General features: G+C 26.7%; 1 protein-coding gene across 1 annotated transcript; it reads left to right on the top strand.

Moving 5' to 3' along the window:
* The first annotated feature begins 20,900 nt into the window (after nucleotides 1-20,900).
* LOC129968563 (casein kinase I-like) lies at nucleotides 20,901-64,239 on the top strand. The gene is made up of 10 exons (XM_056082575.1): nucleotides 20,901-21,428; nucleotides 27,656-27,696; nucleotides 28,972-29,041; nucleotides 35,135-35,283; nucleotides 39,465-39,699; nucleotides 42,911-43,081; nucleotides 43,974-44,122; nucleotides 50,588-50,671; nucleotides 58,007-58,227; nucleotides 61,882-64,239. The coding sequence occupies exons 1-10, from the start codon at nucleotides 21,236-21,238 to the stop codon at nucleotides 61,931-61,933; spliced, it is 1,365 nt and encodes a 454-aa protein (XP_055938550.1). The 5' UTR covers nucleotides 20,901-21,235; the 3' UTR covers nucleotides 61,934-64,239.
* The last annotated feature ends 7,850 nt before the right edge of the window (nucleotides 64,240-72,089 follow it).

Below are 72,089 nucleotides of genomic sequence, written 5' to 3'. Positions count from 1 at the left end.
ATATAAAAATGCAGATGGTCGCTCTCTGCCGGATTTGAACACTCAAAAGTCTCCAAGTATGAAAATTCAGTATTAACAAAAATTTCGCAATAATTTATTCTAAATAGGGTTATATACCTACAATATGAAAGTTTTTTTTCATGTGTATTTTATGGTGGTGATGATGCATGAACTGTTGATGTGAATTATAATCATGTCTACCTGAAAAAATAAAAAATGCACGAAAATTCTGAAAAAGTAAAGGAATGTGAAGGGTGTAGAGATGTTTGGCAACAAGAAATTTCATATAAAGTTTGAATTTAAAAATTTATGCTACTTAAAAATGAAGTAGTATTAAAAAAATATAATTTCTTGATTTTTGTAGCACTCCTAATTTTTAAGATGACGAGTCGCCACTACAATTTAAATACACTATTGTTTTTATCGTGTATATACTATTATGAACATATGCTCATTTAATTTTCAAAATAATATTTGGCATCCAAAGTATTCTTTATGTACAGGTATGGTTTAGATGATTTCTATGGCTTTTTTAAAAATTTATTTTCGAATTCTATTTTCCTACATTACAAGATGATAATTTTTGCTTAGTTTCAGGAAAAAGCATCTGTAGCAATTAATTTGTAATTAAATTGTGTGCTATAGTTTGACTAAATATATTTTTTTTGTAATTAGTTAAGTAATTATGGTAATTTCATACTTCACTAAAATAATGAACAATCTTAATTAAATCATTAAGTTCATTAGTTAAAAGACATTCAGTAATCTTCTTTTGCATCAAAATTTAGTTCAAATAATCATACTTTCTTTATATATTCTGACTTTCTTTAAAAAATGTTTTTCAAATTTATATCTTGGTTATTTTGGGAATCAATGCTTTCAAAATGACAATCATCAGATAAATTAAACTTGGTTGGCAGTACGAAATTAATACAATTAATTTGATAGGTGAACCAGCCGGTCATCAAATGCGATTAATTTGTATAAAGTAGAAATCTTACAAATTAAAAACTATTTCTAATATTATTTCTTCGATTAAATTGCAATTCCACTCTAAGCGTTGCTTGATACAAAGACTGAAAGGGAATTATACAGATTCCAGATGCAAAAAAAAAAAAAAAAAAAAAGTGGGGGGAGGGACAGTGTCTTCGTTTCAATACTGGAGGCCATTCTGTATAAATATGCCACTGTCGGAATATTAAATAAACAGATCTATTATTCATATTTTAGACAAAAAAAATTTTAATTACTTTTATATGCATATTTAATGCTCCATCGAATTACGAGTGATGAAAGAATGCAGTGTTACATCAATTCAAGGATCTGATTGATTATATTCATTTATTTAATTCAAAATTTAGAAAACTATTCCCCTTCACAAAAAATGAAATATAAAAGATAACTTGTACTATAAACAAATGCAATAATAATTTTAGAATTTTGATTCTGTGTTTTAAAAAATCGATGTAAATGCCTTTTATCATTTTCGAGGCTGTTGGGTTTTTTTCAACGTCGACAATATTAAGAGATGTTTGTTTTCCAATTGGGAAATGGGAAGGACCAAAAACAGCGTTTCACGGCTTTGCATACAACAAGTTTCTCTGAGATGGCCTATTTTAATAATTTACTGCTATTTGCATGATTTATTATTTGTAAGCGGAAGCGGCGGCTGTCCAGACCTCATCTTATTCTTGAGGTCAACCCGACTTTGAAAGCTGAACGCCGAGAATAAGTAAACGTTTCTTCGGCGAAAGAGCTCCAAATTTTCTTGCGAACTTTTCTTAAATTTGTCCTGCCTTGTTTAAGAAATTTTGAATGCGTCATGCAAAAAAGTAATAAAACTGAGAAAGAGATTAAGGAAGCGGTTCTCAACCGCAAGACTTTCTTGCATAAACATTAGGCAATGGTTCTCAGCATCTAAGTCTGCAACGGTTCTGCATCTGACTGGATTTTGTTGGTGCCCGATTACTTTAAAGACGATTTTTTTAATAATTACAATATTTTGACAAATGATTTCTTTTATTAGAAAATTCACCATGTCACTAGTTAATAATTTGTGAATTGCAATTTAGCATTTAATTATTAATTATTATGAAAGCGACTGTTTAGTACTGTTTCATACATGTTTATGACATTAACAGCTTACTATTTGTATTTTTCAGTTCCTGAACATTGATTTGATTTCCTTTCATTCGTCATTTTTTTCCACAAGAAGTGAATATCTTGCATGCATACTCTAAATATTTCAACGAATAATTTTCCTAAATAAATGGAAATTTACCCTTAAAATTTAAATTAATATTTCGGTTTTAATAACTAATAAAATAATGGCTTGAATAATTTAATAATTAAAATAAATTTTGAGGAAATTATTAGATAATATAATTTAAAATCTGAAACAAAGAAATACAAAATGAACTACATTTTTATACATTCTCATTAAAAACATGCGCTTGTATTTGAGTATCTCACACATTTTAATGCCATATGCTAATTTTTATACAAAGTAATCTTTCTAAATTTAATATTATGATACAAAGAACAATTAATTTTATATTTTTGAAAGTCATTATATTAGGTTATACAGAAAATTTCTCTTCATGAATTTTTAGGAGGAAGAAGTGGGGGAGGGGAGAAGTTTCTACACTCCAGTTCCATTAGAAAGATTTCATTGTGATATCAAAGTAAGAAAAATTAAAAAAGAACCTTTAACTATTACTGAATGGAAAGTAAATTAAAATGCCTTCTAATAAAGAAAATTTTAACGAGTCTTTTACTCAACATGATTTTTATAATCATTTTTGCTAATACATTTTAGAATATTTTGAAAATGAAGGTCTGGAGAAAGGTTCCAATACACTAATATTTTTTTCTTTTAAACACAATTTTACAGCTTTGGTCTATGACACAGAGAAGGGCTTCATAAATTTTTTCTGTGACCCTCAGAAATTTGTATGCGCTGAAATCTTATTTGAAATCCTAACTATACACTTGCATATGAAATCCATACATATATTACAAAATGTTCTGATAATTTTAATGGTGTTTCCTAATAGCGTTTATTTTTCACTCAGTTACAATTGCTAATAAATGATTTATGAGCTTATCAAGAAATAATTTATGATTAATTTTAAAACATTTTTTTCAAAGCTTTCATGACTATTAAAAACTCAAGATCAAGATAGAAGTTACAAAAATGACATATCCTCTCGTGACATTAATTTGTTCACTTTGAAAGTGCGTCTTTAATTTAAGATCTTATTAAATATTTATTTTATCTTAAGATATGAAACAAATTTTTGAAATTAAATTGCAATTTATAATATGTTTATTTTGTAACAGAAGTATTCGGCATAAAAGATTTGCTATTTAGAATTTGAATCATTACTTAAATGCTGCTCTTTAATAATGTATTTTAATTTATTGAGATATATCCGTTAGAAAGATCTTAAAATAATATTTAAAAATATTTCTTTGATATTATTCATCAACTAGTTACAACACTATGTTACCGTGTTGTCTTGGATATCTGAAAGTATATCATTTTTATTTCTTTTTTCAAAATTTGGAGGAAGAAAATCGACTGAATGCAAGTTATTTCATTTCAACCATAACAAAAAGTAAAAGTGGTGAAGAAATCAAACAACAAAATATAACTAATCATTGAATTATTTGCAATATAATCAATAATGTAAGGTCTTGTGTAAAAATATCTTATTAAAGCTTAACTTATATAAAATAAGACATAAAATTTAAAGGAGTCAATACAGTGATATTAACACTAAATACTTAATTTCAAAATCCATTTCACATTCTGCAGAAGAAAAAGATGTGGCATTAGTACAGCATAAGACACCGAGATATAGATATTAGGTGAAAAACAATTGTGTTTTTTGCTTCATTGTAACGTTACATGAATTGATTTCATTTAAAGTGAAAGGCCAAAACAGGATTTTCTAACATTTAATGAGAAAAAAATAGATTCAATCTATTTAATGTAGGTTCCAATCAAGTGTTACAGAGATTATAAACACAATTCGCGCAGAATAACGAGCTACACTCGTGATGCATTATTGAATCCAAAATGCGTAGTTACGAGTCAGACTCCTGCATGTGTCGCTATACTGCAGGCAAAGTCAGCAAGTGTCCTTCGCGCTATGTCTAAAGATTGATTTCATAATATATTGGGTAAATATAACAATTTTGAAGATTGTAGTGATAGTAGTAGTAGTAATGATTTCAGTTTTTTGCAAAGATATTAAAAGCATATTACACGTTTAACTTTCGAAAATTATGATGATAAAAATGTAACTTATACATCAACAGATGAAAAGAATTCTAATGATTAGAATTAGGCTCCTACAGAAATGTATTGAAATTAAGCAACAAATTCTTTCATATTTCTCATATTATATATATATATATATATATATATATATATATATATATATATATATATATATATATATATATATATATATATATATATATATATATATTCTTCTAACGTGTTTCTTTCAAAATACTTCGTCTATACTGCTTTTTACAATGTGGAAGAAAATTTTTTTAAATACTTCGTCACTATACTGTACCAAAATTACTCATAACATTATGTTCATAATATATACAAAATGAATGCTCCGCGAATGGGTTAAAACATTAACAGCTAAATAGGCAAGCATATAAAAATTGTTTTGATTGTTATTTTTATAGTAAAATATTAACAAACTAATAAACATTTTTAAAATATATTTCTTGCCAATTACTTTGGATTAGTATCTTACAAAATGATCTGGAACAACAAATGAAACATCACGGAACTTTAAAATAAACTTTAAAACCGAGATGCGTCAAAAGACAAAGTATTTGCAAATTCAAAACTCTTTTTTAAAATACAAAGTATTATTTTAATATGCATTATAATTTAAGGTACCAATCAACCCAACCCAATGCATTTATGTAACAATGTATAAAATGTTATTTAATATGCATTGCAATTTAAGATGCAACACAAAAATGATAAAAAAGGACTATAATTTAATAGCATTTTATACAATCTCATATAAATGCATTGGGTTGGGTTGGTTGAAATCCTGTGTTTGAAGCAGTATTAGAGCAATTTTGAGACAAAGTACAGTTGTGGACAAAATTACAGAAATCTTTCGGAAAAAGTGCGATGGCTCATAACAGCAATAATACCATAAAGCTATATATCACTTAAAAGATAATTTAGTATTATGTTCAATTATTATTATTATTATTTTACATTATAGCAGAATAACTAGAAAAAAGTATATTTTGTTTCAGTTGATAAGCGATAGTTTTCTTTCTTTAAATATAACTAACTAGTATGATTGTTTAGACAGCCAATAAGATAATACCTTGTTATTAGTATAATTTAGCAAATGACACCATGTTTTGCAGAAGAGATATAGTCACCTAAAAAATCTATGCAAAGTTCTGCTATTACTTGAACAAGGCGTTAATTATAACGAAATTAGAAAGAAAACACTTTGAAATTTAACAATAGGCTATATTTCCAAATTCTTGCAAGTGTATACGGAAATTCAGTCAGTAAGACTGGTCTCAGGCTGAAAAAGGTGCATAACATCAAATGATGAATGAATAATTAAAAGACTGTTTTTAAGTGATAGAAGGAAATCATATAAACGCATATAAAAAAATGGCACAATGCAATGTGAAGTTGATCTCATTTGACGTAGATTGCTGGAGTCTAAGGTCTGTATTTTTGAATGAATAAAAAAAAACACAATATAAAAATATAAAACTTGCAAACGAAAACTTAAAATGCAAAACACAAATTTGCAAAAGGCAATTAATGAGGAATGTTGAAGAAATAATGCTCAAAATTTAATTGATATTTCTTTTAAAGTTGAATAAACCCCAGTGCATAGTCTATGTAAATTAATGAAAGCACAAAATTAAATTACTTTGAGAATAGCAAAAAAAAAAATTTTAAAAAAATCGAAGATTTGTAGCCCTTAAAAGTTGTGAGTACTCTAGCAGTTGCCTACTTTGGCTGTTTCATAATCCGGAGTGCTTCTAACTGAAATGAATTTTCTTTCTACAGAATTAATCGCTTTCAAACAAACTTAAAATGCGTTTAAAAGTATTTTTGAAATAACTTCTTCAACAAATAAAAACATTTCCAATTAAATAATTTAAAATAAAGAAGTACAAGATGAAAAGATTAGAAATAATATTTGAATCATTAAGAACACATTAAACATTCATTTCATTTCGCTTATAGCTATTCTTTATGCTTTTCTAATAAAGAAAAAAAAATCCTATTTATTGTTCTTTTTATTGTTGTAAAGTTAATCTTAAATATGGTACTGCCATGATCAGAATCGTAATTATTATTAACTAGCAGTAACCACACAGCGTTGCCAGTGGACATATCCAAGAGGAAAAATTAATTTTAAACTTAAATCTAGCCTCCACCCGATATGAAATGGGCATGTCAAGCAACATCAAACAAATATAAAAATATATTTAGAAATCATCAAAAATAACTACAAAACAATTTTTATAGCACACATTCAGAAATATTTAGACTGTTAAAAGGTAAAACTATATATTCATAGACAAAAAAATCACTAAAAATATACAATAGAAAAATTGTTTTAAAATTGGAAAAATATACGAATAAGTCATTGTACCCACTGTTCGACATTTGTTTATCAACTCTGTATAACCTAATATGAAAGCAGAACTCAGTTTACTTCATAATATTTCTTTGTAAACTAAATTGGCTGTTTTTCCTCCTGGTGCCAAGACAAAAATATTTTGTTTGGATGTAACTCTAGAAAGTTGCACATAAAGTTGTCCATGAGAAAAACATTTTAATGTGCTCCGGCCAAGGTTGAATTTCCTTTAATTGGGCATAATGAGTTTTGAATCGCTGTTTAAATTCAGACGTAAACAAAAAAATAATATATCGCGTATGCATATCACAGTTCTTGCTATTTGCGAATGCGCAGTTTGAGCTTTTCGCATGCGCGGATAAGTGCAAAGCATGCTTCTGTTTACCGCTTGTGCGAATCGTTGTAGGAAAATAATTAAAATCGAAATTATAAAACTTTTTTATTTTGATAAGACTTTAATATACTAAAACCGTTCTCAATAAACGTTCTACAAAATGGTACAAATATCTCCAATATCAGTTAAGTATTTCTCGAGTTTTTTCTGGTTTAAACATACAGACGTTTCCAAAAGACTTCATTTTATACTATATATAGATTCTAAACACATACAACAAAACTGAGCAGGTCGAAGCTTTTAAATAGATTTTGATATTGGGCATTAATAATTTTTGCAAAAAAAAAAAATGTTTTAAATTGACGCTTTTTACAATTAACAATTTATTCGAGATTTCGAATGATAATTGATAATCAAAGACATTATACTATTCTTCACTTAATTTTATGTTATAATACATTTCAACAAATTCCATGAGACTACACAGAAATCTGACATTTGCAACAATCAATTTCGATTTCATTTTTTAAAATGAATTTTCTGCTTAACAAGTAGATTAATCTGTCATGAATAGTAATTAATTTTTCTATTATTCGATGCATTATAATAGAAAACTGGATGCAGTTTTAGCGAAATCCGAGCTGCGAACAAAAATTGAAGGATATTTTAAAATTATTATAGAATAACCAGAAAACTAATTTACTAGCCGCCTATTATCAAGAATTATGGCGACCAGGTGGTGCGCCAGGAGTTTTGATTAAGTTTAATTTCAATTGCAAAGTTCTTTTATACAAAAATTTAAAAAAGATTTCAAGCATTAATTTTTGATAGACATTAGAGTTATGTTATTTTAAAAACCTTGCACTTGTTCTATTTAAAGTGTAGATGAACCATATTAATGGCGTCAAAACCATGACACCATAGTGTCATGAAAAATGCAATTATCTGGGTAATCAAACTACATTTCGTCTTTCGTCACTTCACTTTCTTATTCTTCATATAAATTGAGAAGATAATAAACGTAACTTTCTTTAGCTGCCACAGTAAAATAGCATCACGATTGAATATTTGAAGAAAAGGAAAATGGTTCGAATTTCATGAAAACCATGAAAAATTCTTGTAGCGAATTTTTTAATTTGGTTTGGGAAAGTGAACTGAAAATCTATGCTTTTTGGAATTTAATATTATTGTTCTTCAGAAAACTTTGTTAACTGAGTTTGCTTTGAAAACCCGGGAAGAAACAGGATACACTTAAAATTAATGTACGATCGCCAAAATTGAATTATTTTGTGGAGATTTCTCCACGAATGTAATCGCGGCAATTTTTTTTTATTGCAACCTTAAAAACTATTTGTTACTCTTTCAGGTACCCTTTTTAAATAAACTTTTGCCGGGTTTCGGGACGATTGGTATGATTTCGACATGCTTAGCAAGAAACCGTACATTAATCTTAAATCTTACAAAAAAAATGAATGAATGCGTAATTGTGTGACAAAATAATCAGAATATGCATAAAAAACTTAGTAGAAGACATTGAACTCTTGTCAATAAATTAAATAAATCAGTAAAGTTATTTGTAAAAGTTATGCTAAAAGTGAAACAATTTTTCTTAGAATATATTCAACTTTAATTTCATATCAGATCTATTCTAGTACGAAATTTTAAGAAAACTTGAAACATTTGCAAAAAAAGTTTACCACCCTTCAAATTAAATCTTTTGAAGTATCTAATTATCTGGATTCGTAAACAAAAGTTCAAGCTGAAAATTCGAGATTATATTTGATATAACGCAATAAAAATAAAACTAGAAACTGATAAGTGAAAAAATAAAGTATTCAAGAATCCCATACAAGAAGAGATGACGTTATTGGGAAACCTTGCCCGAGATATTGATCTTTTTTTGTAGCGAATAGAATTAATCGCGTTGTAATAAATACTCCATTTTCTTCAACAAGAAATTAAAGAATAATCCTCTCGTCTGAGCAATCTGATAAAACCTTTGAGTTCCAAAAATTGAATTTGTAATAAAAAATTTGGAGTTTTAAAATTTATTGAAAAAAATACTAACAAAAATGTAAACATGAATTATAAAAAGCAAAAACAAATTTTACAATAAAGGTCTTAAGGAATCATAAATTGTATTAAAATATATGTCATTGCAAGATGCTATGACCGACAAAGAAGACGTCGATTCATTAGAAGAATTCTATAAACATTATAGCATTTGACTATTAGTATGCAGTGGAAAATTTTAGCATTTTGAAGATCCTAGGTATTGTACACTATGAAACTCATATTTATATATATATATATATATATATATATATATATATATATATATATATATATAAACTGGTCAATTCAGTTTCACGTCTCAAGATATTTTAATCTTAACATCATGTTATTGATTTATTTAGGTTAATATTTTCTTTATATTAGTAACTTTTTTAAATAGTTACTTAGAATTACTAAAAGTCTGTAATAACTAAGTGAACATAATGAAATACATAGGAAGCTGACCAATTATATTTGATAAAATGTTAACATTAACCAAATTTTTCATAGTTCATAGAATTTGTATTGTTTACAAATACATTTTTTGGAAACAAGGTTAATAACATTGTTTTAATCGACTTAACTGCGCCCCTCACTTCGATCAAACGACTCTGGGTGGAAATCTGCAGCTTGTTTTATGAAATTTTTCCCCAAATGCGAAGATTTTGTTAGTAATCAGAATGAAGTTTACTAATTGTGCAAACACTTTCAGGAAAATGAAACGCAATATTTTTATCTTTAGAGCAAATGTGGGAAAATATCTCCTACAAACATCTTTTATTTCCCAGTCATGAAAAAATAAACAACTGACAAATATAAAAGAGACTTCTTAAAAAGATTCTTCAGGTAATACTACTTACCAAAATGAAACCAATTTTATATTTGTAGCAAATCTTCCTTTAAAACACTCATGCACCTTTTCAAACGTAATAGGAATTTTGCTTCATTCCTATATGATCAAAAGGAGTCCACATTCGAAGTCGGCTTCTCGAAAATAGTCTCACAATTTCATCGATATATATCCAATGTCCATTCGAAGATGTTAAGTTCCCTGAATTGTATGGAAGAAAATTGAATGTCATCACCAAGCTGAAGCCAAATTACAATAAATATGGTTGTTTTCATTCATTAAAAATTTAATGATTATTTATTCCACAAATGCATTAAGTATTTTTAATCCACTCATCAAGCTAGCAAATAAATAAATGGGCATAAGAATAAAACGATGCCAAACGATATTTTAAATTTTAAATAATTCGTCATTATCGTTAATATATTTAATCGTCTGCCATATATTTAATATATTTAAGCATATATTTAATCGTCTGCCACTACTTAAAAAGTCTTCAATCAATTTACTTTCATGCCAGGTTTACACTCAGCCAGTTACAAGACTGCCAGTAGGCAACGCTGACTGATCATGTTTGCCACAGTTCTATGTGATAGATTCAGGCTTTCATACTTGGCTATAAATTGCCGTTTTGGCGTCCCTGAATTGTACTTTTTCACTGCGCATCGTATTAAAATGATGAATATTTATACAAAGAAACATGGCAAAATAAGAATGAAAAAAGGTCAACATACCTAAATTTGGAAAACTATACGAAAGAAATGACAAATAAAATGTAAAACACACACAACATCTCATCAGAAAGAACAAATAGAAAAAAAAATGTCGATCGAAAAATCGACGATAAGTGATCAATTTTTTCAAGCCAAAAAACCCCGCCAAATTCTACAAACGCATGCGCAGTAAGAGAAAAACAAATACAGTACAGCGCATGTTGTTGTCCTATCTGGACAATTACTTGCCATCGACCGAACAGCATTTTTCAGCCTTTCTAGTATGCGCTACCTACTGGCCGTCTTATAACTGGTCGAGTGTAAACCTGGCATCTTAGTAATCTTTAAAACTTTAATTATATTTAGCGATCCCACCTAGTCTTTTTTTAGTCCACTTTTGCAGTATGGAATGTTTTCCCTATTGAATGTGTGTCGTATAGAAAAGGGAATCGAATATTTATATATACTTACCTCTTTCTTTTGATAAATTGGAATAAAAATTTAAAACATCTGCAAAAAAAAAAGAAAAAATGGCATATATAATCCATTTATTAATTTGTTGTGTTTCCCAGTTAATAACATGCATACAAATAGACATACCGATGAACATCTAAACAATGAATATAGTCTAAAATTTATTGCACATTTTGCAATTCTAGTGAAAAAAGGCATATGCTAATATCTATCCATCTAAATGGATGCATTTGTTAATTATTGTCCTCTCAGACACAATAATGGTTACGGAAAACTTACTTTTGAACAAAATGTTTCAAGATTTGATACAGATCTAGAACTTAGTATAAAAATCGAATTTCTAAATTTCATTCTTTCTAATTTTAAATTATCGTGTTCATGCATATGTAGACCTATAATAACAGATATACGACAGACGTAATTACAGAATTGTCTCTTTGGAGAACAGCAAAATCTAAAAAGTTAATAGGCAACAAAATCTGGAAGTTAAGTATTTTGACGATTATAGTCGAATATTTCGTCGATGATCTATGTTTACGCTGCATATGAGAAAGTTATCTATATACTTATAATAAAGCTCAATGTGTGTGTGTGTGTGTGTGTGTGTGTGTGTGTGTGTGTGTGTGTGTGTGTGTGTGTGTGTGTGTGTGTGTGTGTGTGTGTGTTGGCGCTCTACAGGCCAGGTCATTTGACATACAGCTATCAAATTTGGTACATGTATACCTTAGAGGTCGGGAATGTGCACCTGGGGTCCCTATTTTTGAAATTTTAATTAGAATTTTAATTATTAATTAAAAACTAACTTTCCCGCCAAAAAAATCTTCCATTTTCCCCACCGCCAAATGAGTAAGGCTTCAATTTTTTTTTCTCCCAACAGTAATGAGGCTAGGGTTAACATTTTTCGGAGGATTATTTGAAACGATTCTGTTTATTTTCTTAATGTTTTATGCATTTAAAATTAAACATTGTTAATTAATCCATGTTTCAGATTCATTCTGAAGTACTTTTGAATTAAAATAACACAGAATAAAGGAAATTAAAAATGTATAATCTGCATAGCGTTACCCCAACTGGCGTAGAAAAATTCACGCATTTGCGTTACCAGAACTGGCGAAGAAAATTCACGCATGCGCATTCTGATTGTTGCCATGACAACCGTTATCAACGGATGATTTAAATTATTTTTAGGTTAGTTGCATGCTTTTGTAAGTAAATTGTATTTATGTTAGTTATATATTTTTTGTATATGCTTATAGTTTTAAGTACATCGTTTTTTAAGTAGATTTTTTAAACCTGTTTTCAATTATTTAAATTATTTTTAGGTTAGTTGCATGCTTTTGTCATTAAATTGTATTTATGTTAGTTATAAATTTTTTTGTATATGCTTATAGTTTTAAGTACATCGTTTTTTAAGTAGTTTTTTAAACCTGTTTTCGACTGATTATTTTAAACGATTCATTTTATTTTCTTAAAGTTTGATGCATTTAAAATTAAACATTGTTAATTAATCGATCTGTTCATGATGAATCTGAGAAAATTTTGTTGACAAATTCTTGAGATATTACATAACTTAAGAAAGATATTCTTTAGTGCCCATAAAGTTTAAACGCTCAGTGACTCTATTATCAGTAATCATATTATTAAAAAAATGCTTTGTTTCAGTAAAAAATATTATTATATTAATTGTAGCTTAGTCATTTCCATTTTAATTTTAAGCATAAATTCTACCGGAACTAACTGAAAATTAGAGAGATACGTATTATGTTATGGCTGAAGGACTTTATATTATTATGAATGAATTACATGACTATCAAAATTTGAAGCTTTAAAATATTTGATGAAGAAGCTATTAAAGTAGGAATTACATAAAATATTTAATTATTAAAATTTTAACGAGCATTAAGATTGGCGAACCGGCTGGTCGCCAAAGGCGGCTAGTAAGTAATAAATTTGTATGTAAATGAATAGATAAAATATATTAAAAAGGATGCATGAGATATAAAATAAAGAAATGAACATAGTACTCAAGAAAACAAAATATATAAGAACATGAACCTGTAGCATTTTTATTTTTCAGGAAAATTTTACAATCGAAAAATGTGATGAAGGAAAGAAAAAAAAGAATGTTATCTATATTCGGGGCACCATTTATCGCCGTTTCGCCATTGTTGAATATATGTGTATGACTATTTTCGATTTTTTAAAAGTTTCATCTATAATATTTACGAATTCTGTTCAGAATTTCTACAACTGCCTAATTATGCATTATCATTGCTGGATAATTTCCCAAAAAATAAAGCAAATAAAACCACGGTTCAATATGCCCTTATAGGGAGAAGGTTAAAACTATATAGATAGCATATCAGTAATATGGACATACATTTTCTTCATAATATGCATTAAAAATAGTTTTTGAAGTATTTAATTCGTAAATATTTTTAAATGCTTTGGATTCTAAATGCTTAAAATTTAATTTAAAAATTAAGAATTGATTCAACAGATTCTATATCCACTTAAATTTTAAATCGTCAGATTAGCCCGAAAGAAATGAAGCTATTTTTTTAACTTTTACAAAATCACTCTTAGAATTTCCTTTCAATAAGTTATCCACTGTACGGCAAAAACTGATGATGTTGCAAAAAAATTATAAAAATCTATTCAAACGGACAAGGTATCTGAACAATAGTTTTAATTCGAACGAGTTAGAGCGATTTTCCCGAAACTTTCTTGGTGCTCTTTGGTAAAGGACTAATCCCCTTCCTCCCCCGATTGTGGACCTTTAGTAAGGCTGTGAACACCACAAATGCTTGGATTTTTATTTTCAGAGTCCCATTCATAAGAATTGTATGCTTCGTAGTATTGTAAAAAAATAATAATAATAAACAATACGTGTGCATTATCCATACGGCATTGGCGAACAGTAATAACGAAAAGTCCTTCTAGTGAGATATCTTGGGTGATTAATCACTGACATATGGTTAATACGTATAATAATTTGTATGTGAGACGTAATAATAATTTGAATGCGAGAAAGTAAAAATGAAGTATTGAAACAGATCATTATAATAATTTAATCTTTTGTTTATATTTTCTTCTTTTTTTTCCCATCAGTTATCATACCATGTTGAAATTCTCGAAAAATTATTTTGTGAAACTACATGATTTAAAACGCCGAGCATATTATTTTGGAGCATATATCAATCTATGATAAGCACATAATATTTCAAATATTAATCATGAAGTCCAAACTAATTACGCTACAGAAGTATTAGTTTAAAAATATGATTTAGCTTCATTTTAATGAAAATTATTCTTGTATGGAACTTTGCATTTGTTTGTTTAACCGAATTTTTTGGTCATTACCCGGATTTTTTTTGGGGGGATGAGGGGCGGGGGGAGTGGAAGGAATAATTATTTCCCAAAAAATATGAATATTTTTACATATTTTCAAAGAATATATAAGAGAAAAATAAGCATAAAAACAAGATTATACAGATAGATCCCGAAAATTTAAATAACGATAAATTTCAAACTACTGTCAATGATTTAGTGACCAGGAAATGTGGAGGGAATAAATGCCCTTGCAATTATAGCGGTTAAATATTACAGACTTTATGTCACTTTTATAAATGAAATATCATGGGAGGGCCGAAAAGATAAGATTATGTCCTGGGCGCTATTTACTCTTTCCAAATCATTGATGATGATGAACCAATGGCTATCAAGTGGTTGTTTAATGACAAGGCAGATCAAACAGCCAGCTGCCTAGGGTGGTTGGACTGAGAAGGGTCGTTAAACATTTATTTATTTTTGAAAATCTCATCATTCTTATATAGAGTCAATAAGGCAATTCGGAATGAATTTTGCAATTCTTCAATTATAAATGAATAAACCTATACATTATGTAAGTGCATAACCGTGCTCACAAGGGTTCATTAAATAAACCTGTTTTTTTCCTCAAATAAATTAATTAATTGATCAGTATCAGTCACAACGTTGTTCAGAATTACCCCGGTATGTTTCCAATTACCCTATAGAATGTGGAATCATTGGGAATACTTGTTTTGGTTTCTGCTCCGAATAATGAACTGATTTTAAGAGAATATATCTTAAAATGCTGAAATAATACTACTTGTTATTTTGGGGTAACTTGGTGGTAAAATAAACTACAAAGTTTATTTTACCACCCGTCTCTAATTGCCCTAGGAACTGCTTTATTATTGTTTTTCAATCAAAATTAATTTTGTTTCTTGGATATATTTTCATATCCAAAAATACTATATATATTTACAGTTTTGGATCATTTGTAATCATTCTGTTCCCAGTTTGGTTATGGAAAATAAGAAAATAAATTTTTATAAAAATAAAAATGAATGAATTTTATAAGACATGAAAGGAAAATATCTAAAACATAAAAACATTCCAAACTATGTAAAGACTAGTTTTGAGCAGAAAGTATAGCTCTCACTTCAAGTAGAACATTCATTCTTTTATCAAATTTATTTTTCTCTGACATTTACGCTATTTGAAGAAATCTATTTAAGCTATAATATCTTTATTTGAATCTCGAAAATCTCAAATTATAATTAATCATCAAAACAAATTTTGATTTAATAAAATGGATACTCTGTAACATTCAATTGATCGCCGTTAATTCAGATTAAAGAATAATGTGTCTTCGAATAAAATTGGGATTTTGTTTCTTCGGAAAGCTGGTGGTCTTAATTTTAACAGTGAATGAAAGGTTGTTCAAAAGAGGATAGGAAGGACTTTGATTGTATAGTTAATATGAGGGAAGGCGGGAAAATTTCCTAAGGTATGTACACCATTAAATGGGACAAAGGACAGTTATGGCTTGGAATAAAATATACATAGATAAAAAAATATCGATTAAATACGCATCGCGTATGCTCATAAAGACAATGAAACGAGACGGTAAATTAGAGTATATCGATCCAATATTTTGCATCAGATTGATATAGTACCACCCGTTTGAAATCAAATATAGACGAAGAGATTATCAATAGATATCATTCGAGAACAAAGCATATCCAGAACTTAATAATCTTAGACTGTATTATTTTTTTGTACCTCATAATTTTATGTGCCTAATACAAAGTTTCAGATTAATGTAATATCACCCAACATGAAGAGTAAGATTTGTTCTGACTACAGGGCAATAGACTAATTGGGCTATATATAGCCCAACGGTATCTTCTATCCAAGAGACTCTACAAATTTTATTAAACTGGTTTAATTTTAATTTAAAACTAAAGAAAATATTTAATTATTAAAAATTAAAATTAATTATTATTAAAAATTATTAAATATTTTACTCCAGTAGTTCCAATGTATGTTGTACAATATTGCACGATATTAAACAATATTCGCAATGTTGTATAATATTGTTGAATATTTAATTATATAATATAATATAGCACAATATTGTACAATATTGCACGACATTCTGTGCTACCTGGGTAAAGTTAAGAATATAATTAGGTTTTGTAATTAGATTGATTTTGTAATATTATATAAACATTTATATCTTATGCCATACGTAAAGATGCATATATATTTGTATCGATTAAATAAATAATTTAAGCAATATTAAATGAATATAAAGTGCTCTTATATTTGTATCATATTTATTTAAATATTATATTGTGGTACTATTAAATTTGATGAATATGTAGACGAGAATTTAAAAAAATACTTATTTATATAACGTAACTGTTAAAATTAATCAGGTTACGATTGGGAAGCGGAACCTGGTTTTCCAAATCATATTTTGTAAAGGCTCCATTTTGAAAAATTGCAAGATGTTAATAAGAGAAGCGGAGACTGCTCCCCCAAATATTTCAATACATAAGTATTTTCATTGGACTACAGGCGCTAAAAGTTTGGGTTATTGTTTTAATGTGAGGCAAATTACTCTTACAAATTGAATAAATTTCGTATAACAGCCCTGCATGGCTATACGAATGGCTATACGCCCATGGCTATACGCCCTGCATGGCCATGGCATGGCCCTGCATGGAATTCACTACTTGTGAATTCACTATATAGTTCAGTATTGACTTTATCATTCGATATAGAAGTGTTTTGATTAATGAAATGAATGAATAATGCTTGTATTGTACGCCCGATCATTAAAAACCAGGGGCAGTGATCTCTGCGAAGTTTTCTCGCATACTCTAATAAACGTACTTATGCGTTATTAACAGTATGCCAGTGACAAACAGTAGTTTCGAAAAGGCGATTGATATCATATTTTGTTGATTAATCACTAAGGTGTGGTTAATAAAAAAAATAACAGGAAACAAAATGTGTATTTTGAGTGTTTTCCATTAAATTATTTAAACGAAAATTTAAAACAAATACTATTGTATTCGCAAAATAATATACCAAAGTTCATATATTTATTCATCACGTTTACATACTTGTGCAAATACAAACCGATAGAACTGTCAAATAGTCGACAAATTTACTTCTAAATTTGTTATGGATCTATATTTTAGATCTTACATTTGTATACTGAATTTTAATTATCTAGCTCTCTTCGTTTTGTCCTGTTAAGATGCATTCGGACAACCGGACATGGTTTCTCTGAATAGATTTCGTTCAAAATTTGATTGAAATCTACAAACATGGGAAAACATCATATAAAGAACATTATCTGTCCGGTTCAAAGAGTTTTTGAGTTATCGTGTTCACAGACAAACAGACGCAATTCGAAAAACGTATTTTTCGATTCAGGGAAGTCTCAAACGCAGAAATTGATCAAAGTTTTTTGATGATTATAATACTTTCTCTTTATATACTTTAACAAGAGAAAGAAAAAAGAAGTCTGCGACCTCTCAGAGAAATTACTTGTAATCTGTACAGAAGAGGAACAACGAATTTTGAAATAAATTTATAAAAACTTTGGGATGAATATTTTCCAATTCAACTTTTATAAGACAAGAATTTTGTTAACAGAACTATTATATAAATATTACTATTTTATAAATAATAGTTTTTTTTGTTTGTAGAGTAAATACATTGTAATAAACAGCATTTGATTCCATATATATTACAAATATAAAATGAATATTTAGATACAACATTATTGGATGAGCGAAATATTGAATTAAGTCAGTAATGTAAGAAATATTGTATTTTGCCATACATGAAAAAAAAAAATCAATATTCCTTTCATTGGACCTCTTTAAAAACCATTTATATCGAATCTTGGCCCCAAATGAGACAACTATTTACTTTACAACTGAAATATGATGGTTTTGCTTTTTAATAAAATTCCCCGATCATTTTAAATGTCACAATACTTTTGATTTTAAACTGTATTAATTGCCTGAAATTCTAAATATTTTAAATAATCTAATATTTCCATTTTTTTAAATGGCTGATCAGTACCTAAACCGTATTGGGTAACCAAAAGAGTCTAGATTAAGAATGAAAATAGAAAACGAAAAATGAATATAGAAGATCGACGAAAATTATATGGACATTTTTTTTTCTCGAATTTCGACTACGAAACATGTAATAAAATACAATTCTCTTTATTGGATATATTGAAATTTTAGATAATTTTGTTTCACTCTTTAGAAATAAAAGTGGTAATTCTGATTTTAATTATACTTTTTTTTTTCTTTTTCAGAAAATTTATAAAGAAATTCTCAAATTTTAAATTTTTTATGTGTTTTATTAGTTTTAATTGTTGAGACGATTTATTTTGAGTTCTAATCATAAAGTGAATTTATGTCTTAAGATATTTTGACAGTATAGGCAACGCACTATTTACATTCTTTGACTTTCATAAAATATTTTTGATATTGAACTGAATTAGAATTAATCAGTACCATGATAAAATGGTATAGCATCGAGGAAGGTTTACCTATGAACGACATTCTGCAGCAATTTAATTAAATATTAAAAATGGAATTTTCAGAAATAGCTCTTTTTTATGAATTATTTCATTTATTAATTTTTGAGTCTGAACTTTGATAATGCAATACAAAATGTGTTATAGTATGCTATGACTTTTCAAAACTAACTAGATAATTTACATTTAGTTGCAAATTTTACTTAACATTGACTGTATTTTCTACTTTTATCGATGTACAGAGCTAATAGCAGAAAAATAAACTGCATGAATATGTTAATTTTTGTTACAAAGTTTATTTTTTGCTACAGATTTTATAAATGTTCAGGTTTTTCAATTTGTTTCTTTTTCCAACTATTCAATTTCAAAATTTTGAGCTGGAACTTTTAATTTTCCTTCAAAGCTCCAGCGTGCAAATAAAATTAACGTTTTGTAAAATATTAGAATTAATTATATTCATAAAAACAATAGATTTTATATTAAATTTTTATATATGGAAATAAATTAAAAAGAAATGTTGAAACAAATTTGGGAAATTTTAGAAATACTCCAGTTTAATTTCTCTTTTGTAATCAATGATTTCTTTTTATAACTGCAATTTCTTATGCAATGTATAAAAGAAGCAGTAAAATGATATTAAATAATATTAATAAAAAATTTAAAATAATGTAAAATAATGTTAATAAAAAACTTTAAAAAGTTAAATTTTAATAATCAAATCTGAATGTTTAATATAATTTATATTTCATGGAAGAGCGTTAATTTCTTTCTTGATTGCTTTTAAATTCTAGTCGCAAAAGCAGAAAAGATTCATAAATTCTTCATGTCAATTCATCAAAGGTTCACCATTTAGAAAACGACAAAGTCAAGATCATAATGTGGTGATTAAGCATCTTTCTATAATTTGGAGACTCGAGATTCGATTCCTGATCATCATCTACAAAATGCAAAGCACATTCTTTTCAAACTGCTGCCATTTTTTGGGACTTGTTCAAAGCGCCTCACAAGAAATTGAAACAGCATTAGAAGACTTTTTTTTGCATAAAAAATACGTTTTCTCCCCGCTTTTTTAATTAGAGTATTACTTAACAAATATGCACCATTTTTTGAATGATATGATAATTTAAAAGCATTACCATTTTTTGAATAATATGATAATTTTTCGCTTTCATTCTGATAAACGAAAGATAAAGTTTTTTTCTTTCTTCAAAATTTCTATTTGGAATCCGAATTTTCTAGAAAAAACTGCTAAATGTTTTATATAAAAATGAAAAAAAATTCTTTATACAGTCGATTTTTGAGTCAATTCAGTTTATAAAATTAAATTTTTCTGTCTTTAAGGGACTTTTCAGAAAATTTTAAAGCCATTTTTCATCGATATTGTAATAAAACTCTAAAATAACTGGATGATCAAATAAAATACAATTTTAATATTAACAATAAAAAATTTTGGTATCATTCAAATAAAACGAAATTAATAGCAATAATAAATTATGTTGTAACAACTACAGGCAAAGTTTTTGGAACATTTTAGATATTTGTGATACCCCATATTTCTAGCTATATCTTTGGGGATAGTTGGAAGGGGCCAATCGTAGACTAACACCATAGCAGCTTGTTCTACAACTCTAGTAAGACATTGATTCAACGATAACAAAACAAAAAATTGGAACGAAAACCAATACTAGTTAAAGCATTCCATCATTTCCGGCCATCTGCAATACTTGAAGTATACAAGCGAAAATATATGTATATTATGCTTCTTTTAAATATATTGGAATGAAAAAGAATTTTTAGCTTAGAAAATATTTTTAAAAATCTTCTTAACTATATTGCTTATTATCAAAATAGATTATATACAGGAAGTGTAAGTATTTCATTGCTTTGGATAGTAACTCAATATCTTTAACATAGAATCTGAAACTGGCAACTATAATTGTTTGAGGGATAGAAGCCTTTTGTCAATTGTGTGAATTTGCTTAAGCCAAGGATATTTGTATTTTAATATTATTTCGATGAAAACTTCTTACCAGCCAAAGTGTTCCTTTCTTTCAAATCATATGTTCCTAATTATACATACCTCTATATTTACTAGTTCAACGGCGTAAAACTGGACAGGGTCTATCTTTTCACTATGTGGAACTTATGACTAACCCAAGAAATCGTCGTGTATGCCGCACCGATAGCGGTTTTACACCTAACTAGGCAGCCTAGTTAGGATACAGCTCATAAATCCACTTGTATAGACACATAAAAATGCAGAAATTAGAAAATCGAGAAGACCAAATAAATAAGAAGGTTAAAAAGGTGGATCCATTTTACGAAGCTAAAAGATGGACACCACAAAGTTCTGAGCGAAGCACCCAAAGCTCAGGAATGTTGATGGTTGGACCAAATTTTAAAGTTGGAAAGAAAATTGGGTGCGGGAATTTTGGAGAACTAAGACTTGGTAAGTATATTACGAATTTTATTTGTTTTGAAATAATTAATTTCCAACGAGTTGAACGAATAGTGTTTGTACACAACCGCGCCTATATCGATTGTATGAACCCGTAGATAGTTGTTTGTTGTTTTAGTTCTTAAATTTAATTTTGAAAAGTATGAAAATTATGACTTCCACCAGTGTTTTTTACTTTATATCTCAGTTTTTTTTACTTGAAAATATGTGTAGAATAATTTATAAGCATGAATTGACATGTTGAAGCACATGTGACATTTGTTTGTAAATGTTGTTTCTTAATCAACAACTTTATTACTAAAAATTAATTTTACCAGATAATTTTCACAGAACGTCGTATCCAATATTAAATGTTTTCAAGTTATTTATTTTTTTAAAATTCTTGTAGATTTTAAAATAATTATGAATTATTATTTTCTCAGTGCAGCATACGAGTTGTTTTACCATAAAGATTTCTTCTTTATTTAAATCACTTGCCTATTAAGCTTTAGCATCTATTGTTATGAATTCGTATTCGGGTCTTTAATACAAATGTGAAAAAAAAAAATAATCAAAACACTTTTACCTAAAAACGTATTAGAACCATTGAATTGTATATTGATTGAATCTAAGAAAAATTAAAACTCAGTTTGGTTAATATTAGATTAAGCTAAGACAAATTTAATTTAAAATTGCTTACAATTGTAGTATATTTTCAATAAAGTTCTTTGTAATAATAAACTAACAAATATAAAGATATGCTTCAATATTTTCAGGCTTTAGATTTTCAGAAACTTACTGATGATAAAAAATTGTATTCCTTTTAATTTGGGAAAATTAGTGATCATTTTGTTTTTCATATTGGCACTTTCTTTATGAAAATTTTAGCAGAATTATAATTTTATGTGCAATTTATGTTTTGATTTTGTTTTTATATAAATCAAAATCATATTTTATACATAGTATTCAAAACTGTTTATGTGTATATTACGTAATTATTTGGATTGATGATTTTCTTTATGTAATTTCTATTTTAATTTTTTGGCAATAAAAATATGCACAATAGGTTTGAAAAGTAACCTTTTTAATAATTATGAATTTAAAATAGTTTTTAAGATTTTTTTCTAAATCTTGCAATTCAGTAATAATTTTTGGAAAAAATTAGGTTTTTACTTTATGTTCCATATGAAATAATACTCATGAGTATACATTTTTTTTGGGGAAAAAAAAGTAATTTTGATTGCATATTAACTAACATTAATAATAAGGAATATTCATCTAGTTTTGTTTTGGAAGTACAATCATTCAATATTTTGTTTATATTAATGAAAGCTTGAGTGATTTTTGTGAATGAAAGTGATTTTTTTTCAATATTATATGTATAGTGGATAATTGTATTGAATATAAAGAAAAATAAAATTCCTAAAAACTTATACATGTAGAATTTTTAAAATTCAAAATTTTCTCTAATGAAACATCAAATATCTGATAATTGTTTTAAAAGCATTTAGTCTCAAATTATAATTATTAATTTTTGTAAAAAAGAAAAAAAAAGCATATTGCAATATATAACTTATGAAGCTGACTTAATAATTTTTTACTATTATATACTTTCTAGAAACTTATTGTTGTAGCCATTACATTAAACTTGATTTTAAATTATCAAAAAGAAAATAAGTTGTTAAATCTGCTTTGTTATAGAAGCCTTTGAATTTTAATGTGTAACATTTCAAGGAATAAAAATATTGGTAGACTCAGAATAATAATTTGTTAGAAAATTTATATAATAGGATTGCTTTGGAAAATTTGATTTTTAAAAAGTGGCATACTATTTAAAATTCTTTTTAAACCTTGTGAACTTTTTCTTCATTGTCTTTAGATATACTTATTCTTGATAATTTATCAATTATTTGTAAGAAATAATTTCTCATCCTTTCTGTCATTGCAAGATATTAAAAAGTAATGTTTCATTTAAAAGCCAAATTTTGATGTCAAAATTAGGGGTTGTACTTTTCATTGCAAAAATTATTTTGTTATGTTAAATTTTCTACCTCAGCAATTGTATAATGTAAAAAGTAGACATTTTCAATAGAATGTTAGAAAATCATATGCAACATTAGATGCTTGTATATGAGTAGCAACAATTATTAAATCATTTAATTATATTTTTTTTATATCTGAAAATTTGTTATTTGATAACTGATATATTTTTTTGGAAAGAGCAATTTTGTTGTATAAAAAAAACTTTTTTAATTTGACATACATTTTTAGAATTGAGACACCATGAACAGTTTTCAGTTCTTAAAAAAATATTTATTGAAATTTAATTACATATTCATGAATAATTATTTCTTCAAAAGCATATAAAATTGTTGCATATAACTCTAAACATAACTAACCATTTAAACAAAACTTTCAAATAACTTTTAATGCAAAATTGATAAAACGTTAACCAGAAAAATGTTCATTAAATTTAAGCTTCAAATTTTTTTACTGACAATGATAATTTAGATTTTTTAAAATAAATATTTTTGAAATGTATTAGCATGTACAAATGCCTTTAAGTAATCTAAACATTGATTGGTTGCTAATTAAGTAAAATTTTTGTATTCAGTGTTATTTTGAACATTTATTGAATTAAATTGCCTTAAATCTTTTTAAATATTTGATTATAAAATTTCTTTTTATGTTTATTATAATTTTATACTTTATTTTATTGATTTATTTAAATATGTCACTTTTTTTGATACAGAATTGATTTAATAAAATAAGTAATATTTGTCATGAAAGGATTTTAATTCACGAAGAAACTTAGAGGAAAAATCTTTATTTTGAAATCATAAGAGCATAATAAAGGTATTGTCAGATTTTTTAAATTAGATTTTGCAGAAGATAAAATAAATTTGCACCGAGTGATGCTTACTATTTAGAATTCATAAAAAAGTAATTTTATGTTTTGTAATTTACTCATATAAATAATATTGAAGTAGCATGCATTTTGCTTTTGGCACTGAAAAAAAGTTTTTAATTTTATGAAATCTCATTAAATATAATAAATAATAAGGTAATAGGATTATCATGTTCTAATGTTTTCTTATATTAAGTCTGAATATGATTTTAATAGCGAAGGCTTGCTGTGTTATAAGATTTTTTTTTCAGATGTTGATTTTTTAAATGACATTTTTCTAATTATTTTTGGTCCTGTAAAACCACACATATAGAAATGATGCAAGTTTAAGTTAATATGCAAGGCACAGATTTTAATTCCATTGTTTATATTTCATGGATTCTAATCGTCTTAATAAATTGACCCTATTTTCTAAAGAATCTTGTTTTTGTGAGCAAAATATATTTTTGTTAAATATTTGCCATTTAATACTTTTAAGAAATCCTTTTACAAGTTTTTTTTTTTTTCATTTATTTCTAATGCAATTGTTAAGATTAAAATCTCATTGAATTATAATCTTTTTTCAAAGCTGTATCAGTTTCTAAATATTTGAGTAAATATGAATCCTCAAAATAAGATCCTTTGAATCAGTTTTTTTCTTTGTTTACAAGTTAGTGTTTTATTATTTTTTTTGTAAGAAAAAGTGTATTTCAAATATTTTTAATTTTGTGTCGCTGTCAACTCAAATGAGAAAGTAAATAATTCCTTGATTCTTTACATTAATCAGAAAAAAGGGATGATGAGAGATAAAGGAAGCATTAAAAAGCTTTTTAACATTAACATACATCATCACATAAAATTAAAAATATTAAACAAATGGATAATGATCTTAAAGTTAGTTTGTGTTATAATATTCTGATTATATCTATATCCTTGTGCATGTAAATGATAATGAATTATTTTTTAAATAATGCACACTCTTTTTGTGTCTGAACTCTCATTTATTTGTTTAGAACTGTAATTAAATAGTACTATTATTAGAAATCTATATATATATTTAAAAAGGGTTCTGTGTATATTAATTTATTTGTAAGGTTTCTTGTTTACCCACAATGAAATGTGCTTTTGTCTGACAACTGACATAGTGTAATTGAATTATTAATTTTATACATTTCTTGATTTACTCTTTGATGTTTTAATGGTGATCTTTGGGATTAACTTTTCTAATGTTTGTAATACCACAATGATTCATGTATTCTTAAAGGATATAAGTTACATTATTGACTGTTTTGTAATTTTTTTAGCACATTGATTGCAAGTGGTTGACTACCATTTTACTTCAAATTTCTTTCTATAGAAGTAGAGTTATTTTATTACACTGTTACACTCTAATGTACAAAAATTTATATTATAGAATATGGAAACAATGGTGTGATTGAGCAAAATGAATTAAAAATTTCTCATTCATTCATATGAGAAATTTTTCATATCCTTTTGATCAAGATTAACAACAAAAATATTAGGTATTCAAAAACATTAAAATATCTTTGAATTACTTTTGATCATAGAATGACATGACTTCCTTTCCTGGATATCATTAAAGAAAAGGTTTTAAACTTTCAGAGCTAAATTATCTCATTTTCAAGAGCAAACATGGGAGGTTAAACTTCAGATTATGAAAGGAATTTATAAAAACTTTTAAGAAAAAATGAATTTGTATGTTGCTGAAGTATGGCATGGAGACTCTATTAGAATCAAACAGAAAACAGGTTCTATTAAATAATATTACAAAGATATATGGAACGTTTTCAACCAAGGTAACCCAGACTTTTACTTGTTGTCCACCAGTTGATATAGTAGCAAAAGAAGTAAGAAAATTTGATCCTTTTATTCAGAGACAATTAAAATAAATGTCAGGAAAATAAGCCACAATGATTAGCAAGTGTAAAAAAAAAACAAAAAACATTTGACTTCCCGTGTTAGGAAAATATCACTTTTTTTTGGACAACAGATGTCTTCATTAAAGATAAACTAAAACTATATTCACTGATGGTTCAAAATTACTTAATGAGGTTGGATATGCTGCTCTATGCTTTAATGAAAATGTTGAAATTGTTTTCCCAGTAGAGGCAGTTGCTATTTTAAAAGGAGTTGAGAAAATTGAGAATTTTTTTGAGGAAATTTATACTCATTCCTGCTCAGTATTCATTGCATTTGAATCTACAAGAAAAATATTACCCAATTATTGTGAACATCAAAGGAATGTTAAAATGTAAACCCAATATAAAGCTTCATTGGCAAAAGGCCCATATTGGTAAAATAGGTAACGAGTATGCAGAATCTCTAGCTAAAAAAACAATTGATAGAGAAACAAACATCATCTAAAAATTCCTAATTCTTGGATTAAGCTGAAAATTAGAAAATCAGTTATGTAAAAATAATAAAACTAGATGAGAGTTATCTAATAATTCAAAGTTTTTTTTTTGTTTGTTTGTTGCTTTCAGTGAATTCAAAAAGATGTCGAGAGGCTTTTATATAAATCAAATTTTGACTACTCATGGCTGTTTCCCAACAAATGAAAGTTGTTACTTTGGGGAATCACCAGATTGTGAATGCTATACTGATGAGGGAACTATTGGATTTTATGATTTTTACTAATATATGAAAAATTCTTTCCAAATAGTTATAGAACTATGAGAATTTTAGAATTGATTCCAGCATTAAATTGGGAAAATTGGGATCAAGAATCCTATACAAAATATTTTGAAACTTTTTTTGCATGATAATACATATTTAGCAGTGTTATGTTTTGTTAAATATGTTTTAATTGTATATATACTTTTTAATAGTATCTTAAATTATCTTTTATTTATGGTGTTATCTTATTCTTTTGTTTTTTTATATTGTGTTTGTTATTTTGCATTTTACTACTCTGCATTATTTCATATGCATTATCTTTCCAAAATTCTGTTATAATTATAGATTTTGTAGTTTCTAAATTCTCACGTTATATGTAAATTTTGTATTATATTTTATTGATATTGTTTCAAGTTGTGAGGTATGATAAATGTAAAAGTACCTGTTGTACTCGTTTGATTTGTACTATCTATGCCAGCTTTCACCCAAACTGTTTGTAATTTACCAGCATAGGCACTTTATCTTGGACAATCTTATATTTTCTGATTGTTTTTTTATGATATTTTTCTAAGATAAAGACTGTCTTAAGATTGTATTTCCTTCCTTTGTTTCTTTTTGTATTGTCATTACATGAGATATTACTTAGATATATTATGGCCCTGTCTAATGAATTTATATTGTACAAGTGAATTCATATATAACTTTTCTCTTTTAGGTAAGAATCTGTATAACAATGAACATGTTGCTATCAAATTGGTAAGTGTCGATTACTTAATCTTCTTGTCTTATACTTTGTATTTTTATATGAAATTTCTTTAACTTTTAAATATTTGACACAAATATCAATTTTAAAATGCATTTGTAATTAAAGGGGAGCTTATAATTCTCTGAATATAATCTAAATAAATGCTTAACTTTTTTAAAAAAATTATCACTCTCGTAGCTAATGGCTGTTGATAATACTGAACATACATTTAGTTTGTTGAAAACATTTATCATTTTTAGATTTCTTATTCATAAATTATATACTACGTAAATAAATCACTCAATAAAAACACAACTGATATATCTTCTTATAATCTAGATTGTTCTCAATTGTTGTATGCTTAAAGAAACTAGAAATATAATAACTGCTCTCATTTTTTACAATTTATGTATTTAATTTTTTTTTAATTTATATATTTGCATCTGTCCTTAAACTTTATTAGAAATGTTAATGACAAAAATATATTAGTTTAAACTTATTTAATGCTGCAAAATCATGGAGGACATATTATCTCCACTTATGAGAAATATATATGAGTATTTATTCAATGCAATATTTTTTATGTATGTGTTAAATTGACATAAGTTGGAATTATGTAAATATTTGGCATATATTTTATGTAACTATCTATTTAAAAGTTAGATTTTTTTAACATACTATAAGCCTTTCTTTCCAAAATTCCTTTATATATTTTAGTATTAATGATCAATCTTGAATTAAATTTCAGCTGGATTTTATTATATTTTAGTGAATAATTTTTAATTTAGTTGGTATTTATTCAAAATAGATTTTTTTGTTTTCACATTTGAATATTCTTTCAAAATATGATATATATGTATTTTATATTTTCTTTTTGTCTAATCTCTATCTATTGATATAGGAATAACTAATGCTTAGTAACAATCATTATAATGCATGCATACGCTTCATTTATACTTTTGCTATACTTAAAAAAAATCTATTGAGGAGAGCTTTATTTAGTTAAAAAAGTTTTTTGTTAATCATAACTATGTAATTTAATAATAATTTTAAAACCATTTTATTGTAAGCAAGTAATGTATGAAATTTATGTCTCAAGATCAACACCCCTTGGATATGTCCCAATAGAATGTTTATTAATAAAAATATTTTACAATAAAAAAAAAACTGCTAAAAAAAGTAAAAGTGAAATTTCATCTATTAAATTATTTTGAATGTTTCATATGTCAAATTTTCATGTTGCAATTTTTTTTTTATTATTCTTATGTTTGTATTTTTTATTGTAGGAATCTATGAAGTCAAAAGCACCCCAGCTACATTTAGAATATAGGTTTTATAAATTACTTGGTAACCAAGGTAAGTAAAAAGTCACAGTATATAAAATGTTTTTAAAAATTGTTTTATTGCTAAGTTTTGTGTCAGATTTACATATGACAGCAACTTATTAAATCTTTTAATGACCAGAGAAAGGGCTTATTTTATTCATTTACTGTATTATATTGATTTAAAAAAATGGTTGAGTATTATGAACATGAAGTGAACTAAGCAACAAATACTTAAAATCATCAATTTACTTTTAAGAGCTTTAATGAATAGTAAGTTTTTTTTATATATAACTAAGAATATATTTTTTTTTTTATTCCTTAAAATGTTTCAATCTGATCCAAGTTAAGACATTTGAAAGTATCTGCCCTAACGACAACATAGTAATCCCTAAGCCAAGTGTTTTCTGATATCCATTAAAGCATTTCTCAGTAATTATACTAACTGTTATATGTTATAATAATTGGAAATATTAGATATTTAATTTTTTCTTGTACACTTCTCGCTTTCCTATATATTATATGTAGGTGATGTTTCCATATTATAGTGAATGTTGAACAGCATCAATATTGCAGATATATTTTACATATCTTTTCCTTATTCACTGGCATGACAGTTCTAGATGGGCCCTGGTCTTTTCTTAAAATCCCATTTCATGCTATTCTGTTTTCTGCTAAGGTTTCTCCAGTTTGTCTTAATAATTTTCAAGTCTTTTTCCAGACAATCAATCCACCTTTTTGGCTTTCTCTTTTTTGAATTCGATAGTTTAGCCAAAAAGTCCTTTTTAATGGCTTGATTGGCATCCAGTCTTACTTAAATCTCTCTCATTTAATCTTTTTGTATTTCTATAAATTTAATAATATGTGGCTCTTTAAATAGTTTGCAAATTTCCGGATTGATTCTTCTCCTAATTCTGATTTTAATATTAATTTAATTCTGATAAATATATTTCTTAAATACTTCTTTCAAATCTAGCAAGAATATATCTTACTCGCACATTGCCCATGTTTCTGCAATGCTTGGACAGTGGCCTAATGAAAGTTTTTTCAATGAGTTATTTGATTTTTTTTACAGATGAAATGAGATTTTAAATATTTTTGTAATGTAAAATAAAAAAAAAAATCCATCAGCAGTCTGTCATGAATCTCTGGCATTAATATATATTAGAGCTAAATATCTGAAACTATTGACAGTTTCAAAACTATAATCTCCTATTACAAAATAAGGATTATTAATAGGGTGTATGCAAGGATATTTGGTTTTATTCTGTTATTTTACATTTATTAACATGGATTTTATATTTATTGATAAATTAGTACAGAAGCTTTGATCTTAAATTATTTTTGTTATACATTCACTAAATAAAAATGATTATGATATTTAATTTCTTTCATTACCCTTTCAACTTTTTTAAATTTGAAATTGTAATTTATGATTAGAAATTGCTTAGTCTATTAATATTTGGATTTAAGGATGGCCAGGTTATATATTTCAAATTAATTATAAAAGAACACATTTTACTTTGAACAGAAAAAAAAAAAATAATAATTAAGGAATATAATTTGATTTATTTGAAAAATATATTTTGAATTTATGAAAAATATATTTGAAATTATATTCAAAAATATATTTTGAATATATATTTTTTTATATACTTAGAAATCTATGCATTTAAAATATTTGTGGGGAAAAAATCAAATAGCTAATCCCCAAGCACTAACCATTGATCTAGTTTTCATTAATTTTTATCTAATATGGAAATTTTTGACCCTGAGATATCATCAGCGTAGATCTGTAGATATTCCCTACTCTGCTCCTTTGTGAGCATATATCCGAAAATGAAATATTGTATCAGCTTCATCAATTGAGGTGGTTTCACTACTTTTTTACTTAGCCAATCACTCAAATTCCCTTATATTTATTATGCAAGTATAATTTTAAATTGTATTTTCATTTGATGTGACAAGATACGATTCATCAAAGTTAGTTGATTTAACTATGCTAATGTTATTAATCTATTAAAAACATTGTCAATATTTATAAAAATAGAATATCTGTATTTATTTCTAATATAATTTCCATGCTTATGTTTGCTCTTAAATATTTTAAATAAAGAATTGATTTTTACTGCTGAAGTATAAAATATATCAATATTGCAAGGATTATTATAAATATTCCTATATTGTCAATCAAAAATAGATTTTATTTTGCAATAAAATTAGCCATTTAGGCTGTTCATGCAGTTTTTTTTTTTTTTTTAATTACTAAAGTAAGGCAAATTAATTTTATATGTCCTCATATACGTTCGTGAAGCTGAATTTTTAGAGTCTTTAAAACTTGTGTCACATTTGCCCTTTCATGCATTCATTGTATATATCAAAATATTTTCATTGAAAGTGAAAGAGCTAAAAAATATGCATTAGGTCAGACAAAAATGTCACCATATTTGTTAAGGATTAGCTTCATGAAACTGATGGCTGAAAAATCTGCAGAAATTGTTGCCCAAATGCATAAATTCGCAAAAATGTATATAAAAAAAAAAATTTGTTTTGTAATGTTTTTTTTTTTTTTTTTTTTTTTTTTTGCTGCTCTGTTTTGTTCAATCATTAAATGATTTGTATCATGATAACAAAATTTTTTTTGTTTTATTTCGCCAGAATCCTTAATTTTGTGTGACTTATAGTTAAAGAGCATAAGAGGTAATATATCCCTCCACGAAGTTTTTTTTTTTTTTTTCCAGATATGAGTGGTAATTTTGATATAGTATTATAATTAATTTTTGAAAACAAATTCTAAAAATAATTCTTTTAATTCAAAATTCTTTGAATAGTCAGAATCCTTGCTATATGTATACAAAGAATAATGTAAATTGAATTATAAAACCAATTATTTTGGCACCTATTCATTAAAATAATACAATAAAGAGAAAAAAATCAAATGTGAAATCCAAAGTACGATTAATTCATGACCCTCCCCTTCCCCTCAAAAAATCAACCGTTTCCATTTTATTTATATTAAATTAACTTATATAACTCATTATCAATTCTCTAGAGCAAATGCAGGGTGATTCATTTAGTTTAACGAAAGAACAATAGCATAATTAATCATAATCATTTCATAATTTTTATAAATGCTCGTTTGAATTCTGATTTCAAGTAAAATTAATTTTTTTTTTATAAAAAATATGCATGAAACCTTTTTGAAATTTATATTTATTTACTTAACTGAAATAAATATTTTTCCCAACACAAAATTATGAATTATACAAACAATTTTTAAGATTAAAAAAAATCTAAATTTGGTTTAAAATTTAATTTTATCCTGCAATTTAATTTCACTCTGCAAGTGCTTTCACAAACATAACATTGTAAGATTTATATGTAAAAAAATATTCAGATTATAAAAATAATTCAAGTGTATATTCAAGCTAAACATTTAAAAAACATCAAATGTCAGTGGCTCCAGACTCATAGAAAAACCCAATAAAGCCATTAAAAAAAAAAAGAAAGAAATTAATATCGCTGCATTTTTCTGCCAAAATATTTTTCTTTAAGTAATATATCAGATGACCAGATATTCATTTTTCTTGGCTTTTGAAAGAAACTCAACATTTTCTTGCAAACTGTTATTTCAAATATTAGTATGAAAAAAGGAATAACGGTAGTCATTAGTTGTGTAACAGTAAAGGATCATTTCAGTGGATCCTTGTTCCTTTGCATTCATTTGACCATTTCAAGATTGAACATCTTTCATGTTAGTTTCTCTTCCACATTTTTAATACTTATTTAATGTTATTTGAAAGTACAAATCAGCTTCATAAGGCACCATTTTTTTTATTATTATCCTGAATAGAAGAAATCTCGTTAAATATTTAAATATCCCAATTCTTCTTGATTGTGTTAAAATTTTTAGCTTGCTCCCTGGAAATGCACATTTGATTGGTAAAGCTATTCAAATCTGTGCAAACCACAGGAAGATGTGAAAACAAACTTCTGTAGATTTATTCTTGCTTTTTTTTTTAAGTGCAAAGTTTTTCATGTAATGTTTTTCATATCATTATTGTCTTGGATAATATTTGGCATTAAATATTTAATGGAATTACTTTTGCACAATTACATAAGTCTGACAAATCCAAAAAACTCCAAAAATTAAATAGTCATACAAATTTTTAAAAATTTCTAAATATTTTCACATAGCATAATAATTTCATTATTTGATTTCAAAATAATTTCTTTTAAATGATTAAATACAGCAAAATTTTTATTATGTAAAACCCTTAAATCAGTGTTCTATTTTATTATTTTTTTTAACTTGGCAACTATTGTGACAAGAGAGAATTAATACAAATAATTGAGTAATTCTGATGAAAATAAAATGATGAATTCTTAAGACATATTTTCTTTAGAAATGATGAACCTCAGAGTTTTCTGCCAAAACTTATTCTGAAATCTTCAACAGTTTTCAAATAAAAGAATTTCAAAATCAGTCATCAGATTAGTTTTTCTTATACAAACAACTGACCATAATTTGCTTTTAAAAAACATTCAAATGTCTATTAAAGTTCTTGAAATGGATTTCTGTATTTTTCCGTTCCATGTATTGATCAATTCAACAAATTATCTTTTTTTTTTTTTTTTTTTTTAGATTTGTTAAAAAATTCATCTGAGTTTACAAAAATATTTCTTTAAATTTTAGTTTCTGGCATTAAATGAAGATTTCTATTTAATGTGTATTGTAATATAAGTTTTAAAAAAATATATATTTTGGTTTTAATTGAAAATCATATGGAAATTGCTTTTGCAATTGTATTTTGTTTCACATAATATGAATCATTAAAAAGTCATTGTAAATTAGAAGAGCAAAGCAGTGCAAAAGCATTTCCTAAATGTAAATGAAACACACAGTTTATTTTGTCTTTTTAATTTTAATTATAAGTGTAATAATGATACTGTGAAAATAATTTATTTTCTGGTATTTTGCTTCCTTTAATTATTTGTTATCTGTTAAACTACAAATATTAATGTAGTCTTATGGTAGAAGTTAGGGTTAATCATTCTGTTAAAAAAAATTGAGAAAAAAAGCATGTAATATTTTTAATTATTTTTAAAGTAATTCATTTTCTCTATAAAAAGATTTATATTATGAATTCATTAAGCATTTTTAGAGAAGTTGTTCAAGTATGTAATATTTGTTAATGTTAAAATCTATTGGTTATTTTTTAGCTTCATTTTTGTCAACTTAAATTTTTAATTATAATAATTTAATTAGCAATTAACTAACCAAATGATTTTTATGCTTTATTTAAAAACATATCTGACAAAAAAATATATATTAATCAAGAATAACAAAAAATAAGTAAATAAAAAATACAAAATAATGACTATCAAAATAATAAATTTAAAAGAATATAAGCAAAGTTAATATAAAAACATATGCAACTGCAGTCAAAATGAGAGGATGAATGATCAACAGCCTTTTGACTTTCATAAGTTGGCACCAAGAATAAAATAAATTCCCAGACTTGGCGAAATGGACCTTCCCTGCCAAAGCCTGTTGCTGTAGTGACTACTATAAATGTAGACTATTAGCGGCAAGAGTTCTCATGGTGGGTAGATTGCATCTATTATTTAAAATGAAATAATATTGAAATAGTCTATATGGTAAAATCCATTAAATGTCATGCACTTAGTTTGCTGTAATGTAATACTATATCCATAAAAGTTATTTTCAGCAACTAAAGTTTAAATCAATAAAATTTAAAATAAAGTTACATAAATATTTTTTCAGCTCTTGAATTAAAAATTCAAATTTATTTTAACTTGTATTTTTTTTTTTTTTTTTTTTTTTTGCATAGTTTTGTTTATGATAAAAAAGAGAAGGCCTCTTACTTGCACTATTATCTGTAAAAAATTGTTTATATTGTGCTGTTATTTGTATAAGTTATATGCTTATTTTCTTTTACTATTGTTTGTATAAGGAATATATACTATATGAAATTTCAATTAAAAAAAAAATATTTTGAAGTTAGTTAAATATACATTTTATAACTAATAAATAAATATCAATGTCAATTTTATAATAGCAATGCTGATATCATTTTTCTTTTTATTTATTCTATTTTTGTAGAAGGCATACCAAAAGTCTTTTACTTTGGACCATGTGGGAAATACAATGCACTTGTAATGGAGCTGTTGGGCCCTAGCTTGGAGGACTTATTTGACTTATGTGATCGAAAATTTAGTCTGAAAACAGTTCTTATGATAGCTATACAATTGGTACATCTGCATTCTTTCTTACATTATTACATAGACATAGATATTTCTGCTATATTTTAAAATATTTGGCCTTTGCCTTTTTTTAATTTAAAGAATAAAGCTGGACATGAATTTTTATTTTAGAAGTCTTTATAAAAAAGAGCATAATTCCTTATTATGCAAGAGTATGTTACAGAAAGATTTTCATTTATTTTTAAGTTTGTTACTGTGGAGTGACTCTTTTAAAAGAAGTAGCATTGGCAAAAAAAGAATATTGTTTGTTATAATTTTGAGGATTTTTATAAAGGATTTGTCATGATTATTAGAGAATTTATATTTGGAGCATATTAATGATTATGTGATTAATTCGATTTTTTTTTCTGAAGTGTTTTAATTTGTCGAAATTGCAATTTATAGGTGTAGGATAGTTATACAAATTTTTTATCTTATTATTTCTATTAATAAAATGGCATGAAATTAGTTTTCATAAATAGATATGAAAATGTGCATCTAATAAAAATCATCAATTATTATGTTTATCATCATTGCTATATTTGATAAATGCTTTAGGAAATTGTAAGTTATAGCTGTCCTTACATTAAATTTACATTAGTTTTGCTATCAACTATAAAACTTATCAACTATAAAAAAAATCGTGAACAGTTTGAAATATATATGTGATAGAATAGGAATTAAGATTTGATTTTTTTAATGCCAAACTTCATGAGCTAATTGATTGTAATTGTGATTTGTATTATGAATATTATTATTTTGATTTATTTAAATACAACAGACTTTTTCATTGTCTTCAATTGATTATTTCAGCAGTTTTTACAATTGGTTCTTTTTTTTTTTTTTTTTTTTCCATGTCTTTATAAAGCATTTTAAGTTTATAATGCATCCTCAACATTTAAGTTTTATGTTAATATTTACTGTTCAAAATTGTTTTGCTATGAAATATTAGCTATGTATTTGTACTTACAAAATATCTGTGCAGGGGTGTTTGTGCTCCGGGGAAACCCCGGAATTCCGGGGATTTTGAACTTCGATCCCCGGAATTTCCGGGGATCGTCGTTCAAAAGGAAGTAGGAATAATAATGAATTATTTATTTTGATCTGGGTAATTTTGTTTGCTTTTAAAGCAGAAAACGCAAGGTCAGTGTGTGTGGTGAAAACTTTTGCTTTCTTTCTCCAAAGGCAGTGATAATGCGTGAAAAGGGGGAAAAAACTTCTTTTTTGTTCTTTCCTTATTGCGAGTTATGACTCATTCCCCCGGTTCTCGGACATTCTCTTCTGGATTCTTTTCGGCAAGTAGGCGCGGCAGAAAAAAAAGGGGGAGACTTCGTTCGACCAGATGTGCGATAACGTGACTCTGGGTTCAAAGGTCTTATCTCTCCTGGCGTGGCGCCAATAAGTAGAGAAGGGGGATTTTTCGCCGTATTAGCTATTTGTCATTGATCGCTTCGCAACTTTTTTTTCTTCGCTGTGTAAAATTTTCGTTTCATTTATTGATGCACGTGTAAATTTTTCGTTTCGCTTATTGAAATATTTTTTTATTTATGTACGCAAGAGAATTTCATTTAGAAATTTCAGCATATGAAACAGAAATTACCCCTTAAAAATTCATATCTAATTAGTTTTACAGCATTAGATCCAGAGCTAAGAGGTAAAACCAGTACAATATTAGCTTTTGAAAAATTATCATCTTTTATGTCCCATGTTTTTAGTGATAATGAAAAGTCAAAAGTAGAAGCTGAAATAAGGTTATACCAGAGTGATATTGATATCACCAAAGAAATGCTCTACACATCTGATGAAAGTGGAAATCAAGTCAAGTGTACAATTGATAAATATTGGTCTAAAGTTTTTAATTTAAAAGATGATTTCACAAATGATTATAATTATCCTACATTGGCTAAATTGGTCAAAGCCTGCCTTAGCTGCTTCCATGGCCCATTAGTGGAAAGTGCATTCAACTTAATGGATACACTTGTCACTGACTATAGAACCTCTCTTAAGATTGATTCCCTAGATGCAGTGCAGACTATTAAATATGATTTAATGGCTTCTAAAGAAACCTCATGTGAAAAATATGGCTCAAAAAATCCAATGACTGATCCAATTCACAAAGATCTCTTACTGAATATGAACAGAAGTTGGAAAACATATCAAGAGGACTTAAAAACATGTATTTCAGATGAGTCACCTATAAAAGTCTCTGAAAAACCTTCTACATTAGCAGAAAAGCAAACTGCTTCTACCTCTGCATGTGCAGTTCTCGAGGAAATTTCTTCAACTGTAAATGAGGAAAATAAAAGTCAACCTTCCTGCAATTATGAAGTTCACCACAAAAGAAAGACAAGCCCACAAACATCAGAAAATAAAAAAAAAGCAGCAGAAATTAGATAATTTTTTTTAAAAGAATTAATTCAGGTAATTTAAAAGATTTGCATAAAATGTAGTAGTTTATATGTTTGAAAATTTATGGTTATTAATTTTGCAAAAAAAGTAATTCATTGAACTTTTATAATTAGGTCATTCAATACTTCATAATTGTAATTTTTCATTTCCCCCCCCCCCTTCTCGAAACTCCAAAATGCCGGTAGTAAGTCCGTAAAAGTTTCAGGGGATTTTTTGGGGTCCCACAAACACCCCTGTCTGTGTTTAATGCTTTGATCATCAATGATTTTTTGCTATTTCGTATTTTTAATGAAAGTTTTTTATTTGCTGAGCAAAAAGCATTTGTTTGATAAATATTGATTCACAGGGAATAAATGAATTTGATTGCAATTACTTCTTCATATGATGAAATATTTTGTTTTGCTTTTGCATTTAATCTAGATAATTTCTTGCTGATTTATCTCTTAATAATTTTGGTATAGGAAAGAGACTATTAAAAAAGACAGTCTTTGTGTAATAATTGAGTTTGCATTTCTGAATATTTATTATAAATTGTGTGTTGTAAAGACAGGGTGCGTAGTGTCATAAAAAGTGCTTAATTTTGAAAACAGATCCTTAAAAAGTGCTTAATTTTTTTGGGAAGTTTAAAGACAGCTTTTTGCTTCTTCATACATAGGGATATGATATTCAAAAGATTAATCGCAAAAGCTTGTTTATTAGCTGTGTGAAGAAAGAAAAGGGTAGAATTCGGACAAGTGATCCATGGGTTTCAGCAATTAGTATGCTTTTTTTACCTGCTACCTCTTCAACAATATGCACTGCCCTTTATTGAAATTCTGGAATAGTTTTTCATGCAGAACGGTATTAAAAGCATACTGCACCACACTTGTTGAGGCACTAGAAACATTCAAAAAAATTTTTTAAAGAAATTTTTAGTGTTGAGATGTTTAATAACTTATTTAAATTATATCTGATGAGTGTATCTTTAACCTTTTATGTGTTGTTAAAGAAGAATATGCATGTAGTTCCCAACTTAATAAGACTGAAACTAAAATTCCGAAATGTAGCGATTTAGTTCAAGAGGAAATTTACACTTTTTATCGTGTCTATGTTGGATCTTCTTTGTTGTTGTATATATAAAAAACAAATACAAACTGATTGGTCATGCTAGCTTCTACATAAATGATATATCCATCTAAATAAACTGGTAGTTCGTTATTTTAAGAAATATTGAAAAATATCACAGGTCTTGATTGTTACTCTTATAAAAATTGACAAATTTTTGTTTTTGATAGTTTATATGGTCTTTTTTTTGTTTTTGTCAAAACCAAAAAGACAATTTATTTTACAATAGAAAACGTTGCATAAATATTATACAGAAATAAATATTAAAATTCAAAAAATAAACATTTAAAATGAATTTTTAAAATTTTTTTCGAAAAAACTATGCATTATTATAAAACACAGAATAACCTAGGCTTAGACGATATGCAGGTTTACATATGCATGCATGTACAAAGGGGCTTAATTTTTTTGGCTGAAGAACTTAAAAAGTGCTTAAAAGTACTTAATTTTTGCAGCAGTTTCTCACTACGCACCTTTAAAAAGATAGAAAAATGGGATTTTAAGGATTTTTAATCAGTTGTTTATATTGACTTAATGAAAACTTTTTTAAAGTTGAAAATAAAATTTGTGTTTATAGTTGCTAATTTAATCCTATAATTAAGTTATATTTATATACTAATGCAGATTCATTGTTTTTCAGATTTTGAATTAATAATTATTCTATTTTTTTCCCCCAGCTTCATCGCATTGAATATGTTCATTCCAAACATTTGATTTATAGAGATGTAAAACCAGAAAATTTCTTGATTGGAAGACAGTCAACTAAAAAACATAATATAATTCATATCATAGACTTTGGTTTAGCAAAAGAATACATAGATCCTGAAACAAATAAGCATATACCATACAGAGAGCATAAAAGCCTTACTGGCACTGCTAGGTATATGAGCATCAACACACATTTAGGAAAAGGTATGTATAATTCTTATATGGCTCAGTTATTTGATTGGATAAATTATATATTTCGACAAGATAAGCTTTTGTAAAAGATGGTATTTGCTTTAAGTCATTGTTTTCTTTCATTTCCCTTTTGATACTTCTATTGTAGAAATGTCCTATCCATTATTTGCTAAGATAAAATTCTCATCAATTATATTGGATCTTTTTATTGTTTTGTTATTAGTCAAATTTATTTTAAAATTTTATCTAATTTATCATTATTTTTAATGTTTAATAAATGTTAATAATAATGTTTCTTAAAAAATATCTTTAAGAAGTATTTTTTTTTTTCTTTCTGTATAGATGTTATATAAATTTAGACTAAAGAGAAAGTGACTTTTTTAAACTTTTCTAAAACTGATAACTCAAAGAAAACCATTATCAGACAAATAAAAAAAATTAGTGTTTTATCATTTGCTTTTTTTTTTTGGTGAAGTTGCTACATATTTTGTTAAGCTTATAATTGAAAAAACATGTAATTAATATAAAACTTATTAAAACTGTTAGATATGTGGTAATAGTGAAATTCCTATTTAACAGAAGACTTCTGCCTTCCCCTTCAAACCATTTTTTTCCCCAAAAAACCATTTTTTCCTTTCTTTTTTTCCCTTCTTGTATAATCTTTAAAAATCGTAGTTGAATTTTTCAACTAAGCATGAATTTATTCTCTTGGTTCAATAATTTAGTAACGAATAAATATGCAAAGACAAACTGGCAATAAATGCATTTGTTTATTTTAACATAATTTGTTCTGGAATAGTTGGATGTATCCTCCAAAATATACATGATTTTCTTGCATTATTGTCATTGCTTTAAAATGTCATTGACTTCTCTACTGTCTTGATTTTCTAAACATTGGTTTTTGTTAAACTGCTATGTTTGTCTTGCACCGAAGAGCATTGTAAAATTATGATGATTATGTGCAAGATAGGATGTACAAATAATGCTTTGAGCTTTTCTTTTCCTTTGAATAGAGGAGAGGAAGACTTTTTTACTTAGCATAGTCACAAAATTGTGACTGTGCTGAAGAGATGTTTTCTACAAGAGCACATCACACTAAAATATTGATAATTTTGAATGGTTTATATTGTAATAGAAACTCGTATTCTGACAGAATAGATTTAACTAAATTGCCTTCTATCATTCTTTATCATACTTTCTATAATTAAATTCTATTTCTATAAGAGTAGAGCATTTTGATGTTTTTCTTTTTTTCTTCAGCCCCTTCCTGATTTGTATTTGTGAAAAAAATATTTAAAGTTTATTTTTATATTTCAACATACTGGGAACAGCTTTCTAATTACATAATTAAATTTCAATTTTTTATTGTTTCATTAAATTTGACCTTATAAGAAGAATCAGTATACTTAACTTTTCATTTTGAGGAATTCGGAATGCCTTTTGCAGAAACCTGCATGAGCTAGATTGTATATTATTATATAATCAGGATGTCAACTTTTAATGCCACTTAGAATGTGGAATAATTTATTGGTGAATTTATTATTATTTAAGTGAAACTGCAAAAAACTGTTTGGGACCATTTCAAAATTTTCATGTGCAGTGCTTCTCATATGTTTTTTCTAAATATGATTTAAAATTTCTAATTATAATCTATTCTACCTAATTTTTAAAAACTTTTGCCATCCTCATAAAGGAAATAATGTGAATAACTTACTCTAATCTTATCGTAAATTATTTTTTTTTTAACTTATTGTTCTGTGTCAAGTGAAAAAACTCATTTGGGCAGCTTAAAAAATTTTCAGATTAGACTCTTCAATTTTTGAATAATTTTTTTTTTTTTAATTTTTTTTGTACTTTAACACCATTAATTAAAAAAATTAATGGTGTTAAAATAATAGAAAATTGGTTAATCAAAAAACAATTTTGTGTACTAGTGTGAATTCTAAACTTTAGCTAAATTGATATAATTAGCTCTTTTAAATATTGATTCGAATTTTAGTTATTAAATATATCCAATTGAATGGCTGTTTTCTATTTCTAAAATTGCTGATTTTGAGTGCTAAAATGAATTTTATGGAGACTCAAAATATGTAGTAAGCATAGTAATATGTAGTAGTAAGCGTTATTATTCTGATTTTATATAATGTGATGGTACCTGTGAATATTCATAAAACAAAGTTATTTGTCCACACACATAGAAATACTGTGATAAATTGGAGAACTGCATATAATAAGATAATTTTGCTATCATTTTCAAAATAATACTGAATAATTTTAACAAGTTAAACATGTTGAAATAAAATTTTAAGCATATTTTGAATCACAATGACGATAGCAGGTAGTCACACATTTTTTACTACCAAAAGTTTTAAGAGCTTAATTGTAGCATTTTTTATGAAGTGAATATTATTACTTATTCATGCATTATTAAATTATTTTATTTATAAATTACCTTCCTTGTGAATACTAATTGAATCATTCATCTTGAAATTCTATTATTGTCAGTATGAAAGCATCTTTAAAACAATAGCATGTTAATTAAAAAAAAAAATTTCATCAATTATTTGATGAATGTATCTTATACTTCGTATGAAGGAAAATTTTTTTCGCTTGCTGTTAAAATTCATATATTTTAATGATTTTGATATTGCCCAATGAGGTGTGATGCTTTTAAAGTTGAAACTATATTTGCTAACATTCATATTAATTGTGCAATGCTCTGAAATTGGAATTATTTTGTTAATACTTGTTTTACAATTTAATAAAGCGTGGTGTCATTGGGAAATATTTATTGTTTTAAAAATACTGCTAATTACTTACAGTTACTCTAGAATTTAATGCGCAATATTAAAGAAAAATGTTATTTGAAATGCATATATTTAAATATCTGTATGAATATGCAATAGTTTCTATTTAAGAAACTGTTATATTTTAACTGCTTTTATAATTAATAATCTAATATAATTTTTAAGTAGAATTTCGTTTTATTTTTCAACAGTTTTTAAATATCACATACAGTTAAGATACGAATTTATTACATTGTAAGATATACACCAGAAAAAAAAAAATTTTTAATCAGAATTACAAATTTCTATTCATTTTGCATTGCTGGTTTGTTTAATTTTTGGTGCTATATGCATATTTTAAAATTAAATCTTTATTTAGATGAATTAAGAATACATAATTTGAATTTTAAGTTAATATTACTTTTATTCCTTTTCAGAGCAAAGCCGTAGAGATGATTTAGAAGCTTTAGGGCACATGTTTATGTACTTCCTTAGAGGCAGTTTACCTTGGCAAGGTCTTAAAGCAGATACTTTAAAAGAAAGGTACCAAAAAATTGGAGATACCAAAAGAGCAACTCCTATTGAAAGTCTGTGTGATGGATACCCAGGTAAAATACAAACTAAGGCATTCCATATGTGGTTTATGTTTTATAAATGCAATAATTTAATTAATAACCTATAATACTCTTAAATGTTTTTTTAAATTCTTTCTCTCACCTAATAGACTATTTCTAATACTCAAATGAGATAAGTGCAATTTATCATTTTTCTTATCAAAATAAAAAGTAAGAAGAACTGTTGAGTAATTTACTTCTTAGCTTTGATTTTAAAGTTTTATAGCTTTGAAATGAAAATTTGTTATAGGACATAATGGTAGCTAATGGTTTTTATAGTACTCCTACTGAGGGCTTTTTTTAAAAAAATTATTTTCTGGGTTAGTAATATTTTATATATTTACATTTTTTAGTGTGCAAGATTATCATTTGACATGATTTGATACATATTGTTGTAGAAAGTTATGAAAAATGTAAATAGTAATCTATTTAGTGTGTATTGATTTTTTGTATGTAAGATGTGCAATTTTTGTAGAAAAAAATAAGTGCATTATGTGCCTAAAAAAGCTTACTGCCAATTACTGCTATATTGCAAGCAGTATAGCTGTAATTTAGTATATGAACTCTGTATTCCAACATAAACATTAAAATTAATTATTAATATAATCTCTTCCATTTTACCATATGAATTTCATGAATTTATGGAATTCAAATGTTTGAAAAGGATTGAAAGATATTATTTTTTATCCAAGCTGATAGATTTTTTGTTATCAATAAATTCATATATATAATGATGAACTTTGTTACTTTAAAATTTTTAGTTCTTCACTTAACTATCTTTCATTCTAAAACCTTATGTTTATGATATATGGGTTTTTTTTTTTACCTATGCTTAAAATAATTATATAGTCTATTCATTAAAGATCATTTAAAAAATTTCTTTTAGATGAAATGTCTACTTACTTGCACTACGTAAGGAGACTTGACTTCTTTGAAACTCCTGATTATGATTATTTAAGGAAGTTATTCCAAGATCTCTTTGACAAGAAGAAATATGTGGATGATTCTGAATTCGATTGGACAGGAAAGCAACTGGTATTTCTTTCAGAATATTTTCCCTTTTTCTGTTCACTTTGTTGTTTTTGTTCTCTTTAAGGTCTGATTTTTTGTATTCATGTGTATTCCACCAAAATTGGAAGGGGTTGGGCATTACTCATTCATTTACAATGAATTGCTAATGAAGAAATTAGTATTGATGTGAATTCTTTTTACTCATGAGCTTTAATTCATTAATTATCATGCCATTTACTTTTACCATAGTCTGTTGATGGTATTTTTAACAATAAGATAGAAGTAAAGTGTGACAAAATATAAAATTAATATCTTAGTTATTTTGTGATTTTAAATTTTAGTTTTTCTAAAGTCAATTGATTCTGGGTGAAAGGAAACCAGCACATATTCAAACTTAATAATTATCAGCTTTTCATTGTGAATTACTTTCTTTAGAAAAATTGTTTGAAGTTTAGGAAAAACAAAAAAAAAAAAAAAAAAGATCTTCAATAATTACAATTTCTGTGGTAGTTTATTGGCTTAAGAATTTTTAATAAAAATTCAATTTTTGTAAGCTTGATTTTATACTGACAGAAATCTTATTTCAACATCATTTGTTTTAGCAGGGTTGCTGCGCAACCGGAAAAAAACAGGGAATTTAAAAATCAACTAAAAATACTCTGAAAAATTTCATAGGAACCAGGAAAATACAGAGGATTTTATGTTTCTTACTAATTTTTTTCCCATCTAAAAAATGCCTATTTCTAAAGCTTACAGGATTAAAATATCGTAACAAGGCTTCTTAAAAACAAAACAATACCATACCCTATTATGTAATGTAGAAATTCATCCATTTTCTCTTCCCCCCCCCCCTTTTTTCTGTATAGGTCTTGTTACATTCGTTCTTTAGTGCATTTGATGATGTATCGAAATTATTTTCACATATATTGACTGGAAGTGAAATAGCTAAAAGAATGTATGTTAGGCCATAAAAAATTGTCTTGCCTTATTTGTTAAGGATTAACTGATGGCTGTAAAATCTACAGAAGTTGCAGAAATTGATGCCCAAATACTTCTATTGGCAAAAATGAATAAATGTGAAAGTAATCTTGCTTTGTAATAATTTATAAGTAATCAAATGATTTGTATTATAACAATCTTTTCTATTTTGTTTCATCTGAGCCCTTAATTTTGTGCGACTTTCAGTTAAGGAGCATGAGAAGTAATATATCTCCCTTAATGTAAAAATTTTATATAGCTGAATTCTAAATGATCAAGATTTTTTTTTTTTTTTTCTGTGTGTAAATATAAACTTTCTTTTTACATGCAACTTCGATTAATGTTAAATTGTTGCTTCCTTTTCTTGCTTTTCTCAACCATATTCCATTCAACACATGAGTGCTATTTGTGCATTTCTTTTTATCTTGCATATACATACAGGGAAAACGCAAGCATTTTTTTTTTCTTCCAGATTTGAGTGGCAGCCCTTTTTAATACCATTGTGCTCCTTTTGTGTGAATAAATTCATAATTGTAAAATTTTGTGGTTTCAAATATTTGACATTTATAAATTTTTTTTTAATGTGAACATAGATGTCAAAATTCTTTTGCAGATTTCATATCATTTTAAAATGCAGCATGATGCAGTTTTAAAGGTTTATTTGATGAATTTCATTACTTTTTTGATTGACTAATAATATGGGAGATAAAATATTTTAAAATAATTATAAAAACAAATTTCTTCATTTTTATTCGCCCAGTTTTTTTTTTTTTTAATTTGAAAATTGTATTATACTGTCATTTGTAGATGTGAAATAATGTGTGATTTTCTAAATATTATGCAATAGCAGTATATAACAAAATTCGAAAGAATGAACACATACACACTATTGACTCTGTAGGCTATAGAATGCTTTAGTATTAATAGACATATTCTTAAAAAAGATTGTATAATTTGCTAGTAAAAATTTTGTAGTCATTCATACTTTATATGCAATAGTCACACATATTTATACATATAATGAATTAGATATTCAGTGCTACATCAATCATGCTTTTAGATTTTATATAAGATACAGGTCCACAACATAATACTTGCATATCGTGCAATGTGTTTGAAAAAAATATCTGACTTTAAAAAAATGCAGTAATTAAACTTAAGATAAATTCAATAAACATTGATTATTCAATTTTTAAAATTGCTTGATAGTCAAATCATTATTACTAAAAAATATAATGATTTACAAATTTTTAATGATTTAATTTATGATAAATAATACAGATAGACTTACTAATCTGTTTAACATAATCTTTCATGAGAGATAAAACTTTTATGCAGAATTGCAGATGAATGATTGAAAATTTGTAGTATGTGATAAAGAGAAATATAAGTGAAATTTTAAATATATATATATTGCTAATGATTGCATGCTAATGATTCTAATTGCTAATGATGAAAAATTTACCAAATTTTAATTTAAGCCTTATGTTTATTTTGTATAGTATACCATACATACAACTTTATAAAAATATACTACCACTATAAAATAATTTTTAACTTAGTTTTATTAAACACATGACATTTCTAGATGTTTATTTATACTTCAAAAATAAAAATAGTAGTTTATCTGTCATAATTTTAAATCAGTTGTGAAAAATAATTGTCAAAGAGCAATCTTGCCACGATAAGGGTTAATATGCTCTTAAATCCCAGTTCATATGCAACATCATACTTTTTGTTAAGAAACAAAATAAAAAACATTATCTTTTCCCTTGTTTTTTGAAGTTAATTTCAAATCCATCAAGATAGGAAAAAAATTATCTGACAGTTCTTTTATACAGATTTAAATACATTTCTCGTATTCTAGGTATAGTTGACATGATATAGATCTGAATATTGTTCCTAGAATATGGTCTAATTTTATATTGATTGTATGACTTAATGAAATTTTTTTAATTAATACTATGTTTTATTTTGGTGGAATATACATTCTTTACTATGTAAGATGGTAGTCTTCAAGAAATATTAATAGTGACCTTCAGTTTTATAATGAAACAAAAAATATGGTTACATTTTCTTTTTTCCTTGTACAAATGATTTTTGTTTATTTGGAATTTACTGAAAAAGACCTATTGTTTAGCTTAAAAAAACACACTTTTTTTCATCAGTGCAACTCAAAAATTACATAACATTCATAGAATCTTTTGATTAAATGTTTTGAATTGAATTCTTTTTTAAATCATCATGTTAATAGTAAATATATATTGATTTAAAAGTGAGACCTGCTTCTGCTTCATTTTTAAAACTTAAATTTTAGGTAATTTCAGTGCATTTCTTTGTAATTTCAGTTGTTAAATGTGAAATCAATCATTTCACAAAATTGGTTGGCACATTTTGAAAATGATATATCTAGTATAGTGCAGTTTCAAAATGGGTTGAACTTTGTCCTTTCAATATTATTTCCTATTATTAACTGACATTTGCAAAAGAACCAATCCTTGCATGTCTTTGAATTTTTTATTAGAATTCCAGATATCCTTTCATTCATTTTTTGGTAAATTCCTAAAAGGAACTAAAAAAGTTAATCATTATATGCTGAAATAAAATTTGTAAATTTTGGGTTTAAAAAAAATCCTATTACTGCAACTTTACACATTTTATGATGGGATTTCTTTTTTCCTCTTTCTTCCCCTCACTCTTTCTTATAAAAACTAAATTATTTTCTTAGGTTTTTAATATATTCATTACTTACTAAATTCTTGATATTTAATTCCATCTATTTATTGGAATTGTAGGTATTTTTGCCTCTCCCGAAAAGTACTTGTTTTGTCTTGAACTTTTGAAAAAATTGTTCGAACATTCACACAGTTTTCTTTGCTTCATTATTTAAAATTGCAAGCAAGTTTATTTTTTAAAGTAGTTGTTAAAAAAAAAAATGTTAATCTTAATGGCAGATTGTTATGCATGGATTCTGCTGTAAGTTCTTATTTTCCATTTGAATGCGACTTTTTCTATGGGAAGGATACTAGCTAATGTTGAATCTATTTGTATTTTATCTCAATTAACATGTGTAAAAGGGAATGGGTATTGTTAAAATATGATCCAAAGTAAGAAACTTATACTTCCTCATTAATTCTCTCTTAATAAAAAAAAAATTCTTTGAGTTATTTAAAGACATTGAATTATAAATGTGTTTTACATACAAGAAAGCTTCTTACGTGTATTGCCACGTGAATTTTGATATAAATTTGAGAAAATTATAATTATTGTTTTTTTTTTCTCCTTTATAGAATATGTGTTTTTCCATTTAGCAGTTTTAAAATTTAAAAATAAAGCCATTTCAGCATTGTTGTTCATGCTTTGCATCTTGCATGTTAATATTGAAATAGTTTACCCTAAATAAAAGTTTTTGTGCATGTTTGTATGTGAAAATCAACATTATTTTAGGTACTATGTTCAAATTACAATTTAAGTAATTAGTAATACAATTTATAACTCCAGTATAAAAAGCTTTATTTTTGTGTTTACACATTTATAAATTGGATAATATAAATTGTGGATTTTGTCGTAGACTAAATATGCTTAAAGATTTAGGAAATTCTGTTTATACTCTGTCTATTATTATTATTATTATTATTATTATTATTATTTTGCAGAATAAGTGTTAACAATTTGAATTGAGAATATAAATTTCCTCAGTTAGCTTAATTTAGTTTAATATTTAGTCATTTTATTTTGGATTATTTAAAAGTTTCCAAATGATTAATTTTGTTTAATGAATTTATTGTTAACTCTCTTCTGTAACTTGTAATTTTATATTATTTACTTTTGTAAAATTTTAATTAAATAACAGATTAAATTAATTTATTTCAATATTTAAAGTTTCTTCAACATGAATTTCAGCATGGTCTTTTAACTTGGGTTTGCATTTACTAAATCAAGTATATTCTTATAATTCCATGATTTTTTAAATTGCAATTATTAATTTTTAACTGCCATAAAATTCTTTTGACACGTTGATACAATTATTATGTTTTTAGTTTCATTTGAAGGAATTTAAAATAAAAATAACAAAATTCTGAATACATAGATAAAGTTATAACTGTTTTCTCCAAAATACTGCATTTGCACTCTTAAAGCATGTTGCTTCTGTGGCTTCATTGTTATTAATACATTTTTATCTTTGTCATTTCTTCACTGCTATGCTTTTATGTTTATCCCATACTTATTCTCTCCTGTGGCTGTGATTTAATGATTAATTTCCTATGACTATAACCTCTTTGTATGCATGTTTCATGGTGGCTTTTATCTTTTTCTCGTGGCCTTTCTTTCTGTGAAGCCCCAAAATTTTCTTCAACTGCAGCAGTTGCGCAATGCCCCACCATCTGACCATACCAGATCTGGGAAGGTTGGTATAACAGTGCATGTATGTGTCATGTCTGTTGTGTTTTTTCCTGCTGTTTTATTAAAGCAGTCTTTTTTTTTTTTTTAAGCTTTTCGTTTAAAGTGAATTTTATATTGAAAGTTTTTCAATTTGTGAATTTTATGTATGCTTTCAAATAACTGAAAATGCAATATAATTTTTGCTGCATGATTTACATATTAAATTTATTTTAGGAATTTAAATTAAAAACTCTTAAACTATATTACATAGAAGGAAGATGGGGGGAGGGTTGCTATACAAAAGCTTTCAAACAAAATTTTAATTCTTAAAATCAAAGATCAATATATGAATAAGAGGAATAATTTTACAGCCATATTCTATGATGTAAGAGAAGGGAGAAAAATGGTTATATGAACCTAAGAATTTAGCTTTATTCAAAATAGGCATAAAAATAAAAGTTTATAGTTTTTTGTTGTAAATGATTGGATTTAAAAAAAATTGTGCCTTTGTTATAAAAATGTATCTTTTGATATTGCACTAATTATTTTGTCAGTAAGCAATGATATTTTCAGTGCTTAGTAATTTTTAATAAAATTTGTGTTCTAACTTTGAGAATTGTGCTTTGTCTTAACTTACTAACATTAACAATTGACTAATTACTATTTTTACAATCAGCTCTTGCTGTCTTTTCATCTTCAAAATTTTGTTATTTGTGAGGTTTCTTCTTCAAATGCCTTCTCAGAAACAATTTATTAAACATTTTCTTGGCAGACAAAATTTCTCTTTGAGCATTATACGCTTATTTAAATCATTCCCTGTAATTGAATATGTAGAAATTTAACCTATTAATGCTGCAAAAATTATACTCTAAGTTGTGGAAACCAACTTAGGGTTTAATTATTCTGTGCAAGTTCTTTCTGTGTTGCTTATTAAAAGATCTTTGCATCTTGCGCACATGAAAGAACTAGCGGATAGATTTGCATTGCTTTAAATATTAAATGATATTCTCTTAATTTCCTGTACAAAAATTGACTTTTGACTATTTCATGTCTGGGCAGTGTTTTGTTAACTTGTAATTTTTGATCAGCGATGCCTGAATTTTGGACTGATTTGTCCCTTTTCATTAGTCCACCCCTGTAGGTTCAATGCAGACTGCCCAAGAAGTCTTAGTGTCACCTAACAGGGAGAGGCATGTAGCTTCTGATTCTAGGGTGAGTTCGCTCTTTGCATGTTCTCTATTTTTTTAATGAAAATTTACTTGTGGCTCTGTTTTTCAAATTTTCCTTTTATTCATCTTCTCTCCTATAGGAAACTGTTGAATGTGCTTTTCTTCTCTTGCTTCCATTCCTCTTTAGTGTTCTTTTTTCTTCTCTTTTCTTTCCTGGTCAGTTGTTTATTTTTTGTGAATGAATTATCAAAAAAAAAAAAAGACAGCATATGTTATTTTCTGTTTTATTGGCATGTTCGTATGTCAGTTTTTATTTATTATTATTATTTAGTTAAGTTGACCCATTATTGATATATTAGAACCCTCAAACCCTTGGTATTGTGTTTATAATGCAAAAGTTTTGTGTTTGTTGGTAGGTAGATCGTGAAACAGTATCATAATTCAGTGTTTTCTATGGAGTATCAGTGTTTTATATGGTCCCATTTTCTTTCCTTTGTATTGCTTTTTTTTTTTTTTTTTTTTTTTTTTTTGTAGTTGTTTTTTCTGCATCTTATGGTTTATTTTTTATTTTTTGGTTATACTATGGAATTGTTACTTTATAATTTTAAGAATAAAAAATATTACTATTTTTTTTTTCTAAGGAGTTGGATAAAAACTTGGTATGATCATTTCCTATTCCTTAAATGGCACTTTTTTGTTTATAATGAATATGTGTTTCCGAAAAATGACGTCATTATGAAGTAATTTGATGTGACTATTAATTATGTTTTTCTGTGTTAGCAAAAGGCTTCATTATTCATTTACATATTCTAAGCATGTAGTTTTTTTTTTTAAAAAAAACTTAATGCTGTAGGTCTATGCAATTAATGCCTTTAGTTTATCAGTGTTAAGTTACTTGATGCCTTGTAAATATTTAAAAAACTTTTTCAACTTGGTAAATATGCTGATAGAGGCTGTTTTATTTAAGTATCCTGTATGGATTTTTTAGTTAGGTTTATCAATAGACACTTAGAAAACTTATATATTATGACTACCGTTATAAGGTATCTAAAAATGGTGGGGGAGTTTTATGAATGTGTAATACATATTAATGATGAAAAATTATATCCTTCTAATAGTTCCTTCCGAACTTAAAAAAAATTCTGCTTAATTGCTGAAGAAAACTTACAATTTCATTGCAAATATGGCAGCATATAGAAAAATGAATTCATAATACTGGTTTCAAAATTTTAACTTTGAAATGAGATTTTTTTTTTTCATATGATATGTAGTATCAAGAAAAATACTTAACTTTGAAAACCATTTTAAAGTACCTTAAAAGTTCTTAATTTAGAGGTGGAGAGCGGTCCTTAGAAGTGGTTTAAATTTTTCTTGAATAGTACAGAGAAGACTTTTTTTCTTTGTTTTCCCTGATAATGAATTGAATGCATATTGTAAAGATTTGTTTACTGGAAGTACCAAGAAAGAAAACTAATGAGAGGCAAGAATTTAGAAAAGGAATAGAGGTTACGACAGATATGATTATGTGTTGACACCTATGGATATGTGTGCTTAGTGACATTCCCCTTTTTTTCTATTCCCTATTTCATTAACAATACTGGATTATTCAAATGGACCAATACAAAATATGGATTGTGCCGAACTTCTTGCAACTTGAAAAACATATGAACTTCTTTAATTTTTGGTGTTTTAGGTGGTGAAGCATTTGTAATGCTTTATAAGTGTATGTTTAACCTTTTAAGAGCTATTAAAAAATACACAGATTGAAAGAAGAATGTATAGATTGGCTCTGATTGATATAAAATGTTTCTTAACTGCTTTTATTCTTATTATAGTGAAGATTCTTAAGTGCATTGCATATTTAGTTGTTTTTCCTCTTTAATACATTGGTTTGGATCAATCCTTTGAATAACCTACTAAATGAGATTTTGCAATACTTTTATATTGAATTATAATTCAGTATAGAGTTAGTCAATTGCTTCAAGTCCAATATAAGGGAAATCAAAATTGAAGCTGCAAGTTTTCAATGACTGCTGTTTCTTTCACAGTAAAAAAATGTTCCTATCCTTTAGAAAATAATCTTTTTTCCCCCAATTTTAGCTGTTGTAAAAAAAAAAAAAAAAAAAAAAAAAAATGGATACTTAAAACTTATTGGTAAAATTAAGAGAGAAAATAATACACAAGTAGAAAAGAAGAAACAAATAAACAAACAAAAATAATAATAATAAGTGAAAACTCAAGGTAAACTTGAGTAAAGAAGAAAAATCCTTAAAATACCTGAAAAAAGGCCAGAAAATAGTAAACATGTGTGAAGAGAATGTGCAAATTGCTGCAGTTCGAGGAGTGTTGTAGGAATAAACTGTAAATCAATATTAAAAGTGAAAACATACACTTCTAATGATTTTTACTGACTGAACAATGCATATCTTAAACTTCTGAAGTTAAGAATATTGAATTTAGCACAGATATCTTTCTTGGTATTAAAGGCTCATCAAGGAAAGATTCTTGCAAAATTTTAATTAGAAGTTTGATTAAAAATTAAACAGTTTTAATGTATTTTTGCAATAACTTATAAATTTATATAACAAAATTTTTTTATTGCCTTCAAGATTAGAAAAAATTTAAGTATTACCAATTTTGTTTGAATTAATGCACTTTTTCCTTTAGTTTTAATAACAATTTAAAAATTTGTTGAATAAAATTACAACAATGATTTTTATTGCGATGAAATTCAAAACTATATCATTACTTCTTCAAATCTTTGAATCACGTAATTTTACTACTGTTAAGGTTTTGATATGCTTTCTTTATGCTCAGAAACCTTAAAGCATCTCAAGTAAAATATTCTTTTTTGAGGCAATGTGATATATTGTTTCATCCTAGTTTAAAAAATACTTTTTAAAAATGTGGTAATTAATATTTTTTAATTTTCATTTTACATCTAATTACAGCTATAATATCTTTTTAACTTCTTGAATTTGTTTCCATTACTTATTAAAATCGGGAATTGTAGATTATTTTCATTTCCTCGTACAATATTTAATCTTTTCCTGTAATTTTATTAAAAGCTAAAGTATAAAGTTATTTTTGCGTATGTTTTTAAAAGTAGCTTTTTATTAATTTTTAGAGGTGTTAAATATAGTTAGAAAAAGGAACTCTTTACTTTAAACTTTAGAAATGATAAGAAATTTTTGGTACTTTGATTATTTTTAACCACCGCTATTTCTTTTCTTTTAAAAAATCTGATCTAAAAATTCAATTGACAATTACTGTTCAATTAAAGCAGGGCATTATTCTGTCATCAATTTTATGACACTTTTGCCAAATCTTATATTTGTTACCATTTAGAAATGCTTTAGCTTATATCTTCTTAGTTTTTTTAAGGTTACTAAATAAGGTGAAAAAATTAATAAGAAAAAATTTACACTTTCCAACCAGGGCATGTAAAACCGTATTTATTTTTTATGTATATAAAAATTGATTTCTTGTCATTTTGAGTCCGAATTCACTCAGCATCTAGTATCTTAACAATTACATCTCTAAATTCCAAGTTTAGTATTCAGTTTCATATTGGATGGAAGATGCTTGCTAAAAAGGGAATGTTAAATCTTTTCTCTGACTAGTAATATTATACTATTCCATTATTTGGACACCGAACAAAATCTATCTAGTCATTGCAATAATTCCCTGGTAGAATAGCACCAACATTTGATTTGACTATAATTGGGTACCCAAATAAAACAGTAGTGGTATGCACTTAAGTAAATTTTTAAATACGTACTTAAACTATTACTTTATAAATATTAACTGTTTTTGACTGAAAGTTAAATTTGAGGAAATAATGATTCTTAAATTTAGATTATAAATTAGGTTTATAAATATAGAATCTTGGATATCAACACTCTTCATATTGAGAATTCGTTTGATACTGGCTAGACCTCTGGTTGAAGTTTTACAATATTTAATAATGCTTAGTTATGACCATTTACAAAAATCGGCAAGTGAAGTTTAAATGTGATTGGCGTAAATCTGAAATCATTGTACTTACCCTTGAACATACATTTTCTGCTCTGTGCTCAACTTTGAGCACTTGATGGAACTCTAGCCTGAAGGAGAAACTAGTGTGTAAAGATTTGTATTATAATTTTAAAATTTAATTGGTTTTTTTTAAAAAAGTAGACAAAAAAATGGTTGAATGCTTTTTATGTGTTTAAAATTATTAAATTGCTTTTTTATAGGTTAAAATTATAAAAATTTAGTCTAAAATTATTCATTTTTTTTTACTAATTTTAAACTTACATTTGAAATTAAAGTGATAGAAAAAGTCATAATTAATTATGCCATTGATAAATTAGCTGGACTGATACAAAATTGATAATTGCTCAATAGTGTTTTTATGTGTGTGTGTGATTTACATAAAGATTTGTGTCACAAAATTGTCACCCTCCACACAGTTCTATTATTTTTTGGAACCCATTTTTACTAAATATGTCCAATTTAGAGGCCATATTAATTTTTATTGATAATAACATAAATAATTTAGATTTTGATTTACAACACATAAATTTAATGATCAGAATTTTCAATTCTTGTATCAGTTATTACTTAATAATAGCATTATCTTTGTCGGTAAGTCATAAAGCTTGATTCAATTTCTAAACAGGATATTACTATCTTTACTATCCATTTTATCATATTAAAATATGTCAATTAAGATACGACGTATGTATGTTGTTTTTATTTTATGGTTTAATCTTTTTAAGAATCCAGTCCCATGTCATCCTAATTCCATTAAAAATGTAAATATCTGGTTCTTCTAAGTTTCACAGTATTGTATTGAAACTTTTTTATTCGTTTTTTAAACAGTTTAGATATTAAAATCCTTTTCCTTTAGATTTCTGTAGTGAGAGAAAATCAAGTGATAAAGCTTTGATAAAACTTTAAAACAATGTCTGTGAGCAATAATGTAATCTAAAGTTGAAAATTAGGCAAAAAGAAAAAAATAATCTTTACAAAATTGCTAAAATTTAAAAGAAAAATTGACAAATATTAAGTATTATAGAAAAAAATATTTTTTTGAATTTTAAATTGATGTAAAAATTATTTTATACTGTAATATTTTTGGATATATTATAAAAAAAATGTCAAAATATCCCTTAATTTTAAAACTAAAATCTTAAAAAAATGCTTAAGCATTTTTATAAAATAGGCAACATTCTTTATTTAGAAAATCTGACGTTCAGCTTATATACCAAAATTCTCTTTTTAAGCTAAGATATTAAAAAATATTCTCAAACACTTTTTTTTTAACATGTTGATTTTTTTTTTTTTTTTTTTTTTTTAGTACAGTGAAGATATTAATGAAACTTTACCGTTTTGTGGGATGTTTTGAATTTCTTATAAGACATTAATTGCTATGCTGAACGATTTTCTGAGACATTCGATTCTTTTGCAAATATACCCAAGAATTTGAATTATCTTATATTGGAAAAGTTTTTATTTAAAATATGTAACACTAGCCGCCTTTGGCGACCAGCCGGTTCGCCAATCTTAATGTTCGTTTAAATTTTAATAATTAAATAGGTTGAACCGGAGTTTAACCCTCTTCTTCACCAAGTTGCGATAACGCTCCAATCCTGGCAATCTTTATTATGCACTATAATTGAACATCTGCTCCTTTGCTTTTGAACATTTCGCAAGGTCGTTGTTGGCGATTTTTAAAAATTGCTCCAATCAAGAGGTTAAACTCCGGTCGTACCATTAAATATTTTACGCAATTCCAACTTTAATAGATTCTTCGGCAAAATATTTTAAAACTTCAAATTTTGATAGTCATATAATTCACTCATAATATTATAAGGGCCTTCAGTCATAGCCGGATATGTATCTCTCTAATTTTCTGTTACCCCTCGTAGAAATTATGCTTTAAATTAAAGTGTAAATGATTAATCTGCAATTAATATAATAATATTTTTTACTGAAACAAAGCATTTTTTTAATACTATGATTACTGATAATAGAGTCACTGAGCGTTTAGACTTTATGGGCACTAAAGAATATCTTTCTTAATTTATGTAATATCTCAAGAATTTGTCAACAAAAATTTCTCAGATTCATCATGAACAGATCGATTCATTAACAATGTTTAATTTTAAATGCATCAAACACTAAAAAAATAAAATGAATCGTTTAAAATAATCGGTCGAAAACAGGTTTAAAAAAATACTTAAAAAACGATGTACTTAAAACTATAAGCATATACAAAAAATATATAACTAACATAAATACAATTTACTTAAAAAAGCATGCAACTAACCTAAAAATAATTTAAATCATCCGTTGGTTGCCATGTCAACAGTTAGAAAACAATGCGCATGCGTGAATTTTCTTCGCCAATTACTTTAACGCAAGTGCGTGAATTTTTATACGCCAGTTGGGGTAACGCTATGCAGATTATACATTTTTAATTTCCTTTATTCTGTGTTATTTTAATTCAAAAGTACTTCAGAATGAATGTGAAACATGGATTAATTAACAATGTTTAATTTTAAATGCATAAAACATTAAGAAAATAAACAGAATCGTTTGAAATAATCCGCCGAAAAATGTTAACCCTAGCCTCAATTCTGTTGGGAGAAAAAAATAACTGAAAGTTGGCGCTGGGGAAAATGGAAGATTTTTTTGGCGGAAAAGTTGGCGGTGGGGAAAATGGAAGATTTTTTTGGCGGGAAAGTTAGTTTTTAATTAATAATTAAAATTTCAAAAAAAGGGACCCCAGGTGCACATTCCCGACCTCTAAGGTATACATGTACCAAATTTGATAGCTGTATGTCAAATGACCTGGCCTGTAGAGCGCCAATACACACACACACATTGAGCTTTATTATAAGTATAGATTTGTATTCTTTTATTTTTATTCTTATGTAAATACTATATTATGGGTCTTTTTTTTTTAGTTGGTATTCTTATTATAGTGGCTTCTTATGTCATAACCTTATTTCATATTCTGGAGTTTCTACTAATTTCTGCTTTTTGATTATTATTATAAATTTTAAAAAATTCTTAAAATTTTCATATGCAGAATCACTGTCATATTAATTGAATTTATTATATTATTGCATTAAAGGAAATTGTGCTATTTGTTTTTACAGTGAATAGAATTTCTTGATATAAAATTTAACAAGATAGGTTCCTGGTGTAATATCATAGCAAAGAAATGTACTGGTTTGTAAAAATTATGGATAATTAATATAGAAAGGTTAAAAAAAAAGTTAAGATATTTCCAATCTGGTTTAAAAATCAGCCTGTGTTGATATAATTAAGTTTTTTTTTATGTTGCGCATTTAATCAAATGTGAATTGTTTGTTCGTTTTTGTAGAACAAAAGGCCCCGCCAGTTTGGTTCAGTGATTATAGTCGATCATTCAAAGCCTCCAGAGATGAATGTATTGAGCAGCAATTTGGCTCCGAATGATCGCCATGATTCCGTCCAAGTCGTTAGCTCCACTTACAGCGAATTAGCTCCAGACAACCCTACCACAGGTCACTCAAACACACCCATTGCAATACCAGCAGAGGTCGAGGTTGTATCCGAGACAAAGTAAGTGGGCCTTTATTTATTGTTCATTTAGCATTGTTGATTAATTATTAATAATTAGCTTTAGGAGGGGGATTATTAGTTTAATCTTTAATGTATAAATAGATGTAATTTTTGGTCTAATTTCAAAGTAAATTCCTGTTGGATACTATAGAATGTTAGTTTATATTCAAGCAAACTTTAAAAAGTGCATTAAAAAATCTAATGGCTTTATCTTGAAAAATAACTATCCATGAAATCTATAAATAATATACAGAAATTAAAGTTTAATAAAGTAAATTATTTTACCCTTGCATTTATTAGAAGTTCTTAATTTTGAGTTTGAGATATTTATGATTAGCTTTATTCAAACCACCAAATGCATGTTTAAAATCATTGGAACTAAATTATATTGTCTTTTGACAGCTTCACCCCTCCCTGGCATGTACACACATACTTTCTGGTTTTATCATATGGTTGATGTAGCACAGCCATATGACTTTTTTAGCCCTTGTGCCTTACAATTTAAAGTATAAGCCTTACAACTTTTACTTTCTGAACAAATCTTTACTTGTTATAATTTTGTCATGGGTCCTAATCCTTTTTTTGATTTTTAAAGTAATTGTAATTGCAGAAATCATATGAGACATTGCATTCTTATGTCTTTTATGCTGTAAAAAATCGTGAAGAGGCCTTCAAGCTTTTTCGTGTAATACCTATAGTATATAAGTTGTTCCCTGAAAAAAATGGAATAAACTTTTGCCCCTTAAATTTTGCACTTTGGCTTATATTTTCAGTTACAAAGCTATATCAAATGAGGTAGAAAATTGTATGAAACACTTTGACAACTGTATAGGTTGACAGTAAAAAGTTTTTAAATACTTTCATTTTTATACGTCCCTCATAGTGTAAAAGTGTCATTTAGTAACATGTTTCTCTTGAATTCATCTATATTCACACAAAGTTTCATGTTTCTGTCTATAAAATATGTAGATGTGCTTTTTTTTTTTAAATTTAAAGGAACTTATCACAATTTTAGATTAAAAATATAACTTCAGAAGTGTAAATATATTAAATGCCAAAAATATTATTTATTTAATAATACATCATGTAATCATCAAAACTTGAAAGAAATTTGCTAATTAAATGTAATATAATTAAGATATCTCAGAGAAGTACTGGAATACTGATCAAGAAAAAATAAATATTTGAATATGCTCATGATTTTTGCTATGTGAAATCATAAAAGTAGTCTAGTAGTAGGAGAATATAAATGCTGTTTTCTAAATTTTTGATATTCTGCTAGAAAGTTTGTGTACAGAATAGTTTAGCAAGTACAAACTAAAGGATTCTTACTTTTTCAGAGAAGGAACAGAAAGATGAGATATTATGCATGTGATACAGAAAGTATTTTATCACCTCCTTCAAATCATTCTCATGCAGAGACAAATACAGACAGAAATTGGGAGAGGGAATGGTCAATAAAAAACATTGGACATAAGGCTATTGGGCCTAAACTGTACTATTATATGCTATATGACTTAAATGCAATGTTGTATTTTAAATGCAAAATTATAGTTTAAATTTTCAAACTTCAATCAATTTCATGGGAAATAAAAAGAAATTATATGGTCTTAGACTATGCAATGCTCTATATCTAAAATGTAGAGTATAATTATGTACACATACACACTATAATATACATGCTTATAATACTCAATTTTAGATATACCATTTTGACTTGATTGTATAGAAAATATTACACCTAATGTTCATAATTTACACTATGGCAAATTGGCTGTGCATCAATGAAGTTTTTTTTTTATCATAATTATTATTTAAAAAAAAAAGAATAGATATGAAAAGCCACAAAAAGATGTATAGTTTATACAATTCTTTTACCTAAAGTTTCAAACGAATTTTTTTTTAAGCAAACAATAATATATATCTGATCAAATGTTATCAGCCTTACAACAGGTTTTCTTCCAGATTATGAAATATTATCTAAGATTTGGGAGGAGTCATAACTCCACATCCCATCTTGTATGTATAAAGAGTCAGTCTAGAACTCAACATTCCAAAATCAACAATGCGTAGAATATTTCGTTATAACTAAAATTCATATAGTGCTTGTGGAGCCTATGGATTGTTACAACACTTACATACAGCAACTGCAATTACACAATTGTTCCTTATTTTAAGTAAAATCAAATCTTTCTTTTCTAAGAAATTTAGTTTGATTACACAAATGTAATTTTTAGGAAAAAAAAAAAACATTAATCTTCAAATTGATTACTTTTGGGATGGTTAAAATTCATTCTTTGTGTAAGCAGTTCATCAGTATCTTTTTCTGTAAATGTGTAGCATGGTCTTGGATCTCTCTGATTGTTTCCATATTGTACAACAGTATATGGAATGGTGACTGATAAAATCAGTTAGTTTTTATTGGCATAATGACTGAATTAAGGGATGAATATGTTCTTGCAGTACATACTCTGTAGATCCTTGCTAATAAAGCAAAAAAGCTGTGATGAACTTGATTGCATATGTGCAAGTATTATTAAAAGTATGTAGTTTTGTATAGATGTTGGAAGTATTCACATTGAATAACTTTTTACTCTTCAGTTAATGTATTATGCAAGCATTTTCCAAAATTTAACGAAAGCCAACAAATACTAATTTTCTGCCCTTTTAGTTGTCTTTATAGTGATATTTATATTATCCCTGAATATTGCTATAAAAATGTACTCAAACTCTTAACCAGAGATATGGGAAAATGGTCTATTTCTTTTAACAAGGCAGTTTTTACAGAGAAGCATGAAATTTTAAGTTCTTATAATTTAGTATAAGAAAAATATTTTACTTATTGACACTTTTTATATAACAATTTAATTTTGGTAATTTTTTATTTATACCTTCCATGGAAACCAATGTATTTTCATACATTTGAGTACCTTATTTGATGATACTTTGCCATATGAAGTATATGTCTAATTGTAATAATTATAGAAATAAATATATTTCTATTTTTTTGGGGGGGGGGATCCCCTTATGTGTTTAATTTGTTCAAGTGAGCTCAACGTTTTTTTGAAAATTAATTCTGTTATGTAGCATGCATGTCTGGATAATTTTTCTGTTTTTTTTTTGTGAATTTCGTATTAATGCTTCTAGGATGTTACACAATTTAAGATTAAATTTCTGGCTTGTGTTTAAAACTTCCTAAAATAAATAATAAGCATAATCTCTGGAATTATTCTTTATAGTTAGTTTATGTACATACTAAACAGTGTTAAGTGATAAATAAGATTTAAGTATAAAAAAAAAATCTTAAAATTGCAATAAAAATGAAAACTAGCTGATATAAAGAATATTAATAATAGAAATAGCTTTTAAATTTTATAGAAGAAATTACCATTATACCTAAAACACCAATTAACATTCCCATAGGAAGCAGTTTTCATTGCAATTGATAGAAATTAATGTTAATTTTGTTTTTCTTAGTGTTTTTACTTGCTGCTGTGTGTCAAAATCTATTTTGCAGTCATTGAACCTTGATTTCATAGTAAAGAAATCAGTTTCAGAAGGTTATCTACTAGCCTCAAAATTTGATATTCATCTGGTATGTTATTCAACTGAATGCTTCTTTTATTTTTGCTCATGTATATTTCTTTGTTTCAGGTGCTGTTGCTTTTTCAAACGTAAAAAAAAGAAGCCAAGCCGTCAGAAATGACTCGCAGTCACTTGTAGTCCTGAGCAAGAAGTTGTGTTGTTGCACACTTCACCATCAGATTCCAAGGGGAGTCTGAGTGTACAAACTGCTGCAGTGTGAGCCCTCCCCCCTCTTCATCCATCACAAGGTCTCAGTGCATCGTCCTGTATTTCGGCTCACCCAATCTGTGATTAACTCTTTCCCCATGGGAGAAAACGATTCTGGAAGTTATGTCACCTTCAATGCGCAGTACTTGTGTTTAGATTTGATACTAACAGAAAATTACCAAAGTATATAGCCTGCTGTAGAAAAGCTTTTCTGTTTCCTTCTGTTTTTTGACTTAAGAAGCAGTAGCCATTTTTGCCTAATGTTCGAATTTACTAGTTTTTTTATTTTCCTCTCTTTCGGGTTGTACAAAAATGTTTTTTTTTTTTTTTTAATGTATGTGAAACCTGATACTTTTATCTTTAGGCTGCTATAGTCAGTTTTGTAATTATGTAATCATTGACTTGGCTTAAACATTGCATTAAAATAAGTCTTCTTTAAAAAAAAAAGCTTAATAATTTTGTCCTTTTTCAAATTCATGATGTAACTTTTCAAATTTTGGGTTCTTGTTTCCATCATTCTTTGCCAAAGTTCAGAAACACGTGAAGTAGAAGAATAAATAGCTTAGACAATTCAGTGAAACAAGAACTGGATCTACCATAACTCTCTGTATGGAAGAAATATATTTTAATTTTAACTTTTCATTGCTCTAAAGTTGAATCATACATTTTACTTCAAAAGGGCTATCCACAAGCAGGACTTATAAACCAGTTGCTTGTCTTTATCAGTAGCCATATCTTTATATGCTATCTTTTAACCTTGGTGCACACAAGCCTGAGCTGTATTTCCTTTGTTGCAGTGTTTTGGAATCTTTGGGACAGTTTGAATGAAACCACTTGAATGTTATTCGGGATATTGTTATATACAGTAAATAAATATATATCTATATATATAATGAAATTCTTCAACCAGTGCTAAGTGCTCCAACTGGTGTAATTTTGCTCTTTGTACATAGTATGTTACTATTGTCTCCATTTATCAGTACTTTACAGGTAGGCATAATGGGGCTACTTTCGATTTACGAATAAAGATTATTCTTTCAGGATACACAGCTAGGTAATTTGCTATTGTTGCATTAGGCAATGTTACAAACTTGGAATAGTGGATGCTGCACTTTTTTCCTTGCTTTTTTTTATGATTTATTGTTTCTTAAATGTGACTCTTGTATGTAATTGATCAATTAATATATTGTTAAATTTATTATATACTTTTTTTTTAAAGAATTTCTTACACCAAACAAAAGTAATACTCAAGTGTTTGTGTTTATTCTCCTTCCCTCTTCTTATTTATATACATCCTGCATGTGTTGAATATATGTCATTGTGGTTTTTAAATTTTGACTCGTGTGATATTCGAAAGGAAAATAAATACAATCTATTTTCAATCCTCACAATCAAAGTTTGCATTTTTAAATAATTCATTTTGTGTATCATTTTGAACCTTAGTTTTTAAAAATGATCCATTTTACATTTTATGGTTGCTTTTTCTTTTTCCTCTCTTTCCAAAGTTAATGTGTAAGTTTTTATGTGATCAGTGAAGGTTGATTAAAAGGTGTAGTTGCATAGGTAAGTTGCCAAGTTGTAAACTGACAAATCAATCCGATACAAGATAGGTTGTATTAAACATCTAATGACTGCAGTAATTAGCTTTTCATTCATGGGCTTCGTAACATGGTCAAGATTTTATAATTAAAAAGGGAAAAAAAAAGAAAAATTGACAAGGCTGTAGTGAGAATGTGGCAAAAATAGTTTTATTCTTCGGAAGCGTTTATCTTCCCCCCTTTTTTTATATTATTAATCACTAATTTTAATTTATTCTGAAAGTTCTCACATGCCAAAATGTTTTGTTTTTTTTAATTCTGCCAAGTGATCACATATTTGGGTTTGTGAGGTTGATAGTCATTTAGTTTGTGGTGTGTTCCTGTATCTTATGTATAAATGAAAAATTAAGCTCTTCTTACTTGAAAAAAACAAACAAACAAATTCATGTTCTAAATTGGCTGCTCGTGTCCTCCGACTTGTCATGTTCTTTGAGGGACGCAGGGGATAGTTGTTGAATTTCCAGCACAAAATGCCTGAGTCTTATTTTTAAATTTGTCTGAATTTAAAGAATGTTTCCTAAGTGGATTTTCCCCTCCTTATTTGTAGTTATTTGTACAATCAATAAAATTTTTGAATTATTTGTACTATGTATAGATGGAATAAAGAATGCTGTCTGAATCATTTGGTTTCTTTCCTTTGCCCCCAAAATGCCTTATTGTCAAATAATGAATTATTATTGTGGTATTTTGGTATAATGGAATAGTTTGAAGAATGTTCTGATATGTCTTGAATTGCTCATTATTAAACTGCCTTCATTAATAGAAATGATTAGATTTTTAATCATACCATCTCTATTGTATTTGTGAATAGAATTTATTTGAAAACAATTAATGAAAGCACTGATTAAAATTTTTCATAATGACTAAATACTAAACCTGTCTTTACTAATAGTAGAATGTTAAAATTAAATTTGTCTTTTCCTTCTCTAAACAGAATTAACATCTTTTTGTAATTTATTCTTTATTAATAGAAAGTTTCTCACGACGTAAATGTAGCAATTTAAATTTTAAAAGCAATATGAATTTATGCATGCAGTCACATACTGATCCATCTTTATTACTTAGCTGAAGATATTTCTTGAAATGTATAAAATTTTTGTATTAATAATAATTAAATTAAGAGAAGATTTTCATGATTTACTTCTATTAACTTGTATGCATATTTTTTTTAAATAAAATTTTGCATGGATATTAAAATTATGTTTTCTTAATTTAAATGTTTATTGATAAACATTAAACTTAGTTTACACTGCTTTTTGTTATTACTATCTTCCTCTTTAAAAGAACTTCCTAATTTTTTTCATTGACTGTTATAAGTGTTATTTTCATGAATAGTTTGTAAATACTTGTTTTATAAAAATTTGTTGCTTATGGGGGTACTTTTTTAATAATGAAATGAATTTTTTTACCTAAATTTGCTCTGACTTCATTTGTTGGAACTCTGCTTATTAATCGAATACAGTATATGAATTTGTGTAGTTACTAAGTGCCATTAGTCTTGTCTTGTATGATTTGAAACATTTTTTCTTTGCATTGACTAACACATTGAGCAGATAACTTACTAATTATGGATCAGTAATCATGTTTTTAAATGCATATTAACTTTTTTAATAAAATCTAGTGTCTATCTTTTTTCAGATTTTTGATATGATAGAATAGAATATGATAGAAATTTTTTTTCTTTTATCTTTGATTTTTTCTTTTGCCAGTGCCTATTTTTATATTTATCGCGAATTTCATTCAGAGGTTATAAAAATTCTCAAAAATTTTAAATGGATGGAAATATCCCCAACTTTCATTAAAGTTGTTTTTTAACACCTTCACTACTGATCCAGATCAACTGGCTGTGGAAATTCTTAATTGGCAGATCGATTTTTGTTTTGATTAAAAAGTGGAGGCTGTAAAATGAATTATCACCAAGGATGTCCTCACTTTACATATTGCTACCCTTGTTTGAAACAGAAATTGGCTAAGGAGTAAAGAATTTGCATGGCCATTTTGGCCGAATCAGTATCTAAAGAGTGAAAAAAAATATTAATTTGAAGGGAAAAAATGAGATATTTCTTTAGTCTGTGAAACATATATAATAGAAAATTAAACATTTTATTAATTACCGAATCCTGTAATTCTAGTTTCTTGATCTTTATAACAGATTTTAAAGATCTGCTATAAAGATATAATTAAATATTTTTTCTACAAATTTGTATTTTTTTTTTTTTTTTTTTAAATCTGAAATGTTATTTATGCATCAAGTGTCTTTCTGTGTATGAGCGTAATATAAATTTGCTAGTTGATGATAAAAATAATAAGGAAAATATATATTGTACTAGCCTTATGCAAGTTTTTTTTAAAAAAGAACTGAGGAATTGATACCAATGATAGATTATTCCAGTGACAATATTTGCAATAACATATTTTTGTCAATCTCTTAATAAAATGCATTTTAAATGAAAAATTTAATAATTTAATTTCAAATTTGGAAAATTATTCCTGAATTTTATTAGTTTTCTTTTTATTTATTAGGAGTTAATAATTTAATTTTTTGAAACTGAAAATGTTTGAAAAAATTTAGCTTGTCTCTTCCTGCTATGTTCTGACAATCTTTCATAATTCAACATCTCTAAATTTGGAGTTTTAAGCTAAAATTTGAAGCCTGTTTGAAGAGGCGGAAGTAGATGACAAAAAAAAGTAGTAATAATACTTATTTATATAAAAGGCTTCAATACAAAATATGCAAATCTTATGGATGATTAAATATTCAGAGATTGTCAGACATGCCCTCAGCATGCTGCCTTTTGTGTAATTGGGAAAGAAAAAGGTACAGAAGAATTATATATTGCCTCACATTATATACACTTTCTGTGCCACTGCTAAATGGTGAAATGCATCATTTTTTTCATTAAAATTTTTTTAAAGCCAATAATTTAAAGGTAAGCATTTCTAATTAGTTTAATTTTTTCTAAAGAAGAAAAAAAGTTTTCTCATATTTCAAGTTATGACATTCAGTGGTTATGTCACTGAGAGTGACAAGGTTTCAACACTAGGTCCAGATTGCATTTACGCTAGACAATATTTCTTAACTAAATCAAGTTGTGACAGTTCAATTTTCAATCCATGGGGCTACACAAAATCATTGTTTCAGAGAAATAATATATTTGTTCCTTTGGGGATGTTACAGGTAAAGATTGATGAAATACAATTTACATGGGAGATATTGTGGATTTGCACTCTTATTACAGAAATGATATTTAAAAATAATTGACAGTTCTAGGAGGTCGTGGTTGAAGATTTACATGCTAGTTATAAGTAATGATTCAAAATTATTATGATTCAATTCAATTATGATTCAAAATTATGAGGCATGCATAGTTTATAGAAAAGTGACTCGGTTTCCTCATATGATGCATTTATAACATTCTTGTGCCTTTCATTAACACATTTTCATTTTACTACATTTTGAAGTCAAACATATTTTATTCATAAAAAAAATAAACTAATATAAAAAACTGCAAGAGTTCGTATGATTTTTTTTTTTTTTTTTCATAAGACAACATTTAAAGTGTAATGCTCATAGATATAAGCAAAAAATGCATGTATGTTTAAATATATTCAAATAAATAATGCCAATTCGATAAACATTGTATTCAGCATTTTTTTACTATTAAAATATTTTTTTTAATATGAAATTTTAATGGTCTGTTATACAGGGTGTCTCAAAAACCTTGACCTCGACTTTTATTCCTTAAATATTGATCATAGACATATACTGTAAATTACAAAGTTCTGTAAAAACAGATGCAAAATGTTATGAAATCGATTAAAATTTTCAGGGGATTAAACTTCAAAAAATACACAATTTAAATTTTTATACGGACTCCTTACAAAGAAATTTCCAGAAGTAAAATGTGCCCCTTCCTCTAATAAGGCCATGTACAAAATTTCCCGAAAGCATTGGTCCTCTTGCTTCCATTACTCGGATCATAATGATCCTCATTCCACCACAATATTATAAACATTATTACAGTTAATGTGTCAGTTTAACTGGGTCCAATTCCACTCGAATGTTATGCGATGGAATCTTATTTATAAAATTGTGAGATTGAAGTTTTTTGGGTAATTCATTCTTTTATTCTGAATCGCAATGTTATTCCAATCCTCATTTTCATTTTTTTTTTATTCGAGACAATCGATATTGTGAGAATTATCAATTAAATTTTCCCAAACCGCTTTCAGAGTCTAGATAAAATTATTATTTTTGAAATTTTTTTATCACTGAATTTCTGATTTTCCAGGGAACTATCCTAAAGCAAGAATGACTGATTTAAAATTCTTGGAATATTCTGCAATTTTTTTTTTTTTTTTTTACACACAACAAAATTTGTAAAAGGGGGTATGACTTTTTTTTCTTTCAAAATGACAAGATAAAATAAATGATGGAAAAAAAAAAAATCGCTGAACTGAAATTTTTTTTTCCTTGGAAATACTTCTAAAAATCACAAGATATGCCTTGTTCGGAACGTTTTACCTTTTAATATCTGAAAAAAATTATTTTTTATTTATCCGCCTTCTGTAAAGATACTAAAAAAAATCTAAAATAATAATGTACTAATAAAAATTATTAGTATATTATTATTATTTTAGTACACAAAGGCATGAGACAAGAAAAATTGAGTCAAAATATTCGAAATAACTCGTTAGTATAATCAGAAATGAAAACGACACATTTTATTAATTCAATGATAAAATATACAAATTTTGAGAACAATAAAAAAATTTGAGAAAATGGGCATATCTTAAATTGAGGATAATTACTGACTGGAGTAGTACAAGCAAAAAAGGCAGTAAAAGTCATTTGTAAATATTTTACTAGCGGAAAATATTATAGAACAAAAAGATCAATATATAAGCCTGAATAAAAACCTTGCCGACATAGAAAATGGTGTATATATATATAAACATTTAAAAGCTTGTGTAGAAGCCATGTCTTCGAATTACTCCAAATACTCTTGTTTTCAATGGATTAAACTAATTTTTCATAAAATTCGGGATCTGTTTTATACCATTCGTTTTAGATAGTATATTTCAGCTCTCTCAATAATGTAAAATGCCTCTCATTTGCATGAACTCTTCTTACTAAATCACCCCATATATTCTCTATTGGATTAAAATCTGGTGATTTAGCTGGCCATTTTAAAGTTTCGACATTGTTGACTTGGAACCAATTTTTTGTACTGTTACTCGAATGGATAGGTAAATAGTCTTGCTGATATTTCCAATTTTCTCCAGCAACAAATTCAGCATTTGGTAAATAATGACTTGCTGGGGCATTTTGATATATTTGAGAAATTATCAAACCTGAAACGAACATAATTAAATCCACACAATTATAAGGGAAGCACCCTCAGATCATGCAGAGCTCCCCCCGAATTACCGCTTGGAAATAATTTTTCTTTTCTTAAATCGTACTTATAGTACTTCCATTCTTCTGGTTCATGCAAATTTCATTTTTTTTTTTTTTTTTCCCATCAGAAAAAGTTATTTATATCCGCAATTAAATCCACACAATTATAAGGGAAGCACCCCCAGATCATGTCAAAGCTTCCACCGAATTACCGCTTGGAAACAATTTCTTTCTTTTCTTAAATCGTACTAATAGTACTTCCATTCTTCTGGTTTATGCAAATTACTTTTTTTTTCCATCAGAAAAAGTTATTTGTATCCGTTTATTGTTCTAAGTTATGATTTGAAGGCTGAAATTCTAACGCTTTATTTTGTGCTTTTGGAAGCAGTAGGCAACCGAGGCTTAGCCACTTTTGCTGAATAAATGTAACTTCCACATCTAATTGTTGTATAATCGGTTTTTGACAAGGATTTAAACATGTTGTCTAAATAAGTTTCCTGATTGAGTATTTTTCAGCAGATACAAGTCTTACATCACGTTCGAAGCCAAAGCTCGAAGTCTTTAAAAAAGTTATCTCTAGTTTAAAAAGAAATTGTTGACTACCATTTTTGATCTTAATAGTACGGCTATTTATTCCTGTCCAAGAAAAAACTTCAATCTAACTTCTTTCATGATTAAACGTGAATGTGATGTGTGCAAATGTGATTCATATGTTTATAAGATGCCCACTCTAAGTAGGAATGCAACGTCTGATTTCTAAACAATTAGTATTAGGCATATGCATCAAATATGAAAAAGGACCTAAATGAAGTAAAGAATACTATTTTATGCATTTTGAGTCAATAAATATTCTGATAAATTGCCACTTCTATAGTTTTTTACAGACCTTCGATCTGTGAGTCATATTTAATAAAATATTCTTCAGACACTAGTATTTTAAATAAAAAAAAAGTTTCACTCTTTTGTGATTGAAACTGATTAAATTATGAATTAATTGAATATCTATTCTATAAAAACGCGCTACTTTAGACTACTCTTTTGATTGTCTGGAAGAAAATACTTCAATTAGCACCTGGAGGTTAATTGGTTTAAAATAATGAAATTGAATATTATTATTATAGAACAATATATTCCTAACTTTAATAATCCTAATTAAATTAATAAATCCTAACTTTATCAGATTTGATTGCAGAAGATTGAAACATTAGATTATCAAGATTATTGCTGAATGTGATTCATAGAATCGAAGGACTAAAATTTCGATTTTTAAAGTTTATTGACAAATAAAATATTACTTTTGACATTTAAATTCTTTTGAAAGTAAAATTGGATTTTATGATGAACGAGTGAAATTTTTATTGAATAATTCTTTGAGATATTACATAACTTATTAAAAAATATATACTCCGAAGTACACATCAGATTTTAATCCTGAAAGATTCGATTTTCTGTACTTATATTTAATATATAGTTTCAGAAAAAAAGTTTTTATTTATTCAAATTTTATCACTTCCGCTTTCAATTACTTCAAGAACGGTGTAATTCTTCTGTAAGATCTATAGCTATCAAAGTTTGAAGCTTAAAAATATTTTGCTGAAGAAGCTATTAAGAGACATAAAACACTTAATTGAAAAGTTTAGCGAACATTAATCCGTACGAACCAGCTGGTCGTCAAAGGTGACTAGTAATTAATAATACAATGATATTTACTAAATCCCTTTTATTTCATTTTTCCATTTCACCAAATTTTTTAATGACCATAAAGTTTTTACTCAAGTTGTACAATGCAAATGCGATTTTGAAGTCCAGGGTGATGATAGAGAAGTACTACAATCTAATTTGAAACTCAAATCAATCAGGAGTTCCAAAAACTTTCTCTTATAATCTCTAATAAATTTTTCATGCCAGAGAATGCCTCGCATGGCATTGGCATACAATAATTACGATTATATTAATTTTTGACGTCAATTTAGCATCTTTTCTGAATCTATCTTGTCACCTCTTGGAGAGTTATTTGACTATTAATCCCTGGCATACGTTAACAGCATCCAAAAATTGAATTTGAGTTTTAGACACGTTTTTCCCAATCAACTGAAACAAAAATTTGACACAAAACTACGCTTCTAGTCACAAAATCCTATACCAAATTTGCTATATTTAAGTCACAGAGTTTCTGAATTATCGCGTTTATATATTTCTAAAAGCACACATCGACAGACAGCCAATCTCTAATAGAATTTGGCTCAAAATTTGACAGGTATCTACACTATATATGTTAAATATATGTACCAACTTTTTTTTCTATCTCTCTAGCTCTCCTAGCTTTGTAGTTATCTCGTTAAATTATATTCAAACATACAAACTTCCTCTGAGAGGATTTTGTTCAAAATTTGCTAGAAATCCAAAAATTTGCTGTAAAGACCGTATACCAAATTTCAATCGTCTAGATCAAAGCATTTTTGAGTTATCGTTGTCACAGACAGATGGAAACTTTCTTGAAATGGGTTTTTCCAATTCGGAGAAGTCTCAAACATAAAGATTCGTCAAATTTCGACAATTACTGTATTTTTTCTATATTATATATACGAAAAAATAAAATTAGTTTGATTAACACTGAAATAAACGAGAATAACTGACTTTTAATAAATAGTGACTAATGATTTTAATACTGTTATAATATTCATGCAACATTATTGTACTACTACCGAGATATTTCACTTTCCCCTTTCTTTTTAATGAATATTTAGTTGATTACGTAGAGAGAAACTGAAAATAGGATTGCCTTTATTTCCTACATTCGCCTGCTTTTCATACTAAATTGTGGTAAATTCCTGCCATCGGCATACAGAAGATATCAAGCAGTTAAAATGAAAATTTAGGTATTTAAGAATTGGCTTCAAATCAAACTAAACAGAAGTGTTTATTTGAACGTTTCTTTATACAAATTATTTGAAATTTATCAGTAATTACCAGAAGGGCTCAAAAAGGCGCGTTGGATCCTAAATTTAAAGACGTTATGAACATTTGAGGTAACGATTAGTACAACTATTTTTTAATTCATTTTCGGACCT

The sequence above is a fragment of the Argiope bruennichi genome, chromosome 5 (assembly GCF_947563725.1).
Source record: "Argiope bruennichi chromosome 5, qqArgBrue1.1, whole genome shotgun sequence".
Lineage (NCBI taxonomy): Eukaryota > Metazoa > Arthropoda > Arachnida > Araneae > Araneidae > Argiope > Argiope bruennichi.
This window is presented reverse-complemented; position numbering and strand designations above follow the sequence as displayed.

What these genes read in the sequence shown, in the direction of transcription:
- LOC129968563 (XM_056082575.1), top strand. Translation starts at nt 21,236, where the DNA reads ATGCAGAAATTAGAAAATCGAGAAGACCAAATAAATAAGAAGGTTAAA. An exon ending in AACATGTTGCTATCAAATTG is followed by an intron (nt 27,697 to 28,971) that starts GTAAGTGTCGAT and finishes TTTTTATTGTAG; the next exon opens with GAATCTATGAAGTCAAAAGC. An exon ending in TAAATTACTTGGTAACCAAG is followed by an intron (nt 29,042 to 35,134) that starts GTAAGTAAAAAG and finishes CTATTTTTGTAG; the next exon opens with AAGGCATACCAAAAGTCTTT.